General features: G+C 46.1%; 1 protein-coding gene across 4 annotated transcripts; it reads left to right on the top strand.

Moving 5' to 3' along the window:
- Positions 1 to 27,593: 27,593 nt before the first annotated feature.
- RGS8 (regulator of G protein signaling 8) lies at positions 27,594 to 56,780 on the top strand. 4 transcript variants are annotated; one of them, XM_036836395.1, is made up of 6 exons: positions 27,594 to 27,795; positions 27,941 to 28,013; positions 32,491 to 32,592; positions 33,621 to 33,685; positions 50,134 to 50,300; positions 51,520 to 56,780. In XM_036836395.1, the coding sequence occupies exons 2-6, from the start codon at positions 27,994 to 27,996 to the stop codon at positions 51,700 to 51,702; spliced, it is 537 nt and encodes a 178-aa protein (XP_036692290.1). In that variant the 5' UTR covers positions 27,594 to 27,795; positions 27,941 to 27,993; the 3' UTR covers positions 51,703 to 56,780. The 4 variants fall into 4 exon arrangements, with proteins under 4 accessions (XP_036692290.1, XP_036692300.1, XP_036692280.1 ...); XM_036836385.1 differs by lacking the exon at positions 27,594 to 27,795 and adding an exon at positions 29,929 to 30,057 and having other exon boundaries at positions 27,939 to 28,013; positions 33,624 to 33,685; XM_036836375.1 differs by lacking the exon at positions 27,594 to 27,795 and adding an exon at positions 29,929 to 30,057 and having other exon boundaries at positions 27,939 to 28,013.
- The last annotated feature ends 14,455 nt before the right edge of the window (positions 56,781 to 71,235 follow it).

Below are 71,235 nucleotides of genomic sequence, written 5' to 3'. Positions count from 1 at the left end.
AAGAAGTTGCATTTGTCCCAAGGGAAGATTGGAATATGGCACGAGAGAAATGGTAACTCGGATTTGCTTTTTCTTCTGAGTCTGACACCTTGCTGCTGGATGAAATTCCCTAAAATGCAGCTGTTATGATGTCATAATTCTGCTCAAAGACATCCAATGGTTGTTTTTTGTCCATCAACTCAAACTCCTCCTATTCTACTCCACGACTCCAACTTCACTTTTTTGCCTTATTTGGGACAGAGCAACAGGTAGGGGAAGAAGAGGCCTAAATGTCATGTTGGACATACTTAACAGGTTTTCAAGAAAACATGACAGTATAACCGAATCTCTTTGCTGTACACCTGAAAATAGCACAATGTTGTTAATCAACTGTGCTCCAATATAAAAGAAAACATTTAAAAAAAGAAAACATGACAACCACATTGAGTCCATTTATATGACAAATGTCTTACAATGATTCACAATATATGTAATTTATTTATTAGAATTGGGAAGCTTGGAAAGAATATTTGACTGGGATTGGGAAAACTTGAATATGAATCCCAGCTCTGCTCTGTTACTCACAATAAATCCTTAAATAATTTAGTTTCCTTCTGGTATCTCAGTTTCCTCAAAGATACTTAGCCCACTGGGTCGTTGTGGTGATCAGAGTAGACGGCTGCAAAAGAGTCCTTTCAAATGCTAAATTTTCAATTCAGAGTTCTTTCAAACACAAAATTTCATCAGTTAACAAAAATTAGAGATTTCGTTAATTTTTAAGTAAAGTGTTATTCAGGCTTTTTTGTACTTAATAAAATGAGAAAGCTAGTAAAAAGACTTCGGTCTTCCTGAGACACCTCTGAATCCAGGAGCTCTATTTCACGGAGGCTATGGAAATTAGAGGGTGGAAGATGCATCCTGCATCATCTTCAGGCAGAATCCACCTGAGGAGGGACCTGGGGTCTCGGCTAGAATACCACCCTGGACTGGCACCTCTTTCTCTCGAAAGGGAAGCCAAGAAGAATGATGCTCTTGGTTATATTTTAGGGCAGGAATGCTAAGGGATCAGAGATTGGTGTGCTTATTAAAACACACAGGGACAGAGTAACCCGATGATTTGTAGAGTGTATGTAGGGGCGCTGTTTGAGGGGTCAGGTTGGGGTGAGTGGTTACACCTGCTTCCTTCCATTTTCCAGGGCAAATGGCTTCAGCTGCTGCCCAGCAACAGCCAGCTCATCAAAGCCTTTGAGAACAGCTTTGAAAATGTGTTAGCCAATAGCCGGGCAGGACTGGCCTGGCAGCTGAGGGACCCCCTCGCTGGAGCAGAGACTTCCGAAGGAGCAGATGGAGGCCTTTCTCCCCCTGGCTGGCTCTCAGGGCTTGTAGGCACGCAGGACTCAGACGCTCAGACCAAAGCAGCTTCTTACCACGTTTTTGCCCTTGGCCCACGGCTCCGGAAGGAGTCTTATACGCCCCTCTGCCGTTTTCCTTTGTGGGGTGTGAGGTGCCGGATCTTATCCAGGGCAGTCACCCTGCAAAGGTTTGCTCTCCCATTAAATTTGCCGTGAGTCTTCTCACGTGTCATTAATCAAGCAGCTGAACCGAGCGGGCACTGCTGGAGCACAGCATTCATTATAGTCCCCAAGGGATTCCTTTCACTAGATTCCAGATCTTTTGGTTCTTGGAATAGAGATATCCGTGCTGCCAGGAAGGCCCAAGCCTGCAGCACGTTGCAGGCCACTCCAGGGACTTTCCCTGTGTCCTTGTCGCAACCCCCAGGGTTCTGTGAATCCCCACGGATTCTCAAGGTCCCTGCAGCAAGCAAGCTGACTTTGGGAAGCAGCAGCCCAGGGAGAAGAGCCTCCAACAGGGCTCTATATGGGAGTTTCTGAGGACACAGCCATATGGCACGTATCTAGCCTGTTTTGTAAAATATTTTCCACTTTCCCTGTGGCAAGTGCTGAGATGACTCTGCCCTTTTCTTCTTCAGGACTGGTGCAATTTTGAACACTGGAAAAGGAGTTTGCTCAGTTAGCAAATTCACCCTCACCTAAGTAACATTGCTGATTTTTTTTCATCTTCAAAAAGGAGAAATCTTGGGGAAAGGTAGATGTGGCTTTAATCTTAGAGGGAAAATAATTATGCATCAGGGAAGTACTTAGGTTTCTCCTAGGACTTTGTGGAAATGTCTTTTGGCTTTCCAGAGAGAAGGGTTCATTTGTTCTTCAAGGAAATTTCAAGGAGATAATAATAATAATAATAATAAATAACTTTATTGAGCATTTCTATCTGGCAGGCATTACCGTAAGTATACTTAGTTATGATAACTTTTATGGGTATAAAAACTGAGGCACAGCAGGGTTAAGTCACCTGCCTAAAGTCACACAGCTTTTAAGTGGTGGAGCTGGGATTCAAACCAAAGCAGTCTGGCTCCAGAGTCTGCCCTTTTAACTCCTATAATGGACACAATAAAACAAATAAACAAACAAACAAAAACCAGACAAAGAAACCATGTAATGATTAGATGATGCCAGCTCCTTATTCAAAGGTTATCCACTCATTTGTAGATTTTCATGGCTTTGGCTTCTTCTCCTTGATTTTGTATTTTTCTCCATTCTATTGTCCAGCAGCCCCTGTGCCAGAGGGAAGCAGGGGAAGGGAGAGACAGGGAACTCAAATCCATCACTTTCAATCATCATTAGCCATTCTAGTAAATGTCAAGAGAGGAAAACAATCGGTTAATTTGTGTCGTCCTTTCCAGTAGTACCTCTAATTCCCTGAATTAGAGATGATAACACGTTGAAGTTTTTGGAAACCGTATCAGTTCTGAGGCCTTACTTTTCTCTGACTTCATTTGGATCATTTTCATAAGCAATGAGGGGTGGTGACCCACAACAACGTTTTCTCAGTTGTAAGATTCCATCCCTCAATTGAAAGAGGAATTATGTTTTTAATATAGCTTTATTTTTTGAGGGGCATTGATGGGAGTGGCGGGGGGATTACCAGTCTTACCACATTATATGTACCTGCTGATTGTAAGACAACTTAGTTACAGAAATGTTAAAATGTGAGGAAAAAATGTGTTTTAGAATTGAGAAAATATAGAGTATTCTATTCCTATCATTCAACAAGGAATAAGCCTTGTTAAGGTAGCATGTTGTAAAGATTCTTCTTATGTGATCTGCCCTCTCTGGGTATCCGAATTTTGATTACAGTTGTCAGCTGGAGTTCAGCCTTGTTCAGATATCTATTTTTAGCAATAGCTGAAGGTTTTTTTTTTTTTTTTTCATGACAAGAGGAAGATTACTTAAGAATAAGAGAACTGACTCATGAAAGGGGTCTGAGTTTCTTTCTTGTTAGGAAGGGGCTGGCTTCAGGGGTTGCCCCCGTAATGGGATAGGAATTGAGTGGAGATTCTTATCTGAAGCAGAAGAGTTGGAAAAGTCGGAGAGGTGAGCCAGGTTTGAGATCAGGGAAAGCAGAGAGATTCAAACTCCAGAAACAAATTCAAGCACCAAGACTGCAGTAGATTTGTCATAAAAATGGCCCCATTCTTCTATCTTTCCCTATACTCGTGCCTTTATAATGTGACTTTGCAGCTCTTCTCATCAAGTGTGGGGTCTGTTTATCTAGCTCTTGAATCTCTGCTGGCCTTGTGACTTGCCTTGGCCAGTAAAGTATGGCAGAGTAAAGTTGTGGCAGTACCAAGCCTGGGCTTCAAGAGGTCTTTGCACTTCTGGTCTTTTTTTTGGGGACCTTACCTCTACCATAAAAAAGCTTGGCTAGCCAGATGGTTGATAAGGGACATGTGCCCCGTCACTCTAGCCAACAGACATTCAAGTGCCAGGCATGCTGGTGAGACCATCCTAGACCAGCCAGGCCCTGCTGACCCACCAGTTGACTTTGAATTCATGAACCAGCCTAGTGAAGATCAGCCAAGCCTGGCTCAAATCAGCAGAACCAGCCAGATGACTCAGAGATACATAATCAATAACAAATGGTGATTATTTTAAGTCACTAAGGTGTTGAGTGGCTTGTTTCACAGCAATAACTAACTGACACAAAGACCAAATACCGGATTGAAATTAGGGCACCAGACCTAAGGGTTTAGAATAAGGCAGAGACTAGGTTTGGAGCAACAGCTGTTCAAAAACAAAAGATGGGCCTAGAGGATCATTGTTGAGAATGGCCTTGGGATGTCTATGACTTACCTTCTTGAGTAGCTGGTCGACTCTTAAATTAGATGTTTTTTTTCTTAAATTTATTTATTGTATTTATTTTTCTTTTTGGCTGCACGCGGGCTTTCTGTAGTTGCGACGAGCGGGGTCTACTCTTCGTTGCGGTGCGCGGGCTTCTCACTGCGGTGGCTTCTCGTTGTGGAGCACGGGCTCTAGGCGTGTGGGCTTCAGAAGTTGTGGCACGCAGGCTCAATAGCTGTGGCACACAGGCTTAGTTGCTCTGCGGCATGTGGGATCTTCCCAGACCAGGGCTTGAACCCGTGTCCCCTGCATTGGCAGGCAGATTCTCAACCACTGCACCACCAGGGAAGCCCTAATTAGATGGGTTTTGACACAGGGCAGAGGCAGAGTAGGGAGAATGAAAACTAGACAAGAAACCAAGATTGTTTTGTTTATAGAAGTATCCCTAGCATTGGTATCCTTAGCACAATGCCTGGCCCTAGGAGGTGATAAATAAATACAAGTTGATTAGATTAATAAGTAAATCCTCTCTCTCCTAGAAATTTCCTTTGTTCATTCATTCATACTTTCAACAGATTTTATACTGAGCACTATATATGGGTGTAGATGCTCATAAGTGGGCAGACATATGGGCACAATTCTGCACAGGTTTTGAAATTCCATATCTACCAGACGCAGAGTGTATGTAAACAATTTACTAAACATTCATCTTAAGCATGTGCATATATACATCAAACTACAGTGTATTCTGATATTTACCTCCAAATCTCTCATATCTAAGGACTGGGTGTGGACTAGGAAATGTCTCTTCTGTTCAGGCTAGAACTCTCTTATTCTTTCTTCGACTTCTGCAAAGTCTATTGACCACATCTGGGTCTCAGGACAGTCATGTCAGATATTAGTCTGGGATGTAGGGAATGCTTTCTTAAATAGCTGTTTAAGAGTGATTGTAGGGCTTCCCTGGTGGCGCAGTGGTTGAGAATCTGCCTGCTAATGCAGGGGACACGGGTTCGAGCCCTGGTCTGGGAAGATCCCACATGCCACGGAGTGGCTGGGCCCGTGAGCCACAACTACTGAGCCTGCGCGTCTGGAGCCTGTGCCCCGCAACGGGAGGGGCCGCGATAGTGAAAGGCCCGCGCACCACGATGAAGAGCGGTCCCCGCACCGCGATGAAGAGTGGCCCCCGCTTGCCGCAACTGGAGAAAGCCCTCGCACGAACCGAAGACCCAACACAGCCAAAAATAAATAAATAAATAAATAAATAAAGTAAAAAAAAAAAAAAAAAAAAGAGTGATTGTAGGTAGTTCTGCAGTTGCACAAAATTCAAATAGGATTTCTGAGCTCCAAAAGCTGCACAGTTCTGAGTGTGCTGATATATAGGAAAGTTTGTTTGCCTTCAAAGTGCTCCGTAAAATGTGAGTTGTAGCTAGTTATTTCACGTCTATTTTTTTTTTTTTTTTTTTTTTTTTTTACAAAGCAATCCCTCCAGGACATTCTTTTTTTTTATTAATTAATTAATTTTTTTTTTTTATTTTTGGCTGTGTTGGGTCTTCGTTTCTGTGTGAGGGCTTTCTCTAGTTGCGGCAAGCGTGGGCCACTCTTCATCGCGGTGCGCGGGCCTCTCACTATCGCGGCCTCTCTTGTTATGGAGCACGGGCTCCAGACGCGCAGGCTCAGTAATTGTGGCTCACGGGCCCAGTTGCTCCGCAGCATGTGGGATCTTCCCAGACCAGGGCTCGAACCCGCGTCCCCTGCATTGGCAGGCAGATTCTCAACCACTGCGCCACCAGGGAAGCCCTTCACGTCTATTTTTGCGGTGCTGCAAATATGTCTCACTTGGATCTACTGCCAGTGATGGGAGGGGTCAGGACCTGCTCCAGGACAGGTTTCCAGAGTCAATGTGAAAAAGGGCTAATCCCCTTAGCAGAAGTATGAATGCTGAGATATCTCCTAGGTGTTCTTATCAAACACCTTCTCTGATTATGGTCTTTTATTATTCTACCGAGTATTTGTTTCATGTATCCAATGATGCAGGCCAGTGGTTCCCAAATCCAGTCCAACTATAGGTCCCAGTCAAAGATAAAGTTATCTCTAACCACAAAAAATGAAAGAAAAAGCTAACATGATCCGGTGTGTACGTGTACATGCGTACCTGTGCATATGTATGTGTATGTGTGTATATATTTCTTTATATCAATTTCTAAGTACCTAAATGTGGATGCAAAGTTTCCAACTGGGCTTGCATGGGAAGAATTATCCTTCATTCTCAGATTATGTCCTTCATACTCTTCTTGGCATTAAGATTATTTTATAAAATAATGGCAACAGTGGATAACCACTTTTAATGTTCTTATTTGAAAAAATAAAGATTGATGATCCTGTGGTTGCTGCCTGGGAATTTTATAAATTTACCGGGGCCATGATTTACAGGTCTGGAAATGGCTGAAAGGCTACACTAGGCACTGTGAAAGACAAAGAAGGATGACTTCTTGCTCTCCAAGAGTAAGCAATTCCTGTGGGACAATTAGACATTAGGACAAAACAGCTGGCAAAAAGTTAACTTCCAAAGCTGTGTTCAATAAATGGACTGTGTCATGATAGGTGAGTAAATTAACATACCTATTATATTCAAAAAAAAAATTAACCAATCTGAGGCAAAGAAGGGTTGACGAAGGTTTCAGAAGAAACAAACACAAGTCAGCTTTCTCATAAAGCCGGGATTTTATTAGTTGCCAATGTCAATTTTACTCATTGATTTTAGAAATGAAGTTGGGGTGGTGGATACATTAAAAATGGCTGGTGTGCAAGGAAAGGAGCTGGAAGTACCCAGAATGGGTTTGAAATCTGGGCTACTCCAGGATGTATGAGTGAGCTTTTGCTGTGTAACAAAATATCCTAAAACTGAATGGCTTAAAACAACAACCATTTATTAGGTCATAATTATGTGAGTCAGTTGGGCAGTCCTTCTGATTTGTACTGGTTTAGCTAATCTTGGTTGGGCTTGCTCATGTGTCAGTAGTCAGCTGGTGGGTTGGCTGGTGGCTGGATTATCCACTGTGACCTCACTCACATGTCTGGCATTAACTGGCTATTGGCTGGTTGGCTGGTACAGTAGTAGTGACTGGGTCACATGTTTCTATTCATCCAGTGAGCTAGTGCAAGGTTCTTCACATGGAGAATGTAGGACTCCAAGAGCAACAAGATAGAGCAAGCCCCAATTTACAAGTGCTTTCCAAGCCTCTACTTACATCCTATTTATTTCTGTATCTCTACATTGTTTCATTCCTTAAGCCAAAGCTTCCCAACTTGTTTGCCTAGTGTATACTGCCATGTACTCAGATATTCCTTCCCTCAGCATTTGGGCAGAGTGGCAGAGCCATGGACCCCACTTACTCCAGTGTTCCATAAAAAATTTTATTTATTTTTTAAAACAAAAACAAATATATGATTTATTTCAAATAACCTAGAGAAATTTACCAGTGTAACATAATCAAACCAGAAATAATCTCTTGCAGGTTGGAGATAGTATTGAAACTTTTCAGAAAAGAAATCCAAGAGAAAAGGGTTGTATTTTGAATGCAAATGTGATTCATTGTTCTCATAAATTGCTACTCAATCATGCAAAATCTGAGATTCAGAAGGAAAAAAGTGTTGGGAAAGTTATGAACTCTTTTAGTGATCTTTTTGTTAAATCCATCTTTAAATTTTTTTATTGCAGTATATCTGACATATAACATTAGTTTCAGGTGTACAACATAATGGTTCGACATTTGTATGTATTGTGAAGTGATCACAACAATAATATTTTAAATCCATCACCACAAATAGTTACAGTTTTTTTTTCTTGTGAGGAGAGAACTTTTAAGACTTCCCCTCTTAGCAACTTTCAAATATACAGTATGGTATCATTAACTATAGTCACCATGCTGTACATTACATCCTGTGACTCATTTATTTTACAACTAGAATTTTGTACCTTTTGACCCCCTTCACCTATTTCACTCAACCCCTACCTCCCACCTCTGGTAACCACCAATCTGTTCTCTGTATCTATGAGACTTTGTTTGTTTAGATTCCACATATAAGTAAGATCATATGGTATTTGTCTTTCTCTGTCTGACTTATTTCACGTAGCATAATGCACTCAAGGTCCATCCATGTTGTTGCAAATGGTAAGATTTCATTCTTTTTAATGGCTGAATAGTATTCCATTATGTGTGTGTATACATATATATATTTCCATTCTATTATGTGTATATATGTATATATATACCACATTTTCTTTGTCCATCATCCATTGATGAACATTTGTTTCCATATCTTGGCTACTGGGTTTTTTTTTTAAGTTTTTTTTTTTAATTTTATTGAAGTATAGTTACTTTCATGTACCTGTTGGGCATCTGTACATCTTCTTTGGAAAAATGTCTATTCAGATCCTCTGCCCATTTTCTAATTGGACTGTTTGGTTTTTTGCTACTGAGTTATATGAGTTCTTTGTATAGTTTGGATATTAACCCCTTATATGATTTGCAACTATTTTCTCCCATTTGGTAGGTTGCCTTTTCACTCTGTTGATGCTTTCCTTTGCTGTCAAAAACTGTTTTCTGTGTTTGCCATGATATGTGAAAATCTGGGCAGTAATACTCTAAGCCAGTAGTTGTCAGGTGTGGTCCTAGACATGCAAAATCAGCATTACTGGGAATTTGTTAGAAATGCAAATTCTCAGAACCCACCCTAGACCTACTGAATGGGAAAATCTAGGGGTGTAGGCCACAGTTTATTTTTTCAAACCACTTTCTCAATGGTCACCAATTCAGCCTAAAATTCAAAGTCTGCCACCATCTTCATTTCAGTTATCACTCACATTGACTTCTCCAAGGTATATGACCTGCTTCTCAAAAGCTTATCTTTCCTGTCTTCTATTACATTTCATTCCTCTGGTTTCCTTATCACTCACTCTGATAATCTCTGATTGACTCCTCTTTCTCTCCTCCTCTTTTAAATATAGTCACTTCTCAAGGTTCTGCCCTCAGCCCCTCTCTTGAGTGATTTCATCTACTCCCATCTCTTATCTTCAAGGAGAGAGCTCCCAGCTTTCCACGCTTTTGCTAAGATCAGCACTATATTTCCATCTCCTCTTCATCTTCTTCCCTAGTAATAGTAATAGTTTAATAGCTCAAACAATCCCAAACCAAACACATTAGTTTTCCTGTTACCAGCCTACATCTGCTCTTTCTCTTGGGTCCCCTAGCTTTCAAAGCCTGTTTTCAAATGTAAGATTATAGATCCCATCTTCCTCCCATCCTTCCCCATTCTGAACTCCTCCATCCCTCACTTCAAATCAAGACCTGCTGATTCAGCCTTCACATATCTCTGTACTTTGTTCATCCCCTCTCACCCAGGGATTTACAATAACCTTGATTGGCTTCATTTTCCTCCAGTCTCTCTCTACTCAGTATCTCCTTAAGACTCAGATCTGGAGATTGGTTCAAAATGACGGAGTAGAAGGATGTGCACCCATCCCTCTTGCAACAGCACTGGAATCACAGCTAACTGCTGAACAATCATTGACAGGAAGACACTGGAACTCACCAAAAAAGATACCCCATGTCCAAAGACAAAGGAGAAGCCACAATGAGACGGTAGGAGGGATGCAATCACAATAAAATCAAATCCCATAACCGCTGGGTGGGTGACTCACAAACTGTGGTAAACACTTATACCACAGAGGTCCACGCACTGGAGTGAAGGTCCTGAGCCTGACGTCAGGCTTCCCAACCTGGGAGTCCGGCAATGGGAAGAGGAATTCCCAGAGAATCAGACTTTGAAGCCTAGTGGGATTTGATTGCAGGACTTCAACAGGACTGGGGGGAAACAGAGACTCCACTCTTGAAGGACACATACACGGTAGTGTGTGCATTGGGACCCAGGGGGAAGGAGAAGTGACCCTATAGGAGACCGAGCCAGGCCTGCCTGCCCTGGTGTTGGAGGGTCTCCTGCAGAGGCGGGGGGCAGCTGTGGCTCACTGCGGGGACAAGGACACTGGCAGCAGAAGTTCTGAGAAGTACTCCTTGGTGTGAGCCCTTCCGGAGTCCACCATTAGCCCCACCAAAGAGCCTGCAGGCTCCAGTGCTGGGTCTCCTCAGGCCAAACAACCAACAGGGAGGAAACTCAGCCCCACCCATCAGCAGACAAATGGATTAAAGTTTTACTGAGCTCTGCCCACCAGAGCAACACCCACCTTTATCCACCACCAGTCCCTCCCATCAGGAAGCTTGCACAAGCCTCTTAGATAACCTCATCCACCAGAAGGCAGACAGCAGAAGCAAGAAGAACTAAAGTCCTGCAGCCTGTGGAATGAAAACCACACTTCACAGATAGACAAAATGAAAAGGCAGAGGACTATGTACCGGATGAAGGAACAAGATAAAACTCCAGAAAAACAACTAAATGAAGTGGAGATAGGCAACCTTCCAAAAAAAGAATTCAGACTAATGATAGTGAAGATGATCCAGGACCTCAGAAAAAGAATAGAGGCAAAGATTGAGAAGATGCAAGAAATGTTTAACAAAGACCTAGAAGAATTAAAGAACAAACACCTAGAAGAATTAAAGAACAAAAAATCGGAGATGAACAATACAATAACTGAAATTAAAAATATACTAGAAGGAATAAATAGCAGAATAACTGAGACAGAAGAATGGATAAGAGACCTGGAAGACAGAATGGTGGAATTCACTGCTGCGGAACAGAATAAAGAAAAAAGAATGAAAAGAAATGAAGACAGCCTAAGAGACCTCTGGGACAACATTAAACACACCAACATTTGCATTACAGGGGTCCCAGAAGGAGAAGAGAAAAAGGACCTGAGAAAATATTTGAAGAGATTATAGTTGAAAACTTCCCTAACACGGGAAAGGAAATAGCCACCCAAGTCCAGGAAGCACAGAGAGTCCCAGGCAGGATAAACCCAAGGAGGAACATGCTGAGACACATAGTAATCAAACTGACAAAAACTAAAGACAAAGAAAAATTATTAAAAGCAACAAGGGAAAAATGACAAATAACATACAAGGGAACTCCCATAAAGTTAACAGCTGATTTCTCAGCAGAAACTCTACAGGCCAGAAGGGAGTGGCACGATATATTTAAAGTGATGAAAGGGAAGAACCTATAACCAAGATTACTCTACCTGGCAATGATCTCATTCAGATTTGATGGAGAAATCAAAAGTTTACAGACAAGCAAAACCTAAGAGAATTCAGCAGCACCAAACCAGCTCTACAACAAATGCTAAAGGAACTTCTCTAAGTGGGAAACACAAGAGAAGAAAAGGACCTACCAAAACAAACCCAAGACAATTAAGAAAATGGTAATAGGAACATACATATCAATAATTACCTTAAATGTGAATGGATTAAATGCTCCAACCAAAAGACACAGGCTCACTGAATGGATACAAAAACAAGACCCATCTATATGCTGTCTACAAGAGACCCACTTCAGACCTAGGGACACATACGGACTGAACGTGAGGGGATGGAAAAAGATATTCCATGCAAATGGAAATCAAAAGAAAGCTGGAGTAGCAGTAGTCATATCAGATAAAATAGACTTTAAAATAAAGAATGTCACAAGAGACAAGGAAGGACACTACATAATGATCAAGGGATCAATCCAAGAAGAAGATATAACAATTATAAATATATATGCACACAACACAGGAGCACCTCAATCCATAAGGCAAGTGCTAACAGCTATAAAAGAGGAAATCAAAAGTAACAGAATAATAGTGGGGGACTTTAGTCAGACTCCTTGACTTCAGACTATACTACAAAGCTACAGTAATCAAGACAATATGGTACTGGCACCAAAACAGAAACATAGTTCAATGGAACAGGATAGAAAGCCCAGAGATAAACCCGTGCACCTATGGTCAACTAATTTATGACAAAGGAGGCAAGGATATACAATGGAGAAAAGACAGCCTCTTCAATAAGTGGTGCTGGGGAACCTGGACAGCTACATGTAAAAGAATGAAATTAGATCACTCCCTAACACCATACACAAAAATAAACTCAAAATGGATTAAAGACCTAAATGTAAGACCAGACGCTATAAAACTCTTAGAGGAAAACATAGGAAGAACACTCTTTGACATAAATCACAGCAAGATCTTTTTTGACCCATCTCCTAGAAAAATGGAAATAAAAACAAAAATAAACAAATGGGACCTAATGAAACTTAAAAGCTTTTTTTTTGCACAGCAAAGGAAACTACAAACAAGACAAAAAGACAACCCTCATTATGGGAGAAAATATTTGCAAATGAATCAACAGACAAAGGATTAATCTCCAAAATATATAAACAGCTCATGCAGCTCAATATTAAAAAAAACAAAAACAAACAACCCAATCCAAAAATGGGCAGAAGACCTAAATAGACATTTCTCCAAAGAAGACATACCGATGGCCAAGAGGCACATGAAAAGCTGCTCAACATCACTAATTATTAGAGAAGTGCAACTCAAAACTACAATGAGGTATCACCTCACACCAGTTAGAATGGGCATCATCAGAAAATCTACAAACTACAAGTGCTGGAGTGGGTGTGGAGAAGAGGGAACCCTCTTGCACTGTTGGTGAGAATATAAATTGATACAGCCACTGTGGAGAACAGTATAGAGGTTGCTTAAAAAACTAAAAATAGAATTACCATATGACCCAGCAATCCCACTACTGGGCATATACCCAGAGAAAACCACAATTCAAAAAGACACATGCACCCCAATGTTCATTGCAGCACTGTTGACAATAGCCGGGTCATGGAAGCAACCTAAATGCCCATCGACAGACGAATGGATAAAGAAGATGTGGTACATATATACAATGGAATATTACTCAGCCATAAAAGGGAACGAAATTGGGTCATTTGTAGAGACATGGATGGATCTAGAGACTGCCATAGAGAGTGAAGTAAGTCAGAAAGAGAAAAACAAATATCGTGTATTAACACATATATGTGGAATCTAGAAAAATGGTACAGATGAACCAGTTTGCAAGGCAGAAGTAGAGACACAGATGCAGAGAACAAAAAGTATGGACACCAAGGGGGGAAAGCGGGGTGGGGGGCGTGGTGGGATGAATTGGGAGATTGGGATTGACATGTATACACTAATATGTATAAAATAGATAACTAATAAGAACCTGCTGTATAAAAAATAAATAAAATAAAATTCAAAAAAACCCCAAAACTCAGATCTGATAATGCAAATGATTTGACCAACACTCCTTTATTTAAAACTTTTTTTTTTTTTTTTTTTGCAATGTACCCATTAATTTACATCCTCCACTGCGGCCTCCTATCACACTTTACTTTCTGCTCCAGCCTCCCTAGGAAGAGCACTCACTGTTCCCCAAACACCTGGGGCCACCTCTAGACTCTGTGCCTTTGCCCAGGCTGTTCCTCAGCCTTGAATTCTCCTCTCACTAAACTCCGCTGGTCAAAATCCACAGGTAACCTTCACCGTGCGGGTCAGATGAGGCCTCCAGTGAGAGGACAGCTCTGCTTTCTCACGTGGACCTGGTCTCTCCTCCCCCTGAGTGTTTCTGTGTCACTCTCTGTGTCCTTAGTTCACTTATCTATACACTAGCATCACTTATTTAAATCTGTCTCTCCTCGAATCACCCGAGACATGACAGGGATGTCTCAGTCATCTTTGCAACCCCACAGCACACAGTAGGCTCCAACGATTGTTTGAATTGCCCTGATTTTGTTGAATTGGGGCAGTGTTTGATGCTGCAGTGAAATGGTGATCGTGACCCTTTACAGAGGCACTGTCCTAACCGGAGCAACCATACCCTGAGGGCCATCCGGGGCAGCGCTCGTCAGGGCATCTGAAGGCAGACCTAAAGGAAAAGAACTGGCTTGCAGCAGGGAAGGACGCTTCTCTGGAAGTCTGTCGCAGTTCTTGGCCCCTGCATCCCGCCCCTCCCTCCGGAGAAGGCCCTCACTTGTGAGCTGTTTCCCTTCATTAGCTGTGCTTGTTGAGTCTCCCCAGCTGCACTTCCTTTGGTCTTCTCTGGCTTCGCTGTTTGTTTGTTTCCCAGTCAGCCTCTTTCTCTGGCTGTGGTTGTAAATAGGGCCGATGACTGTCAGCTCAGGGGCCTGTGCGGTGAACCTGCCGCATGTGGCGGCAGGTAGAGTAGACTCGAGAAGCCAATGCGAAGGGTTACCCCTGACTCTCAGAAGCTGCTCCAGGTGCTGGCCCGAGCTGTCCAAAAGGTTTCGCTCCTCACCATCCAAATGGAACTTTACAGACAGAAGCATCCCATGACACGCCCTCTCCATCCCCTCCTGGGTCTCCCTCTCGCTCCTGTTTTTGCCACCTCACCCCCGTCACAGGTTGGGCCATTGTAAGAGGGGGCACTCAGCCTTGCCTGTGGCGTGGAGTGACAAATAACACGAAACATTTCATGCACTGTACTCTTCTCGGCCTGATTTTTGTCTCCTCGTCGAGAAAGTTGGAATTGTGCTTGGTCTACGTTGCCCAGCCATTCTGAATCCCTAAGCCAGAGTGGCCTGGCTTGTTGGCTATGGCAGGAGAGACACCACCTTGAAGCCAGAGCAGGAGCAGGGCCTTTGGCTCTCGTGTGCAACCTGGTCTGTTTTTGAGCCAAAGCAGGTCCTTCTCTCTCCCTGTTGCCAGTTACCCTGCTTCACCTCCTTCGTCAGTGTGCGACCCAGGGGACCTCCTCCCTCCCCAACCTCCACCCTCAGACCCCTGTGGGCTCTGCCTCTCTCTGAATTCTTCAGAGCGTCGGCCCTTCGGAGGCAGCTGCCAGTGAACAAGCTGTCAGCAGGAGAGCCACATAGGCAGTGCCATCCTGCTGGAGTCTGCGGTCCTCCCCCGACTCTGCGTGGCAGTGCGCATCATCTGTCAGAGTGCCCCCTCCCCTCCCTCCTCCTCCCCACCCCCTTCCCCTGGCGCTCGCTGCATTCCCGTTCATGAGCTGCAAAGCCAGGCAGGCGAGGAGCCAAGCTAGTGGGAGCCGCGTGTTGCAGCCGCTCTGCTAGGGGCCGAGGTGAGGTGAGCCGCCCCTCGGCCACCCTCTCCCATGTACCAGGAGGTGGCCGACTCTGTCACTCAGGGCTTCACCGAGCCATGCCCAGCTGGGGCTCGCGCCGGCCACACCTTCCCAGCTGCACTGCCCACCGCCAGACAGGTAAGAGAGAGCAGCTCTTCCAGCAGGGCCTGAGTGGGTCCCTGAACAGGTCGTCCCGAGCCACGGGTCTTGCTGGGAAGTGCAGAACAACCCAAGGCAGAAAAGGCACCGTCCGCCCGTCATAATCCTCCTTCGTTCTCTAATAGTGCTCCTCAGAGTGGGTTAAGCCAGTCACCCTTGCCAGGAACAAGGGAGCAGGAATATGCCCATCCTTCCCAGTTAGTGGGCGCTAAGCTGCAAATGTCCTTTTTTTGTTCTTCCTCCTCCTTGATCCCAACTCCCCAGTCCCCTGAAACCTGCCTTCTGATCCAAAGGGATGCAGTATCTTCCCTCAGATCCCTTCGGGAACTCTGCGAATGTGGTAGGTTGCTGTCTGGTCCGTGAGGCTTTCTCTGTTAGTTTCATTCATGTCTTTTTCTGCTGTTGTTTTGATCGGATCACCTGCACAGCAGTCTGGCTGCCCACAGCATCTCTTCTGTTTCCAGACAGCATGCAGGTCTCCCGTGTTGCTGGTGACTAACACTGGTGACACATTCCAACGCAGGAGGACTCACAATCACAATGAGTTTGAGGGAAAGTGGCTTTTCTCTGTGTTAGAGTCACTCAGTATCACTCCATTGTTTCACTCCACACTCAAAACCTGCCTTTCAGGTCCTCATAGGTCTTTATCTTGGAAAGCATTCAATCTAATGAAATAGGAAGGAAAGCCTACCCCATCCTGCAACTTGGGTCATTTCTGGATTATTCGTTCCTACAGTTTTGGAAAACTCCAGGGTTTTCTTGGAAGATGCAAGAGGTGCTGGAATGTGGGGGAGTGAGGTAACTGTTATCATGAGCGCATCTAAGTGCTTGGGGAAAGTTCAAAGCTCTAAACATGCAATGTGGTATTATGCTGATGACAGCTATTATTTTTAGTTTGGGCACGATAGCCCAATGAACACTCAGTCAATCTGGCAAACTAGTTTTTATTAGCCATTTGCTCTCTGCTCAATCCTTAGAGTAGGTGTCCTAGAGGAAAGTTGATGGGAGTGGGGTGAGCGGGGGTTGGAGTGTGTCGGGTGGCTCCTAGCCCACCATGGCCAGGCAGAGGTAAGCTGCTCCTGGGGACCAGGTTCTGCTGGCATTTAAAAAAAAATTTTCACACAGTGCCTTACACACAAAGGAATCTGAAAACTTCCTCGTATTCTTTGTCCAGTTGAATTAGACCTGCTAATGAAGCCAAGGTGTTTCCCCTATGGGTCAGTGAGCTCTGGCCTGAAGGGCATGGTTCTTTAGCCACAAGAGCCATTTCACAAATGCCAGGGACTCCCGAGGGATTGAACAAGAGGGTGGATGGACGGCACAAATCCATCGTGTTTCCATTTAAAAAACCCTCCCAATGTGGGTCTCAGGGACAGGTCAGCTGCAGCAGCACTGAAAATGATGTGACGTTGTATAGAGTGGAAGAAACCCTGGCTGTCCTGGGTTCGAGTCTCCCTAGGGTCATTAATTGAATTACTCTGTGCCCTTCACTCAGGGCTCCTAAACAGTTTTGGTTTTGTAATCTGTAAAATGGGCACAAAAACAAGTGCCCAACTTACCTCGAAAGGTTTTTGTGAGGATCAACTGAAAGAAATAATGATAGCTCCCAGTTATCAAGATGTGCCGGGAAACTTTGCTAGGTACTTTCCTTACATGCTGCTGTTTAATCCTCCCAAATTCCCCAAACAAACTGAGTCTCAAGGAGCTTAAGAAACCTGATCAGCTAAAGAAGTGAAAGCAGTTTGTAGGCTGTGACAGTGCCATACAAATGTAAGTTTTGTTGTGTATCATGATTTCATGGCTTAGAATACTTGTCCTGTTAATCCTATCCCAGGCTCTCTGTTTTGTGCTTTCTCATGTCCTCTTTGTCCAAATACCTACAGCTCCAGAGTCACTAGAAATGCTCCTTGTGTCTCCTCTGTGCCTTGAGGATTAGAATATTTTTTGCTGTCCAAGAAGCATCAGCATTCTCATCAGAACATTTATCAGTGTTCTCTGTATGGAATTTCCACAAAGCTTTTGAATCCTTCAATAAAAGGTCCTAGAAAGAAGAGGGTCTCAGAGAAGCTGAATGGCTTAAGGTAGATTCCTACCAGGGCCTTGTCTCTCAAGGAGAAGTGTCAGAATTTGCTCAGCATCTTTGTGCATCAGAGCACACCCACACAACCCTGGTTCCTCCTCCCGCCCCCAGTGCAGACATTAATGTGCACCTAGCACAGGCTCGAAAGCAAGGCATCTCATTTCCCAGAGAGCGCTGTGAAGGTAGTAGCAGATCCCAGCGGGAGAGCTGTCCCCAGTCACCACACCACTATTTCCTGCCGCTGTTGTGGCCAGCCCCCACCCCTGGGTCTGACGGCTTGTGGAGTTTCCTTTTTGCATGACTCTAGGTGGCTGGCTAGAATGTAGCTGGCAGGGAGGACATAAAAGCCATTGGCTGAAGTCATTAAAAATGGAGGATGAGAAAGAGCTTATTTTATATTCAGAGGAGGGGGAGAGTGCTGAAACTGCTTTCTGCCCACAGCTGTAGACCCTGATGGCAAATGGTAAAGCTTTTGTTACTGCCTACGAAGGGGAAGAGATTGATAACCAGCACCCTGGCACTGCGAGAAAGGAGGAGAGCCACATTTCAGTTGTGGCGGTGCCTCGTGCGCTTACATCTCAGCCCCAGGGCTTTGAAAACTAGGTCCTGCTGCTTTTCCATCTCTGGTCCTGCTGCCCTTTCCTCTGCAGCCTCCCCTCCACCCCTATTTGGTGTTGGGCCTCTGTCTTCTATGACTCTGATGCTCTCCATGTGACTTCATGTTTTCATAAGGCTGAAGAATTTACAATCCATGTTTGCTTATATATCTATTGAATTCTTACAGTAACACAGGAAGTTGGCGTTGCCTTAGTATTCTGATTTCAGAGATGGGAAAGCAAGGTCTTAAGCCAAGATGACCCAGCCATGAAGGGGTGGAGTTGGAGTTTGAGCCCTTGTTACCGGACCCGGAAGCCCATACTGTTTCTGTGACTCCATGCTGCCTCTTCGAGCCAGTATCCTGCTCCAAACATAGTTTCACTCACCCACCTGATGGCTGGTTCAGTTAAGTTCAGCAAACATTTACTGAGCATCTTCTTGGTGCCAGGCACTGGGCTAGGTGTTGGTGATGTAGAGATGAAAAAAAATTTTTTACCTGTGTAGTGTACATAGGTCATGTGATGGACCTATGCTGCCTGGTACATTGCTTGGCGCACAGGAGATACCTAAATGTTAGTTGAATAAATGAATGAAAGAACGAATGAGAGGATATACTTTCCTATCCTTGGTGAACCTGAGAGAGTCTGGTTAGGAGAAGAGAGTTGCAGGCACTTAATCATGCCAGGTGCTGAGGTAGGGAAGTTTCTCTGGGAGCACAGAGTAGGGCACTTGCGGAACCTGGCTGTGCAGGGGAAGCTGCTTGGAGGAAGTGGTCCTGAAGTGCAGCTTGAAGGGTGAGTAGGCAGAGCGAATGGTAGAAACGAGGCCTAGAAACTTGGAGCCGTGGTGTGTGCTCAAGATTGTGAACAGTGTGGAGTCACTGGAACATGAAGCACAAGCCACGGGGATGGTGGGTGACTCTCCAGGTAGGCAGGCCCCAGCTCTTGGGGAGCTTATGTGTCAGAATCCTTTTTTTTTTTTTTTTTTTTTGGCTGCGTTGGGTCTTCGTTGCTGCGCGCAGACTTTCTCTAGTTGCAGCGAGCAGGGGCTGCTCTTAGTGGCGGTGCGCGGACTTCTCCTTGCAGTAGCTTCTCTTGTTGTGGAGCACAGGCTCTAGGCACACGGGCTTCAGTAGTTGCAGTGTGTGGGCTCAGTAGTTGTGGTGCACAGGCTGTAGGGGGCATGGGCTTCAGTAGTTGTGGCACGCGGGCCTAGTTGCTCCACAGCATGTGGGATCTTCCCGGACCAGGGCTCGAGCCCGTGTCCCCTGCATTGGCAGGTGGATTCTCAACCACTGCGTCACCAGGGAAGTCCTATGTGTCAGAATCTTTATTCAAGCTCAAACTTTATCCTTAGGCTAGCGGGGCTTATAGGTTGTAAGGGGAAGGGAACATAATCACATTTGTGATTTAAACAGGAGATTATGGCTGCAGAACGGAGTTGAATTTAAGGAGGTAGGCTGGATCACATATCACGAGGACAAGAACTAGGGACCATGAGCCAGGACGTGAACCAGAGCAGTGGTAGTAAGGATGGAGTGGAGGCCGGTGTAAAAACTATGAAGGAGATTTAATCAGTATGATTTGGTAACTGGTTGACTATAGGAGATGACAGAAAAGGTGTCATCTCTAATTACTTCCCTATTTTTGGCTTGAGTTACTCAGTGGATGATGGTGCCAGAAACTGAAACCAGGGCTTCCAGAGGAAGCCAAGATTTGTATGTGTGTGGCAGGTATGGTGGGGAATAAAATGGGTCAGGAAAAGAAAGGGATATGGTGTGCTCTATTTTTAGGTATATTTGCATTTGTTGTACCTGGGGAATATCTGAAGGGTATGTTCAGCAACCCATGGGCTATAAGAATGTTTACAACTGGTAGGGGGCCCAGAATTAGAGGAAAGTATTTAGAAATGGTCAGTATAGCCGTGTAGTTAGGACTGTGGACAAGAATGAGATTGCCGAAGAAGCATTTAAGGAGAGAAGAGCAGGGAGCCAAGGTTAGAGGGCGGGAGAATATCAACATTTATGGGGTGAGGAGGAGGAGGCAGCACAGGAGACCAAGGGACAGGGCAGTTAGGAGAGTGTAAGGTCGAGGAGGTGAAGAGAGTAGAGATGCTAGAAGTGAACGGTCACCGTGGTCAATGCAGTGAAGAGGTCCTTAAGGACAAGGGTCATTTGACCTCACAGGATGGGAGTCGCTCTTTCAAGGGAGTGGTAGGGATGGAAGCCAATCGTGAAGGATTGAGGAGGGGATAGGAAACAGGGAAACGGGAGATTCTCTGAGACAGCTTTGCTGACAAAGGGAGGAATACCCAAGAGGGAATTTTTTTTTTTTTTGAGGGAATTTTTTTTTTTTTTTTTTAATGAAAGAGTATTTTTATTTGTAAGTGTAATGGGAGAGAGAGAGAGAATAAAGATAGAAGTGAGAGTTGATAAAGCAAGGTAAGTGGGGAAGGAGGGGCTCGAAGCTAAGGAGGAAGAATTTGCCCTGAATAGACACATCTGAGAGGGGTGGATGTGTGTAAATGTGGACAGACTTGTAGGGGAGGAGATGGGGAAAGAGGCTGAGGTATTTCATACCTGAGGCCTGGATTATCTTGATGAAACAGGAGATGAGGCTGTGGGCGTGTGAAGGATTGTGTGACATGAGCTCTCTCTCTCTGTACTGTGGCTTCCTGCCCTTCAGCTGCCTTCACGGAAGCCAGCTGGCCACTGGGAAGCTAATTTGTAAAAACTGAGTTCACTGTTTAAGGCTGAGGTCACAATAGGGACAGAGAAGAATTGGGGAGGTAAGCGAACAGATCATCCTTTGCATCCTCAGCCGAGGTTGACTTATTGCCCTCCTGGATTCTGGGTGTGTAGGTGGTCAGGTCAGCAGTAGGAAGAAAGGAGGTAGCTGGATTCTGCCCCAGCAGCTCTGGGCTTGAGTCCTGGCTATGACTCTAAGAAATGTGACTTTGGGCAAAGTCTTTGAAGTTTAGTTTCTGTAGGTGATATCTAAGAGTTATACCCACTCTAACCTCTATGAATTTTGGCACCTACTTCCTAGGAGTCAAATAATAGTTTTTTCTGAAAATTGATTTATTTATGGGGAAGAAAGTTTACAATGGAAAATATACAGGAAATCAATTTCCATTCAAATTGCACTTTTCTTCCGTATTTTGATTTCCTTGCGCTGATAGTTTACACATGGTATGCTCATTTTACTAAAGCACATATTGTTACTGGTCACACTACTTAAAAATATTTTTATACATAATGTCAGATATACATGAGTCAAGAAAATAGGACAATGATCCCCTCTGTACCTACCACTCAGCTTCGACCCCCTTGCACTCCCCACCCTAGATGATTTTGAAGCAGTTCCCAGATAGCATATCATTTCAATGCTAAATATTTCCAAGTGTATTTCTAAAGAAGAAGGTTGCTTAAGGAAAAAAAAATCTCAATATCAATATCACACTAATAACAATAATCAGTGCTCACATTTCCATAATTGTCTCATAATATTTTTATGGTTTTAAATTTGAATCAGGATGCAAATTAAATTCCATATACTACATTAGGTGGATGTGCTTCTTAAGATTTTTTTTTTTTTTTACCACCGATGACCATTGTCTGAGAGATAGCTCTGTTATCCTACAACATCTCCTGATTTCATGTAATTTCCCCCAGTGTTGGTCTGCCATTTAATTTTAGATCCAAGGCACAATTGCAGTTTAGACACCAAAGCCTCCAAAGTTTCATTGTAAAATTCCTCTAGACACACTTAGAAGGAGAAGTATAAAAATAATGAATAAAGAAAAGAGGCTAGAAAGAAGAAAAGCCTGCAGGGAGTGGTAGGGAGACACATGAAGGCTCAAGAGGAACAAAAGAAAAGGAAAATAGTAATAGAGACTTATGTAACCCACTATCCACCAAGGTTGAAAATCCTTACAGATGTGTTTCATACACTTTTTGCTGTCACCTAGATTAGCAGGTGGCAAACATTAATCTTTGAATAATAACATCTATTTGTTTAGTGTGTTTTCCCAAACAGCTTATCAAATAGCTGAGCAGGTATCGTCGAAGTAATCCTCTATGTAAAGTAGGGAAGCAGTAGGAATTCTAATTCCCATTTTACAGATGATGAAACAGTTGATACGCCTAAATAATTTGTCAAACATTGTGCTAAACTTGATGACATTATCTAATTTAATACTTATAACAAGCTGATGACATTGGTATAAGGATCATTATAATCCTTATAACAAGCCGATGACATTGGTATAAGGATCGTTACAATCCTTATAACAAGCCGATGACATGACGAAAATAACACTCAGAGAGGGAGAGTAACTTGCCCACAGTTACAGATCTGGAAAATCAAGGAGTGGGGATGGAAACTCAGGGCTGTCAAACCCACTGTTCTTTCTTTCCAGGTCAGTCTACTAAGTCATCAATCTTGTTTTGCATATACTTGCTCACTGGCAAAATTCCATTTAAAGAGAAGCTCAGAACGTCACTAAATATAATAACAGGGTACAGTGTGCTGGAATTTGCAGAGCATTTTCCTTCCCACAGACTGTCTCATTTCTTTCTTTTAACCACCTTGAAAAATAGGGCAGGTGTGTTAATTTGTGTTTTACAGATGAGGAAATTGACATTCAAAGCTTTTGATTATGTTAGTTAGTAATCAGGCAGCTAGTAAGGGCAGTTAGTGTCACGGAGCTAGTTAATGGCAGAGTTAGGACCGGAGGCCCTTTCTTCTGATTCCACATCCCGTGCTTCTCGGGTCCTCTTTGCAAATCTCATGGGCCCACACCTTTAGCTGCTACTTTTTTCCATGTCCCCTCTGATGTTCCTTGTGCGAAGTCAAGCAGGCTTATTACAAATTAAATATCTGGATGCCTGAACTGATGAACAGGAAATGAGGCTGCTAATGCTCAGAGGAATGGAATCGAGATGCATTTTTTTAGCGGAATTTTGGGCCAAGTGGCCTCTTTCTGTCCTTCCTTTCCCTGTGTCCTTCCAGTCTCCATGGAAACCCCAAATCAATGTGGCATATGTTGATTCATGTTTCTACTGTTACTAGGAAGCTACAAACTGGAAATTGCTTTTAAAAGATTTGTGGAAAAGCTTTAGCATGCTCACCAGAATTCAAATCTAATATCAAAATGACTGTTTTTTTAAAAGCTTTTAATGTGGTCCTATCCTAGGTATGTGGTATGTTGATTAAATAAGCACACAGGGGGCATTTGGCAATAAACCTCCTCTTCCACTATCGTGCCTTTTAAAAATATTATATTGCAGACTGTAATTCCCTTTATCTTCAATGTAATAACATTTCTGTGGCCTGTGTGACAATGGCAGGTGTCCTTTTGCTCTTGATTAATTCCGCTCTGCCCTGACCAGGCTGTTGGGAACAATAGTTTGCAGATGCCATAGGTACCTGTGCTGCTGCCCCTGGGTGTCATTAGCATTAGACTGACTTCCCTCTTGACCTGGAGACTGCAGAAGTCTGGTGTGTTTCTGCCATAAGGAACCCTCGGTGATTTTTCACATTTTCTCATGCACTCAAAATCAAATACAGCTGACATTTATTAAACACCTGCTCCATACCGGGCAATGAGAATTTATAGCAAGGGGAGTAAGTCAGAGAGTCTGTCTTTGCGGAGCACACAGTCATTTGGGAGGCTCTGAAAACATAAATCACAAGGATAAACTACAGGCTGTGATGCAGGCTGTCAGAGAATCACACAGCACAGCGGTGGTGTTGGGATGGGGGGATTCCTCCTGATTGAGGAAGTACTGGAAAAGCTTTGGAAAGGAGAAATTTTAGCTTGGAGGTATTGGGTTTTGAGAAGGAGCTAGGAGTTAAGAGGCAGACCCAGGGTGGGGACATTCGGGGCAGAGGGACCAGCAGAGGAATCAGGTGTGTGCTTGCGTGCATGCGTGTGTCTCTGTGTGTGTGCACACGCACATGCACGTGTGTACAATGGGATATGAGACTGGATAGGTAAATGGGACCAAATTATTGGACTATCAGGCAGGACAGAGAGCTACAACGGAGCCCATCCAAGACGATTATACTGATGATCCGCTTTATGGTACCTATTCAGTGGGTAACTCTCGTGGAAGTGGAGTGTGCCAGCAGGTTTGTGAGGAATGGGGGTGATGAAACGGGGGCAGGAAGATCAGTTAGTTAGGAGTGGGTGGGAGGGCATATGCGTTGTGCTGGGTGCTGATAACCTCTGACATGGCAGTGTCAATGGATGGGAGAGGATGAAACTGAGAAATATACCAGAAATACAATGACAAGGTTTAAAAACCAATTCAGCAAGGGGAATGGAGGAAAAGAAACCCCAAATACCTGCACTTGTTACCCTGAGGGGCTAGAACAGAGTGACGTCATGAACACTTGGAGGGGAAGGTGGTTGTTTTGGGGGCAGTCGAGTCTGTGGGGTCTGAGAGGGGTGGGGCTGTCTAGAAGACCTCTGGAAAAGCAGCGTGGAGCTCAAAAGAGGCAGGACCAAAGCACTGATTCTGGAGAGAAGCCGTGGCCGGTGCCTGGGAGGACTGTGTGTGTCCCAGGAGCAAAGGCAGAGTGGGACAAGCAACAAGGTACAGGGCAGCGGGTGATGCCAGAGCAGGGCTTATCGTGACTGTTTTCCTGGGAAAAACCATCTGTCTCGAACAGCGGCAATGTTCTGCGTCCATTCTTCAGCCAGCAACTCAGGAGCAGTAACCAGAGAAGAATCCAGAGCTCTGCATCCCTGGACCAGAGTCCAAATAGCGAGTGCCTTTCTCATTAGCCCTCCAGCCTGCTTGCCTTTTCCTGTCTCTCTCCTTCAGGAAAGAAGACCATGCTAGGATGCTTCTTAACCCTTTTGGTTTGGTTTAATACCACGCCCCTCCCCGACCCCGGGAGTTCTTTATGTACCTGCCTCTATAGGAAGGAAGATTAAATTAGAGTCCTACCTTGAGAGGGGCCTGTGCTAGGTCTGTGCTACTCAAACTGGGTGCTGTGTGCTTACTCCTTGATGTTTAGGAGAGTTTTGGTTAAAAAAAAAAAAGTTTGGAATGCTTTTAATTTTCTTTTTACTCATGCTAGAGGCATGTCCACACACTCTCAACCCTCTGTCTTTATATTCCTGTTCTTTCTTTTAAAGCTTTATTCATTATGATATCTTTCCTTAAACATTTGGGTTGGCTTATTGACTTCCTGGTTAATATTGATCAGCTTCCACTTGAGACTTGGGCCCATCTGCAGCCCTGCCCTGTCTCCTTGGTGCCTTTAAAATCCTGGATACAGGACTGGGCAGCTTAAGACTTGGAGGAGCCCTTCCTCCTAATATTTTAGCCCCGGTTGAGGTCCCACGATGACGCTGCCTTTGTGCTAAGGCGAGAGGCGGAACAGAGGCTGGAGGTATGGAGTTTGGTATCAGACACCAGCTCTGCCACTTATAAACGACTTGTCTCTGTTTTCCCATCTGTAAAGTAGGGATGATAAAGATGCTGGCCTTGTAGGTTTGTTGTGCGAGTTAAATAAGATAATGAAGTGCCATGTTTAGCACAGTGTCTGGCACATACTAAGTGCTCATTAAACATTAGCCCTGGGCAGGGAATCCAGGGGGGATCCACCTTATAATATAAACTTATCTTGGATTAGCGAAGTGCTTATCAGTGGGCTTTTATTCTCCAGTTTATCTGTGTACCTCTTACTTACGGTGCAGTACACCAGGAAAATGCCCAGGAGTGAAGGATTCTCTTTATGCTTTAATTCTAAACCCCAGCTAACTTCAGCGTTCAAGACAGGAATTCTGAGGAATGGAAAACATTTCTTTCGCATCTCCTTTTATAACGCTAAGTTCCTTTTACCTAACAGAGGGGCACTGTGGACATTTTCAGAGAGAGACAATGAGTTACTGTAGAGGCAGCAACAGAATTTTTATTTCATCCTGTCTTCAGGCAACGTGTGGTTGCAGCAGAATCAGTGCCCTGTGAGAGTACAGGTTATGCACCAATAGATCTGCCAGGAAAGACTGGGTCCAGGTGTGACGTAGTGGAAAAAGCTCTGCTGTAAGAGTCATAAGAAAACAAGTTCTGGTCCTTGAGCTGGCCTCTGACGTGTTGTGTCACTTTGAAAAAGGCAGGTCACCTTTTCTACCCTCAGTTCTCTGATCTGTGACACAGGGATAATAATACTCTGTCTGACTATGGCATGGGGTTGTCCAGTGGCAATACATGACAACGCTTTCTACGTTGTAAAAGGTTCAACAAATGGAATCTAGTATCTTTATTATAAAAGCATCACTTTCCATAGAGATGTCTGCTGCCTCTAGCAGATGCTGCCTTCTGGGTTTCAGAAACGATTTGCAGCAAAGTCTAGGTACATTTGGAGCTAGGTCCTGGGTGGGAGCAGGAAGCTCTGCCTTAGAGACCTAGAGCGGAATGGGGAGAAGGTAAGTAAGCTTTATCCCAGGGCAGCGGTTTGTAAACTTTAGCATGCATTGGAATCACCCGGAAGGCTGGCCCCATCCCCAGAGTTTCCAGTTCTGTAGGTCTGGGGGGTGGGGCCTGAGACTTTACATTTCTAACACATTCCCAGGTGGTGCTGACGCTGCCGGCCCAGGGACCACACTTGGAGAACCGCTGTACTAGGGCAAGCAGGAAGAGAGAGTCCTCCTTCTGGAACTGAGCTGGGCAGTGTAAAGATCCATGTAGGTAAGGTGATTTGGAAGAAAAAAATGCAGAAGACAGAAAAATAGAGACAACATGCAGATTGGGCAGAACAAAGGGAAAAGTCTCATTCCGTAACAAATGCAGGTAGGGGGAAGTTGCTAGGTGATGGATGAGGGAGAGGGGTGAATTTCCATTGTAAGGAAACCCAGGTGAGAGGCAGGAGCATCGACTTGGAAATACATGTGTCTGGGGAGGTGGAGATTTCTCGTTAGGAAGTGAGGAGTGGTGTGGTTGGTGCTGGGGAGCGGGACGGGCTGGGAGAGGCATGCCACTGCAGAGTAAGAGGGACAGCTGAGATGTGGCAGAGCGGGGTAATTTCAGGGCTGTGTGGTTTGGCTCGGTAGTGCAGCACAATAGACATCGGGAGAAAGGGGGTGGAATTTATATGTGTGACCTGCCCCGTGGCTTTCTTGCTGTCTGCATTTATCACATCACGTCACACCCAACAAGACAGCCCCCTCCTCCTGGTTCATTAGGAGACTTGATTCGGCTTGGCTCCTGCTGTCAGCAGCTGTCTGGGGCAAGATCTTTACGCTCCCTGCTCCCTAAGCAACAATCAGCCTTCGGCCAGCAGCAGAGCGTCTTAGAAGAGGCCCCCTGGACCCTTGATTTTCAGCTCACTGGTGGCGGGAAAGAGTTAATACCTCTGGCTTCTTTGCGCCCTGGGCAGCCTCTGGGTGCAGAGGAGGGTAGCTCTGGGCTGTGGGGACTTCCCCCTAAGCTGCTGAGCTCCGGCCAGAGGAGCAGGGAAGCACTTAGTGAGGCTGAAGACGAAAGTGCGGGAGGAGTGCCAGGCGAGCTCTGCTCAGGGGCACCTCCTGTATCCTGCCAATGAGGATGGGCGTGCAGACTGTGCCTGGGAGCTGAGCCGCCGCCCGCTGGGTGTAGGCTGCTTCAGTATTTACCGAATGTGACAAGCAGAGAGCAGAGCTTTCGGCGGGGCCGCGTGCTGCCCGGCTCAAGTGGTGGGAGGTGTGTTGTGCATGTATGCAATGTGAATATGTGTGTTTGTGTGCGTGTGTGTGTGCGTGTGCAAATGTGCCTCTGTGTTCATGCACACATGCCCTTCACCCGCCAAGGATTTGCTTGCTAAGAGAAAGATCTACTCTTTCCCCAGAGCTCCTTACCCGCAACCTCTCTGACTATCCCGTTGGCAAAGACCCGCAGGCCATGAGGACTGGTCAAAGACAGTGAGTATTGCTTTGGCTTCTCTCTTTCCTCTCTGGGTGCCCGTGTGGGCTGATTGCATTATGCATATTTAATTAACCTGTCTCTCCATGCATATTGATTGCTTTCTTCCCGCTGAGGCTCTTAGTTTCTCTTCCCCTCTTTATAAATCTTTGCTCTTTGCTTTTAACCATTTTTTTTTCCTTGAGTATCCTCGCTTTCCAATATGTCCCACCCTGTCTGCCCCAGAGTCACCTGTAACTTGATGCCCACTTATTAGGGCACATGTAGCATGGTGCCATCATACCCTCGGCCTTCCTGGGCTCTGAGTAACCCCAAAGTCTGTCCCCTAGAAGTCGAGGGCCAAATGGGATAAGAGCCCCTAGGTGCTGGGATGAATGAGAAAGGTGGGGTCAGAGTATCCTGCAGATTCTTACTTAATCGACTTTAAGTTAATATAAGGGGTGGTGGAAGGGCTGAAGGGCAATGATGGCCAGTGCTGGATTTGGAAGAGAGAGAGGCAGACATCTCAGCAGTTCTCGGAAGCCAGCGTGGATTAGCAGTAGGATGGGAAAAGCGACAAGGCAGTGACAGGAGACCAGGTGATAACTGCCCCAGGTGACCTTGCCTGCTGTGAATGTGGGTGATAGCACCTGCTTCTGCTGAGCCCCAAGGTAATAAAGGAGACTTCCCTCTCCTCTGGGGCTGTATCCCACAGGTCAGAGAAAACGAGGCTAAGGTACCCCAAACAATGATTTCTAGAGACCCTTACAGCTGTAAAGGGCTTTGATTTCCCGACTTCTGGGCAAGCAGGTGTATGCACAGTTAGGACAAAGATTAAGGAAATGTCCTTGCTGTCAGGGAACACAGCCTTGGCTCGGTCTCCCAGAGATGAGCCTTTACACGAAGTCTAACTAAATTTTTTCCCCAGTTTTAACAAAGCAGTCTTTTAATTTGACTGATTATAGTATTATTAGAGAAGGTTTTTTCAAAAGTATTTGTGAAATGTTCTAGGTAATATCAAAATAATTTCACCTGCATAGGTCGTGTTGGAACCTTATCTATCTAAATTAAGTTTCTTTTAAAATGGATTCTATGTTTGGTGTCACGGTTCCCCAGGGGAACCCTTTATTGGTGGGCTGCTCTCCTCATGTGTTTCTTCCTGTCAGTTTCTTCTGTGGGAATGAAGGGTTTGATGCTCTGAGAATGGGACCCTCAGGAGAGACAGATTATTAGTCTATCAGGCCTCCACCTCAAGACCCCCTTTCCCTGATGCCCTTCCTGCTTCGGGTCGGGAACAGGTCAGTCTGCAGAATGTGGAAGGTCAGGCAGCCTCCATGTGGGCAGGAAAGAGTGACTTGCATATTCATTTCTTCAGCCTGTGCCTGTGATCCCTGCAAAGGAGCAAACCTGAGTGGTGACAGTGCCTGACAAGCCTCCCTTGGAGTTCTTCCAACCTTCCTCCCGCTCACGCCCTCCCCAGGCTCCGGCACTCCCACCTCTGGGACACGTTCCCTTGGAGGGAGGTGAGAAGCAGCCAATCAAAGGATTCTGGAGCAAGTGCTGACCACTCCTCCCCCACCCAGGGCTGGCTGGTCACTTGGGTCCCACTCGAGTAAGACACAGAGAACTGTAATTTTTGGCTTGCCATGCCTGTGCTTTCCTCCCCGGGGGCTCGTGTCCCACTTTACGCTGATGGCCAGTGGTTGGGGAAGCAGGACCTCCTGACCAACAGGCAGCAATGTGAAGCCACCCAACAACTGGTCCTCATTCACCGCCGGTTGGTCACCCTTGCTCAGGACCAGCAGACATTCGTGGGGCATGGGGTGGGGTGTGGGGGGAGGTATTCCGTTGGCAGAAAGTCACCTGCGAGGAGGACTTGTAGTGCAGTCAGATAAGAGAGGGGGCCCGCTCTTACAGCAGATTCTTTGATTTTAGGTGAGAGGACGTGAAAGGGTAAATCCCTGTGCCCCGCAGTCTTATCTCCCGCCCTGACGTCCCTGCACACCAGCCAGAGGGTTAACTGTAAGCGGGTGCCTGTATGGCCGCTTTACTGATGCCACGCAGGTAACTGATACTAACCTCTCTTCTCATCCCTGCCACTTTCCTCTTCCTCCACCTTCCCACCTCCCCTGCTGTCTGAGCCTGCTCCAAGCCTCCTAATGCCGTGGGTGGGCCACTGGCGTCCGTCCCCCAGGCCTCCTGTGTGGACGGCGCTGTCCTTCCCCGGGTGCCCCTTGCAAAGTTGGGGCCTTGCAAGCAGCATCTGCAAGGCCCTCCCGCACTCTGCCGGGACCTATGGGGTGGGACTGTGCATGAGTGTGCATGGAACCATTTAGGGGTCTCTGAGTTTCCGGGGTAGAGAAGAAACACGAGGGCAAGTCTAGTCTTTTTCTTAAGTGACCTTAACCTTTGACTCTTGCTTCTGCTCCTATTATTTCAGGCCTGTCTAAAAGGTTAAGTCTCAGACAAGATGGAAAATAGAACTATTTTGCCCCAAAGAATATTTTGCGGAAGATTTTTGCGAACTATCTGGGAGACTTACTGTTGTCTTGGTAACAAGTAGCACACTTTCCCCTGGCCCCTGCTAAACCTTGTTAAATGGCTTGCATGGATGTGCCGTTTTTTGAAATCCTCTTAATTGCCCTTTAGGGGCATCGACCTGACTCTTCAATGATTGATGTTTCTGAGGCACCAAGGAATGAACCGACTCACTCTAAGTCGGTTCTGGCCTGTGGTGCAGCCTGGGCAGGACCTGCACTTGAATTCATGGAATGTGATGACTCAAGGGCCCTTAATCAGTTGCCGCAATAGCCTAGTGCTGGGGCACCCCGTGATTTGTAACAGTGAGTGGACATGAGATGCTCACTGTCAAGGAAGGGAGAATGGCTGTAGCCAATATTTTGAAATGCCAGGAAATCGATGGTTTCACAATGCACCTGGCTGAGATGAGCGGTAGGGGCACAGATTGTGCAGAAGAGGAGATATTTCTGAGAACTTGAATGTTCTGGCCTTAAAAGACTCCTCGGAGATGGACTGTGGAATACAAGTGTTGTCCATCCCTGCCAAATGTAATACCATCCCCGTAGACATTTGTTGGATAAGATTTCTGTGAACAATTACCAGGGTCAGAGATGAAAACCCATTTGAAGTAAAAGAAAGAGCTTGAATTGGATCTAACATCTCTGCCCAGGTCGAGGATTTGAGAAAATGAGGAAGGGAAAACCAGGCTGGAAGAACTTCCTTTCGACAAAGAGAATGACATCTTCTAGGACAATTTCCATGGAAAACTGTTACCAGTGTGCATGTGGCAGTCCCCTTTTATCAGTCACTCTTAAGTCCTGATTATCCCAAACCCCTCCCTCTTAGCTTTACCCTCCATCCGAGGAGTTGCCATGGTTAAAGGCCAGGGGTCAGTAAACTTATTCTGTCAAGAGCCAGGGAGTAAATATTTTTGACTTCATGGGCCATACGGTCTGTGTTGCAACCACCCAGCTCTGCCCTTGTGTTCAAAAACAGCTTTAGACAATATGTAAACAAATGGGGTGTTGCATTCCAATAAAACTTTATTTACACAAACATGTATCTTGCAGGGCTGTAGTTTGCCAATCTCAGTGAAAGGTAAAAGTGGCCTAATATTAAGAGTCAGAAAGAGACATCAGCATAATTTCTCACTGGATCTGCCACAACAAATAACTACTAAGTGTCTGGTCCTTAGGAGAATAAAAAATATGAGAAATCTAAGCATGCATGTTACAATTTTACATATGTTGATTGAGATAAACCAAAATATAAATAGGTGTATGAGAGCTTAGTTAAGTGAAAGTGCTGACAAAGGGCACCCTGGTTCTTAATGGCTGGTTGTACCCACAGCTCCTCCCCACCTGTAGGCATCAGTCCTCACTGGTCTGTAGCCATTCATGTATAGCCTCAGGTTTGTGGGATCGGTAGGAAGGACCTGAGGTAGAACTGACCTGCCCTGAAGCCCCATACTTTGTCTGTGCTCTGAGATTCTATGACATGCATCCCTGTATCATGCAAGCATCCCTCTGCTCTCCATATGGGTACCACTGGGGCTCTGTAATCAGGAGTTACTGCTGCTGCTGCTGCTACTTTGCCCTCCTAGTGGGAGGGCAAAATGTGGATTGTTATTATGTCATCACTGTATTTCCTTTCCCCACAGAGAATCCTAATTTAGAAATTCTTCCAAGCTAACGACCTTCATTGACTTAGCATCAACTTGCATGTCAGCTTTAAAAAGCCTTAAGCCTCTAAGGGTAGGGGACCTATTACTATTCCGGTAGTCAAGATGGGGAGTGAGTATTGCCCTTGATCCTCTAGGTGTTTCTCCTCTTGTTTATGAGATCTTCAGGGGCCACCTGGGGAAGAAGGGGAGGGGGCAGTGCTGGCTCCTGCCACAGCAACTCCAGGGGCGCTTTATGGGGCTGACAGTTATTATTATGACAGTTCCCCATCCTTCTGCCCCTGTGCTTGTTGCAGGAACAAAGGGATGAGGACTCGACTGGGATGCCTGTCTCACAAGTCCGACTCGTGTAGTGATTTCACAGCTATTCTTCCCGACAAACCCAACCGTGCTCTGAAGTGAGTAATATGGCCACACAGCATTCCCGGGGTGCCGACCATGGGATGCCCACTGTGGGACTATACAGCCTCGTCTTCTCTGGTAGATGGCTGAACAGATGAGCCGAGTGACAATAATTTCCTGCCTCTTGGCAGCTCCTTTTATATCTCTGAACATGAATGAAAAAATGTTATATTCCTTTTCAAAGTGTATGGCTTAACGATCTCAGAATAGGGACCCTCCTTTTTCTCCTAAGAAAACCATATCATGCACCCCACTCTTATAAAGCTGCAGTGTAGGATACTTCTTGGTTCTACTTAGTTGTCAATCTGAGCTTCTCAGTTTGGAAACAAATTACTCAAATCTACTCTAAAATTCTGCTTAGGTTCAGATAAACTGGATCCAGTGCCTATACTGTGTTAAGTGATGTCACAGATGGTACCTCATTTAACCCTCACGAGATTCTGTGATGGGTGCCGTTATTCCCATTACAGATGTGAGGAAGCTAAGGTGACAGTAAGAGATGGAGTCAGGAGCTCAGCCTAACTTTTTCTAAGTCCAGTTTCTTCCCATTGTTACTGTGACATATTAATTAATTAATTAATTAACTAGAAGTATAGTTGGTTTACAGTGACATCTTTATTTTTATTTTTTTAGATTTTTTTTTTTTTTTTTTTTTTTGGCTTGTGGGATCTTAGTTCCCTGACCGGGAATTGAACCTGGGCCCTCAGCGGTGAAAGCCCAGAGTCTCAGCCACCGGACTGCCAGGGAATTCCCCTACAGTGACATCTTTAAACGATGCGCTTTCTTAGTTTTGCTTTTTAGACTGAAAGCCAACATATTAAACTTACAGAATTCCAATCCTGAGATTTTTCCATCAGCTGCTTAAGAATATATACATTTATAGCGACAGGATTGTAGGAATCCAGGTATGATCTTCATTTGCCCTCCATTGTTTTGATTTATTCTCCTGAGCAAATCTCAGTGGTGGCTGAAGGAGAGGAGGTCGTTTCAGAAGTATTCAAGACAGATGTTTCTTCTTTCCTAGGAGACTATCCACAGAAGAAGCTACGAGGTGGGCAGATTCCTTTGATGTGCTTCTCTCCCATAAGTGTAAGTAGAATTCAGGTTTCATCAGGTCTCGGCAAATCAATCATTTTGTAAAAGATGCACCAAATACCTGCCATGATCCAGGTACTGTGCCTGGTGTCCAAGACAGCTCCAGTCTCTGCCCTCACAGAGCCTCCTGGCTAGAGGACCTATAGACAAGAAAACATAATTTAAATGCAGTGGGAAGAGGGCCCTTATTTTGTATTCTGAGCTGAAAGGATGGTCCCAAGGAGCCTTCATGTTCTCAGCAACTTTAGCAAGAAAGAATTTGGCTTAGGGCGTTGCAGTGATGTGCTCAATGGGAATGACAGTCTAGATTCCATCCAAAGCTTGTTTTATAAACTGAGATGACCTCCCCCCAAGTCACTGGAGAGCCTCAGGTTACTAATCAGTCAAATGAATATTCTATGCATTTTGTTATTGACTTGAGTTGGCAGAGTTTTGAGTTTTCTTGTCCCTCCTTATTTGGGGGGTTTACTACCCCAGCTGTACTATACCCCTCAACTTCCGACTGGGTACAAGTTTTATTGTACACACTTCTGCTATCCTTCCTCTTCCATTTTCCCCTTTCCTCATCTTGTATGCCTTCTGTTTCCCACAAAGGCAAAAAGAGTTGTGCACTTTGCAGCGTGGGAAGGGCATTTTGATGGCGGCCAGACTTTTCAGCTCTTGCTTTTTTCTTATCATAAGCAAGTCCAAGTTCCTTGGGCTTTACATCCTAGTGGCATGAAAAACATGGGAGTGGGAGAATAGGAGTCAGGAAGTGTCTTTTGAAGAGAAAAGAAGGTTTTACACAGACATTCAGGGCTCCCCATAAATTCATCTTGCTGATATTAGAAGTCCTGATTGATCTGGGAGCAGAATGGCTTCTTTTAGTTTACAGCGTTGTTTCCACTTACTTGGGGGGCATAATTCTGATACAACAAAGTGAAGGGCATTGTCTGGTACTCATGCTTGTGTTCTCGATTTTGAACCAGCTCGGCTACCAGATAGTTGATGGCCTTGATGGAGTCCCTCAGTCTTCAGAAAATGTCTTTAGAAGTGATTTTGCTTTCATCTGGATGAGGAGTTCCCTCTTACTATGCCCCTCATCCTAGTACTAATTAACGAATGCTTTTGACTAGATTTTTAAAACAAAATGCAAAATTTAAGAATAAGCACATATCGTAGCAAGTAATTTTGTGAGACAAATAGTCATTTTAGTGTTCTATGGATTACACTTAGGAAAGAAAATAAAGCAGAAGAGAACAGCACATGTAACATATGGCTATACCCCCCAAACAGCAAACTTCTGTGGTGAATCTGCCGAGGTAATGGAATATGTACGATAATACTTAGGATTTGATAGTTGTTTTTTATGGGGTGATTCTGACTTATTTTCTGGAATCACATTAGGCTAAACAAGTGTCACTATCAATTTACACCTTCTTTCCTGGCTGGATTTGATTCAAGGTCATCTTGAAGTTTGGTTTCTATTTCAGCCTCATGATTGACTCAGTTTAAGTCACTGAGGCCGTTTCCTCATTCTTAAATGGGGATGGAAATACCTGTGTGCTACCTGTCACCTGGGTGTGAGAATCTTCATGAGAGGACAACTTTAGATGATTTTGGGTTCTCTATGCAAAGGTGTTTTGTAAGAATATGGTGGAGTTTTTCAAAAATGATGCTTGTATTTCTCAAATGAAAAATAACTGTGGCTTGAGAATAAAAATGCAAGTTTCGCTGCCAACGATTAACGTGAAGCCTTTATAGACAGAGTTTATGATGGTAAAATTAGTGGATGGAAGCTTACGGTATGTTTGGATTTCTGCAGTGGCAAGACCCGGTGATTTAGAGGTTTAATTGTGTTTGTTTGACTCAATGACTTTGAGAGCTAAAGACACTTGGTTCTGCTTCTATCAGGGGTGCTTTGGGTTTCCAGGAATGCAATCACAATTTTCTGAGTTGGGGATTCCACTAAGGAGTGTTACAAGCCAACACCAGATTGCTTCGCTTCTTTGTAAAAAAAAAAAAAAAAAACCAGTACAGAAATAAGCTTTTTGAACTTTGAAGTTCTGTGCTCCTTCTTGGAGTCTGATGCTCGTTTTTATTTCTGTTTAGTACGGAAATAAAAAGCCAATGGAGTGAATGTCTTTGAGAAGCAAGGGGCTTTTATTCAGGGGCCTCTGGCAGAATTGCAAGGTTCCCGTGAAGCTGTGGAGGGTCAGAGCCCAGCCTACCTCCAAGAGTGTTGACAACTTTCCGCAAGTCTAATTAATTTGGGTTAGTACTGTGACTCAGTTGGGGCTGATTAAGCTTTTGCAAAGGGATTACATGTGTGCTGGTCTCTTACGAGGGACAGCAGTTGATCAGAGGTGTGCAGGGCTTTCAATTAAAACAACAAAGTGTCCTAAAAGAAAGGAGAATGACTGAACGACTGGGCCATGGAAAAACGCGTGTTAGTCTAGAGCCCACTCCCTGGTAATTCTCCAGGCAGCTGTCCTCCCTGAGTTTTCTATTTCGGAAAATTCACATAATTGTTCTTGTTCCCATTCTCAGTTTACAGAACATCTCTGCCATCCTGCTCTGCCTGGATGTTTAGGGCACTCATTTACTCTAAAAAAGGTGTCCTGAGTCTTCATTACGGACAAAATCTATGCTAAGCAGCTGATGGGAGAGGGGCCCCAAGATGAACTGGACAGTCCTGCCCTGGTGGAGAACGCAGGTTTCCGAGAAAACAGACATAGATACAGATAACACAAGAAATAAGGCCACGTGCTAAGACTAGGGGGCCTCAAGATTTCAAATAGAATCCTGACATTCAGTGTTCCTCTTAAATGCCACCTTGTCGATGTTAGACGTCCTCACCGATCCGGAGCAGAAGGGCTGCTTTTGGTTTAGAGCATTGTTCCATTTAATCAGGGCGTGTACTTCTGCAGAATTAAGAACCTGACTGGTAGTCAGACCTCTCGATTTTGACCCAGCTCTGCTGCTAAATAGCTGGGCAGCCCTGACGGAATCCTTCAGTGTCTTGGAAAATCTGTTTCCTCATCTCTACAGTGAAGGATCTGGATCCAAGGGGGCTGGATTGAGTTCTGCCCTATTATTCTAGGATGCTGTCTGTAGCAACCACCAGGATTGGCAGTCACTAGTCACCTACGGCAGGTGGTTTGAGACCATGGTGCCTGCAGGGTTATGTAAAACTGCTTGAGAGGGCTTCCCTGGTGGCGCAGTGGTTGAGAATCTGCCTGCCAATGCAGGGGACACGGGTTCCAGCCCTGGTCTGGGAAGATCCCACATGCCGCGGAGCGGCTGGGCCTGTGAGCCACAGTTACTGAGCGTGCGCGTCTGGAGCCTGTGCTCCGCAACAAGAGAGGCCGCGATAGTGAGAGGCCCGCGCACCGCGATGAAGAGTGGCCCCCGCTTGCCACAACTAGAGAAAGCCCTCGCACAGAAACGAAGACCCAACACAGCCATAAAAATAAATTAATTAATTAAAAAAAAAAAAACTGCTTGAGAGTTGAAATGGCTTGAGCAACCCGATGAGAGGCGAAGGTACCTGTGTTATGAAGCTTTCTCCTCTCCTTGGCAGGATCCCACTGGGCAGGGATGCACCTCGCGGGTTCAAATCTCAGGAAAAAAAGAAAGCAACTTTTACTATTTTTTAGAATAAAAAAATCTGGAACGTAAATATTTGGGGAGGAATTTTATTTCCAATTACATTTGCTTACAAGTGCAGTGCAGAGCTAAAGCTGCACCAGTGGAGGTCTGGGAGATAACCACTTGCTAAGTGCTCTTTTTTTTTTTTTCCTAACTAACAAATGAAAAATGAAATTGAAAGTGCTGATGGCTTCATTAGATAGGGAGGGATTTCTAATGTGTGTTAATTTGGCATCTTTCTCCTGTTCATCCAGTGACAATTATAGACTTGCTGTCTGTGTGTGTGCACCTAGTCTGTCCCCAGGGGCATGTGTGCATGCGCCCACCTCTGCAGTTCATACTCGGGAGAATGAAGGCTCCCAGCTTGTGGGAAATCTTTTCTGACAGGTTGCTGGAGAGCACAAAATTCTGTGTCTTCTGCTTTTATTCTTCATGAGGTTCAGGCATATGCTTGTTATTTGTCCAGCTTTTAGTAGGACGTTCAGTCCTTAACTCTGAATCAATTCTCCCTCCTTCCCTCTGCCCCTCCCTCCTGTCTTTGTTTTCTGTTTTTTTTTTTTTTTGACGTAAAAGTTGAAATTCATCCCAGTTTTAAGGTGAAGGTGTAGACAGAGTTTCTTCCCTCTTTCTTTCAGCCTGATCCCCCACCTGGATGACAGAGCACCTCCCCCTGGGCCTCCATGTGGTCCTTAGCTTTGTTTCATTGTTTGCAGCGCATGGAGGGTCCATGCTGACCCGTCCCCGCCAGGCCAAGGGAAGGCTAGGTTCATGGAATAGTGTAATTGAAAGCTGTTTTACATTTGCAGAGTTAGTATTCATCTCTGAGCAAAAGAGAGCAGTAAAGAAGCTTTTAGTTTAAAAAAAATTAGCCCCTTTGGGATAACGATTGAGATATAGAAAAATAGAATGAAGTGACCTGGTCACATAGCAACCAAGCAGAAAACCCCACACAAGCAAACACTAAAATTATCAGCTCATGAAATTCCTTACTTGTTCATGCAAATGGTCTTTAGCTCTAGAATGTACCGTTTAACAAACAGATTTCCACCTGTCACACAGCTCTCCTCACATCCCTCTGCAAGCCAAAAGGTTCTAGAACAGTGTCACTCAAAGTGGGATCCAAGGAAGGCAGCACCAGCAGCTGATGAGCCGATGGCAGCCTGTGAGAAATGGAAATTCTTGGGTCCCATCTCATACCTACTGAATCAGAATCTCTGGGAGTGGGAACCAGCAGTCTGTTTTTGCTCAAGCCCCCCAGTAATGTTGATGTGCGCTGAAGCTTGAGAAACACTGCTCTAGAACACAAGTACGGGAAACTATGAACCTGGAGCCTCCTGGCGGGGCAGGTGGTCTGTGCTTTCAAAGAAACACACTAAAGACTGTACTGCCGTTCTCCAAAGTTCTCAGGCAGCGCATCCCTTTAACGGGACATCGTCCATGTATTGCAGAGTCCACACGTGTAGCAGGCACGGTGGAGAGTGTTCACAGTAAATAAACAAATATGGCAGGTGTGCTTTCTGCATAAAGTGAGGATAAAAGTTAGAAAGAGATACTCGAACTAGAGATGGATAGAAAAGAAACTTCTCCTCCTCCTTGCCACCCTCTCTATATTGCTATAATTTTTATTTGCACCCAGGAACATGGATGCATTTAACCTTTATAGAAGGAGTGCCAAGAATATCTAAGGTAGCTATTAAAAGCTTGTTGAAAAAGGTTTGAATGAAAGCGTTTGGACACGCATTCTCTTGCTTACCAGTTGTGACCTTTGGTAAATTATGTAAACTCTATAAACTTCACATTCCTCATCTGTAAAAGGGGAATGCTTAGACTTACCTTGTAGAGTTGTTGCGAGGATTAAATGTGACTGCGGTTGTGAAATGCTAAGCATGATGACTGGTACATGGTGGGGGGCTCCATGAAGGGTAAATATTCTTATTATTTTTATTATAACCCAACATTAAATTCATGGAGAACGCATGCCTTTCGTGACTCCTATATGCTAGAGATGGTGTCAGCTTCTTGATCCCATAGGCAGCTTGAGGTTGAACTCTGGGGGTAGGGTGGGGTTCACGTCAGCACCACCAGTGGGCTTATTCCAATCTCATAATACCTCACCCCCTTTTGCCACATGAGGTTTTGGCATCCCTTCTTCATACTGTCCCAACTACCCCTCAATGTATGTGAAAGCATCCGTCTGGGATGTAGTTTTTAAAAGTCCAGTAGGTGAATCTGGTATGTTTCCTCTTTGAGAGTCCCTGCGGTGTTGTTATGTCAAACCAACCAGAAAAACATTCCTAAACACTTAATTTTTGAAATCTTTTAGGCTGTGGACTGGTGTCCATGGGATTTGATAATACTTCTCTTGTTTTAAAGGAGTCATTTGTGAATGCTAAACTTTCACCCTATTTGGGGCACATCTCCTTTGTCACCCCTTTAATAAAAAACCCCTTGCCAATTTCTTACAATAGTTGCAGATACAGGCTCTACCACGTTTTTTCTGTTACTTGACTCAGTTTCTGCTTGATAAAATAAGAAGGAACATTGGACTAGGAGTTGTAAGACCCAGGCTCTCCTTCCTCTTCTGTGACCACGTCCTAGGAATAAGAAGCAATGCAACCCCAGGGCCTCACCATTTCCTTGTGTTCCGTGTAGGGCTGGATCATAGGATGTCCCATGTCTTTTCTGACTCAAAGAGTCTAGCAACCAAGTCCTACTACTATCATAATCTATCATCTTGCTATATATATACTAACAAAGTAGAGATCATTGAAGAAAATTACGCAAATCACAAGACTGAAGTACAATTAGCATACTAATTGCTTGCCAGTAAATGTCAGTAACTGGAAATAGTTTGTTCTGTAAATAATCTTCCTACCTAAATCTTCTTAGCCCCAGTTATTTGCTTTAAAACCTTCATTTTATAGATAACATAAAAGAAAGGCTTTGATCCTGGTGCTTTTCTCATCACAAATTTCAAATTAGTGAGCTTGGTTTTGAATCAAAGAGGTTTTGACTTCGTCATTAGTATATGTATCCTAGATTTTATGAATGTATTGTCCTCTCCTCTCCTTTGTCTGACCTTGGATCCATTAACCAGCTTATTTTTTCACAATTGATCAGGGATGCAAGAGGACTCTGGTCTTTGGGACTATACTTTAGCAAGCAGAAAGCTAAAAAAAAAAAAAAAAAAAAAAAATCATTCTTGTGATCTTTTTTTCCAAGCCTGGGAACTGAACTAGGCTCAAGCCCACCCCCAGTGCCAGCTAAATCAGGGCTCCTGGACCTTGAACTGTTACCTAAGCCACCCTCCCTGCTGCACCAGCTGCACTGCTCATTCATAGTGACCCAGTTTCTTTTCTTATGTAAGCACCCTGCATCAAAGAACTAGAGGGAAGATGCCGGCAGCAGGCAGCGTGTGCGGCCGCGGGAGTGTTCTTGGAGATGCTGTGCTTGCTCGGGAGGATGCCGAAATTCTGTCCAGTGTTCCAGGAACTGTGGACACCATCCTTTCCTTTCCTGCGACTCAACAGACACTAATCTCAAAAATGTCTGATGTTCTTAAGTGTCTTGACTTAGAAGGTCATGCAGAGAAAGCCAAAGTGAAATGAAAATGAAATGAAAAAAAAAAAAAAAAAAAAAAGGCAGATCCTCCTGTTTCTCTCTCATTCCCCTGAACGGTTTCTCACCCATCATCTTTAAGTTACCAGGGTCGTTTTTTGGTAGTAGGCATGTTACGTTCTGTCCAATGATTCCTTAAGCCAGCAAAGTACAGGAATAATGATCGCAAACACATGTGCAGCAATCACTGTGTTAGTGTCAGGCTCTGCATGCTGTTTACGTGTATTAACTCACCTCCTCCCCACGGCCCCATGGGGGAAGTACTGTTAGCATCTGCATTTCACAGAGGAGAGGACTGAGGCACAGAGAGGTTAAGCATCTTGCTCAAGGTCACACAGAGCCAGGACACAGCCCCAGGCAGAATAGCTTCAGGGGTCAGAGAGGAATCACTCTCCAGCAGCCTGGAATCTGTGGGGGTGGTGGAGGGGGAGACTCTACTTCTCTGAGTATTGGGGAGGGATCTGAGTCTGGGATACCCCAGGGGGGTGAGTGGGTAAGGGGGGGTGGATGGTGCATGGCAGGTGTGGGCAAAGGAAGCACAGCTAACAAAGCAGCTCACTCTGAGAGATGCCAGTAGATGCTGATGAGCCTTTCAGAGATGAACCGGCATCCTGTATTTTAACCAACTGCAGTTTATGGACAAGCAGAAGGGAAGGAGAGGGTCCTGGTGGAGAGAAGGGGAAAAATGGAAGGAGGAGCGAAAAGGGACGGAGGACAGAAGTAAAGGGAGAAGAGCGGGGAAAGATGCTGAGGCGTTAGGGAGAGGACCAGACGAAAGGCTTGCTGGGAGGAGGCGGGAGGTGATAGAAGGGGGAGGAAACGATGTAGATGGGAAGAAGGAATCCTGCTGCAGCCTCATACAGTTCCTTTGCTAGGTCACATGAGCAGGAAAGTTGGGCCAGCTTGGGGACAAGTACACAGAGGCCCGCTGCGCCATCTGCTCTGGGGCAGGGGAGGGGCTCCTGCAGCCACGGGGCGGTGGAGGGAGGCTTCCACCCCATCTCACTTCCATTGTTCCGGGATGAAGTTTCTCTTTGCACAGTGACCCTCCACCCTGCCTTGCTCAGAGCCGGCCCTGGGAAGACGAAAGGATGGGGAGAGGGGCTGAGAGGGGAGGGCAAGCAGAGGAGGAGGGGATCCCCACGGTCTGTGCAGGCCTCCACGAGGCTTTCAGAGTGTCTTTGCTGCAGTGCCGCTTCTCGGGTCCAGACCCTCCTGGGCCTTTCTCCCCTCCTTCCTCATCTCTCCTCAAGCTCTTCCCTTGAAATCCTGGTAAATTTCAAGTGCTACATTTTGCTTTGTTTGCCCTCCCACTCCCTCTGAAGCCTGCCCTGGAAATGCAGGCAAACACAGTTTGGATCAAGGCTGCCCGTGAACAGGATGCACCTTTACAAGGTCACTCAGCTGTGCTTTGTTGGAGTGTCCCCGGGCCAGGGTGGGGGAGTATGCCTGTCTGCTCTCTGAGGTGCCCCTGCATCCTGGGAGGGACACGTAGGGTGGGTATCAGAGCTGCGGGAAAGAAGAGAGTTTAGACAGATTCCAGGTTATGAGTGGTACCTGATGGCCTCCGTTGTCGCCACAGAGGAGGTGATGGCAGGTGTTGTCCTGCCGGAGAATCTCCAGCTCCGTGAGCCAAATGGTGTGTTTGGCCTGCTGTGGCGTACTTGCAGCATACTGTCTGATTTGGGGTTATCGTCCAGCCCTCCTTTAGAGGAAGTGATAACGTGGGGCCTGCCAATGGTCACCAGAGGAGAGACAGGCAGAGTGGGCTCTGAAGTCGCGTAGATGTGTGTGTAAATCCACCTCCCACCCCTTACTGTCTACGGGACCACAGACGTTTCACTTAAACTCTCCAAGGTGAGAAAGCTTTGGGCTTTGAGATGTTAAGCTGTTTTTCCAAGGTCACACAGGATTCAAACGCAGGCTGTCTGACTCCAGAGCCTCTGCCTTGATAATAGGGTTGGTGTAAGGGTTACGTGAGTTGATATGTAGATTGGATACCATAGAACTTGGCCTGGGGTAAGTCCTTGATGTATAACGGCGATGATGATGAGGAGGAGGAGGATGGAAAACCATCGTCTGAGAGCTGTGTGTCATGCAGGCACATCAAAGTTGTGATGGGGGCACAGAGCAGAGCACTAACCCTACCTGGGAGAGTTCATGAGATCCACCACCCTCGCTTTCCAGACGAGGATGCTGAGACTCAGTGAGGTTGAATGTGCTATGGGCAGCCTGCCTGTGATCAGAACTGGTGCTTCTGGCTGAGACACTGGTGCTCCCGCACCAGGAGGGATGGGCAAGGTCAGTAGGCTGCCTCAACCGAGCTGCCAGACAATTGCAATCTGAGTATGAGCTCACCACACATTTTACTCCAAATCCCCATCCCCACTGAGTCAGTCTGAGCTGCTGTAATTCAGTCGGATGCTACTGCCCATGCCCATTCTTATCTCTATGTTGTTCTACTCTCTGATACTCCTCTGCCTCCCTTGGTGACTTTTTTCATTTCCTCCCCACCTCATCTGTTGCCATCATTCCTGGAAATGTCGTCACTATTGTGTTGTTGCTTGAGGCCTCCTTGTGCTGTGCAATGGCTCTCCCTCCCCGGCTCTCCAGTCATCACTGGCGCAGGCGTCCCTCAGGCCCCACCGTTGTGCAGAGCTGGAGAGTGGACCACTGTGTCACGTAAGAATGCTGGCTCTGCAGCTTGGCATCCTTGCCACTTGCTAACTGCGTGACCATTGGCAAGCTATTTAACTTCTCTAAGTTTCATTTTTCTCTACTGCGAAATGGTGAAACTATCAGGACCTATGCTGTGGATTTGCCACGAGGTTCACAATGCATTTGGTGCTGCGCCTGGCCCAAAGTGAGTGCTCAATACCTATTTGCAGTGGTTATTTTAAAAATGCCTTCTCTAACTTCAACTTTTCTTTACCTCCAGCTTAGCCTCTTTCTTTTTTAGTGTCCCAACTGCTGGTGCCTTCCTGCTCTCCAGGTTCCATTTGCCAGCCTGGAGCTGATGCTCCTGTCTTTTTTTTTTTTTAATTTATTTATTTTTGGCTGTATTGGGTCTTCATTGCTGCTCATGGGCTGTCTCTAGTTGCGGCGAGCGGGAGCTGCTCTTCGTTGCACTGTGTGGGCTTCTCATTGCAGTGGCTTCTCTTGTTTTGGAGCACGGGCTCTAGGCGCGCGGGCTTCAGTAGTTGTGGCACGCAGGCTCAGTCGTTGTGGCTCGCGGGCTCTAGAGCGCAGGCTCAATAGTTGTGGCACACGGGCTTAGTTGCTCCGCGGCATGTGGGATCTTCCTGGACCAGGGGTCGAACCCGTGTCACCTGCACTGGCAGGCGGATTCTTAACCACTGCGCCAGCAGGGAAGTCCCTATGCTCCTGTCTTTGAATGACGGGGACACCCCAAAACTAAAAGGTCTTGCTCCTTTCCTGGTGCATCGTAACCCTCTCCAGGAACTGAAATCTAGGTCTTCGTAATGGTTTGCCTGTTTCCTACCAGGGTCCTATTCTTTTTTCCAGAGTAGCTGTTCCCAGACTCTTTTCACTCTCATAGGTGTCCCCACCACAGTACATACTACATTTGTAATTATTCAATTAATTATTTTAAATGATTGCTTAATGTCTGTTACACTAGACTAGCTTGCAAGTTCTGTGAGGTGGTGACTTTATATGATTTGATTCTACCGTATCTCCAAAATCTGGCACGTGGAGGCAGACCACCTGCAGGGCCTTCATCCCAAATTCATAAAGAAGATCAAAGCTGTTCAACCGTGATGCATCTCAAATATGTCCCTTCCTGGACCATTTCTCTCTATCTCCATCTGCCCCCCTCTCTTTCTCTACTTTTGACTTTCAGGAAGTCAAGTTCATCCACTTCTTCTTGAACCCTTTCCTTCTCTAGAATCTGCCTTTACCAGATGCTGTTCTTTTGCCCCCTTTTTTTTTTTAATTAATTAATTAATTAATTAATTTTTATGGCTGTGTTGGGTCTTCGTTTCTGTGCGAGGGCTTTCTCTAGTTGCGGCAAGCGGGGGCCACTCTTCATCGCGGTGCGCGGGCCTCTCACTATCGCGGCCTCTCTTGTTGCGGAGCACAGGCTCCAGACGCGCAGGCTCAGTAGTTGTGGCTCACGGGCCCAGCCACTCCGTGGCATGTGGGATCTTCCCGGACCGGGGCACGAACCCGTGTCCCCTGCATTGGCAGGCGGATTCCTAACCACTGCGCCACCAGGGAAGCCCTCTTTTGCCCCTTTAATTGCTCTCTTCCCTTGCTCTTTCCCTTCTGCTTGCAAACACACCTGGAAAGATCTTGCTTCAGAGTCATATGGACAGTAGGGAAACTTGGCTGTTCCTGCCAGCTGTGGGCTGGAAAATTTATCTGACTTCGTAAGTTTTAGTTTCTTCCTGTGGAAAATGAGAGCGGATCATTTGTGCTATCTATGGACTGGCACTGCTGTGAAAATAAATTTAGCTGCTGTTTGTAAAATCTCCAGCAAAAAGCATGGCGTATAGTAAATAAATAAAACTCCCTGCCCCAGATCCTAAAGAAAGAAATAAAAACTGTCATTTCCATTTCCTACCACTTTCTCCAGCTAATATCAGATGGGAACTCCTTCAACATCCTGCACCCAAACTAGAAACTTTCCCGCATCCACGTGCAGCCTTTCCTCTTTTTCTCCATCACAGCGCTGTTCTCAGGCCTATTTCTCCTACCTTCCTGGAGGCAACATTTTATCAATGAAACTTTCTTTTCGTTAACTTCAACTCCTCCCGCTCAACAAGTCTTTTCTGGCCAGATCAACGTTTAATCATACCCAAGGCTATCTTACAAAAACCCCACGACACATAGACACACACAGACACACACACACACAGACGCACGCACACACACACACACACACCCCAGACCTCTTTCCTGACTTCTTGTTTCCCTCCAGCTGTGCTGTCTGATCTCTCTACTCCCCTTCTTGCAAGAGGCATCTGAATTCATTGTTTCAACTTCCTCCCCCCTCATTCCCCACTATACTTACCACAATATGACTAGGGCTCTCATCACACCACGAAGACTGTTCTTGCCAGTGGTTCCGGAATCTTGTCGCCGAGTCTAAAGACCACTGCTTCTCAGACTGTATCTAGCTTGACCTCTGGGTAGTGCTGGACACAGTGGCCACTTCCTCCCTGAAATGTTCCCTTCCCTGGCCTTTTGGAATGCTGTGTTATCCTTCTGTCTCTGGCTCTTTCACAGGCCTCTTGGTGTATGTCTATCCTACAGGTAGGCTCAATAATTTTAGCATTATTATTATTATTATTAAACACTAGTCTTACTAAACTATTTCTGGTTACTCAAATAAACCTTTCTTAATTGTAGGCCTCCGTGCCTGTGGTTCCCCCTTTCTGCAAGCCTCTTCTTCCTCTTTCCCTTCCTTTTTCACTTAGCTTCCTTCTCCTCAGCTTCACATCTCAGCCTAGAAGCTTCTTCCTCCTATAAGACTTCCCTCTCCCCCTCAGCTCGGGCTCGGGCGCCCCCCCTGGGTACTTTCACAGCCACCTACGCTTTCCCTAGTATATCACTTATCATCTATACCATAATTACCGTAATTATGTTATCTTGGCTCAAATTGCTCTGTTACTGAAAGTTCTGTGAGTACTTAGTTGTGCCTGTGCTTTGTGCCCAGGTTCCTAGCAGAATGCCTGGGTCACATAATGGGTGAAAGAATGAATGAATGAATGAATGAGTGGGGATGGCCTTACTGCTGTGTTGGATTGGTAGTTAGGCTATCTTACTTTTTTTTTTTTAATTTTTATGTATTTATTTATTTATTTATGGCTGTGTTGGGTCTTTGTTTCTGTGCGAGGGCTTTCTCTAGTTGCGGCAAGCGGGGGCCACTCCTCATCGCGGTGCGCGGGCCTCTCACTATCGCGGCCTCTCTTGTTGCGGAGCACAGGCTCCAGACGCGCAGGCTCAGTAATTGTGGCTCACGGGCCTAGTTGCTCCACGGCTTGTGGGATCTTCCCAGACCAGGGCTCGAACCCGTGTCCCCTGCATTGGCAGGCAGATTCTCAACCACTGCGCCACCAGGGAAGCCCCTATCTTAACGTTTTTAAATGCTGCATATTATTCCTTGTGTGAACTCAGCCAATCCACTTCTCTAAGCATGTTTCCTCATCTATAAAGTGGGAAGAAGTAAAGCAACGTTCCTGAGGGTACTCTGCAGGTGTTATCTCCTTTAATCCACACAAAGACCCAGCAAAGCTGAGATCTGATGCAAGGAGATAATGTCTGTACCTTGGGTAGGGTGAGGCCACACAGTTTCCCTAGCAGGGCGATCCTCGCTAATAACATCGAGGAAGGCAGAGAGGTAATTTTCTTGATCTCAGCTTGCTCACAAGCACCCATTTTTGCTTGATGGAAAGCAGAACAAAATCTAACACAAACAACAAACAAAGTTTTCAGTTCAAAGAATTTAGTCTCGTCTGGTTTAAAAACAACAGGCTCTTCAGAGGCACTCTTCTGAGTCACTTTACATTTGCCCCTTTAGATAAACGCATAGCGTTTTAGGGTTCCCCCAGCCCCGCACCTTTTCCTTGCCATACCCTGACCGCAGCGGGAAGGCAGCAGGGGAGGGCCTCTGGCCTGTGTCCTCCCTGTGTCATGGATCGCGTCCCTGGCTCTTGTCACGTGTGGACTGGTCATTGCTCCGAGGCCACGTCGCGGAAGCAGCCCCGCCCACGCCCCTTGGCTCTCACTGGCACTGAGTCTCAGAGGCTTCCGCAGCTGCAGGTGGTTTTCCCTCCCACCTCTGCCTGTAGCCTCTGACAGGCATGCTAGCTCTCAAACCCCTGTTCTTTTAGAGCCTGAGGAAACTTCTAGAGCTCCTCTATGAGAACTTGGAGGAGACAAGACATGGCAACAAGAGCACCCACAAGGGATTTTATGGACAGGGATTTTATGATCTGTTCTCTGATGTATCCCAAGATTTTGAACAGTACTTTGTTCATGAGTAGTTTTTTTTTTTTAAATTGTTGAATTGAATGAATGCTTTTCAGAACATCTCTCTGCCTAATTAGTGCCACGCCACTGCTTCACACTCACTTTGATTCTGAATTTATCTCGGATTTCTATGTCCTCCTCTCAGGGTTTTGAACCCAGTGCAGGAATGAGGGCCAGTGGGGCACTGAGCAGAGCTTTCGTATGAGTCTAAACTGTGTTACTCTCCTCCTGCCTGGCACAGGGACAGTTTTATTTCCATCCTGCCTGATGGGAAACAACCTTATATCATATTCTGCTTTCTCCAGACTCCTTGTCTTACTGTTAAGGTGACCATGTGTCCTGGTTTTTGCCTATGGTGGTCATGGTTTATGTCTGTTGTCCCTGTGTAATTAACAGAAGTGGCCCCCTTGACTCCCAGAAATGTCCTGGCTGGGGTGATAAATTTCACGGCCACCCCTACTTTTGTTAAACACTTTAAGCTCAGGCCTCCAAACTTAGATTTCTTTGTGATTTAAGGTTTAGCTTTGGGATTTTCATCAACACCCTTTTCTCTCCCAAGTTCCTGGCTCTTACAATTAAAAGTTTTGACTTTTATAACTATGGTTCTAGGGTGGGCATTAAGATGTCTATTTTGAAAGATAAACAATGACTGTTTAATTAGGAGAAATAAAAATGTTTCAGAAAAGTAAAAACAAACAGTTAAATATGTCAACCACATGGCGCCATCAATCCATGGAATGATGGTGGACAGTGCCCGGGCCTAGCACCTATGGATGGACCTTCGATGCTCAGGGGATTCCGTCACCCAGAATTAAGAACTGTTAACATATTGTCCTTCTAGTAAATTTTAGAAAAGAAATAAAACATTATAGCCAGAGTCTTTTTGTTTAATTAATTAATTTTATTTATTTATTATTTTTGGCTGCGTTGGGTCTTCGTTGCGGCGCATGGGCTTCTCATTGTCGTGGCTTCTCTTGTTGCAGAGCACGGGCTCTAGGTGCATGGGCTTCAGTAGTTGTGGCATGTGGGCTCAGTAGTTGTGGCTCGTGGGCTCTAGAGCGCAGGCTGAGTAGTTATGGCGCACCGGCTTTGTTGCTCTGCGGGATGTGGGATCTTCCCAGACCAGGGCTCGAACCCGTGTCCCCTGCACTGGCAGGTGGATTTTAAACTACTGCACCACCAGGGAAGCCCCCAGCCAGAGTCATTTTTAACCAATGCAGTCACTCCTTTATTTTAGGCTGTATCTGTCCTTCCTCTGAGGACAGTTGGTAGAAAGCTATAGCTCTTATTTGATTTGAGGAGCATGCATTAGGGGTTAAGATAATTTATCAAAACTATTTTAAAATAAAAACATCAGCTGAATGCATAGGCTATCAATGAATGTTGTTTCCCTTTCCAAATCTATGTGATAACCCTGCTCATCTTATTCTGATTGGAAGCTCTGTTTGGCCATACACATGACATTGATTAAGAAAAATGCAAGGATTTGTTAATCATTAAATCATTTACTAGAAAAATTATAATTAATCTTAATTAAAATGTATAATTTGATAGGCAAGATCTTTTAAAATAAAGCATCCGTGGAATTAATCGTTAAATATGGGGCCTCAAAAGTTTTTTAAAAGAGGCTGAGAACCCCTTCCATATAACGGAATGGTTTTACAGACTGCATTTCAGTGGGTGTTTACTTTCAGACATTTTTCTGATAATAGTGAAGGATTTGCCCTGAGGCATTCACTGCCCCCCACCCCCCATCAGTTTGTCTTGTGACAGATTGTTTTTTCAGGTTGGTTGACTTGGATTGGTGCAGGGAATGGATTACGTATATTACTTTGGCCTCATTAGAAGCACAGGCTCACCAGTAGACCCAGGGGACAGCCAACTCTGCATTAGGGGACAGACAGTCACCACCGAGGGCTGATTAGAAGTGACCAGGCCTTCCCATAGTCATTATTCCTATGGCTTCCTAAAGATTTCTCCAGAATATCACTATGATCCTTGAATGAGAAGCATGGCTTGCCTCTGACGGTACCTGTGTGTTTAAGAGACTGGAGTCTTCAAGAGGATGTGGAGGAGAGCAGTGAGGGCTGGACAATCAGGGCCGCTCTTGTGTTATGACCACCTTTCTTTCTTCTACAGTTCTTGGACTTAAGCCTCTTCCTATTTCTCTTCCTTTCCACTTCCCTCCACGTCCACAGATGGGGTGGCTGCGTTCCGCGCCTTCCTGAAGACGGAGTTCAGTGAAGAGAACCTGGAGTTCTGGTTGGCCTGTGAGGAGTTCAAGAAGACCAGGTCAACTGCAAAACTGGTCTCCAAGGCCCATAGGATCTTTGAGGAGTTTGTGGATGTGCAGGCTCCGCGGGAGGTGTGTTGGCGGTGGGGTCTTGTCAGACCTCCATCCATTGCTCTCCTTGCTGGGGTTTGAGCCAGGTTTGATGGGGACTTTGTTCTGAAATGAACCTCACTGCTCTGACGGCTCTTGATACAAAAGGGATCACTTTTAAGGTGCAGAGCCCAGGGATTCTATAAAAAGGAGCTCAATTGGGAGTATTTTAGCTGTCTGTCAGTTAAACATGTGCCAGCAGGAACTGTGTTTCTATAGGGATTCTGCAAGATAGATGCCGGTAAATCCATGTTAGTTTTCCTAGTGGAAGGCAGCATGACTTGATGGAATGAGCATGTATTTTGGAATCGTGTTCCAATATCAGCTACAGTACTTACTCGTTGTGTGATCTTCGTCAAGTTACCTGGTCTCTCTGAATCACATTTTCCCCAATGTAAAAGGCTATAATATCACCTTTCAAGACCACTCTGAGTATTAGGAGTCAAACACCTATTCAATATTTGTCACTGCTTATTAATGAGTAATTATAGTCATTTATATTATTTTATGATCATTTATTATAATTACTTATAATAATAACACGAATTTCTATGTACTGCTATTCTGAGTTATAAAACAGAGTTTTACCTGGGAGAGTTTTATAGGAGACAAATATTTGTTGTCTATGAGTTTAGGTGCATTCTATACCTAAAACTCTTCAATTATGCTTTGACTTGGGATGCAGGAGGTCTTTGGCCAGGGGCCAGAATGCTGCAGGCTCCTTATAAATGCCGGTTGGAACAGAGATGTACATTCTAAACATAGTCTTTCTCCCTGGGGTATTTGTTTCCTTAGCAGCTGAGAAAGGACAAAAGGGCAAGCTTACTTTAGGGAACCCACATTAATGCTTGTCTCTGGTTTAACTCTGCCTGACATTGCGAAGACCCATGGATTAAGAGTTGAGTAATTTGGGGTTTTGCCTTGGCTGTTACTAACTTTCCATAGTAAATTAGACCAGCTTTTTTAGTATCCCTTTTCTTCAGTATCTTTATCTGTAAATTGGGATGAAGAATATCTGGTCTTCAGACCTCACAGGATTCTTCCTGGTATCAAAAGGGATGACCTTCAGGAAAGCAGTTTGAAAAGCATGAATAACCTTACATATTTAAGATGCTGTCATTAATAATTATTATATAGGACCAGCTGCCAGGCACCTTGGCCCTTGAGGGCCTGTGACCATGCTCTCTGTTTGTGTCTCCAGGTAAACATAGACTTCCAGACCCGAGAAGCCACGAGGAAGAACATGCAAGAACCCTCCTTGACTTGCTTTGACCAAGCCCAGGGAAAAGTACACAGTCTCATGGAGAAAGACTCTTACCCCCGGTTCCTGAGGTCCAAAATGTACTTAGATTTGCTGTCCCAAAGCCAGAGGCGGCTCAGTTAGACCTCAGATGGGGACTCCTGGAGATCACCGGCTTTCCCCTCCCCTTGCTGCCAAGACCATATTCTAACGTGAAATGTCATAGGTGTTCAAAAGCAGTGGCATTTAGGTTGGGAGCCCGGGAGTGAGGAAGGGATGAAGGGCCATTCCAAAGTATGATCCAGCCACCAGAGCTCGGACTCTATTCCATTAACCCATGTTTGTGTTTTGGTTAGTGGTAGTACCTTGTCGCTGTCACCCTTCTCTGGGTGGGCAACTTGCCCTCCATAATGCCTTGGGTCATCTCCACTAAGAAGGCAGATATGCCATGCTGGGCTAATCTGTAAATAATGCAAATGCAATTTCCACCACTTCCACACCCTCCTCAGTTAGGATTCCTGACTCTCTAACTTGTCCTATACTCCTGTGAGGAAGAGCTAGAAGACTCTGGCTTATGTTTGTGATTTGCTGTTACAATGGAATAGCCGGTCCCGCGTGCTGGGACCTCACGGTTTAGGAGAGAGGTCTCGGTGGAATCCCAGGTTTCTAGCGCCGTCACCGATAGGTGGCCTCTGAGAGAAGGGGCACACTCCATGGAGTTGGCTGTTTCTTCCATTTGCATAAGACCAGTGTCACTGCCCATCTCAGCCTAGGAAATTCACAAGACTCCCATACCCTTGCAATTCCAGAAGGGGTCTTGGGAGATGCCCTTCACCACTTCTGATGTGGAACTGCTGTTGAGAAAGAGACAGCTTGCACATCTTCCTCAGTTCTACCAAGAAGTTTTCCGGAAGTTGAATGAGCAGGGAATGTAGCACCAGTCGATTTTTGTGCAGTGGGCCACCATATAACCTCTCTGTTGCTTAATGTGTTGTCTGCCCTCACCTCCCTGTGGTATCACACATCACTGGTCTCTTAGACTGATGGATGGCTTGGTAAAGGGAGGTGAATTCCCCTAGCATGGACAGCTCTCACAGTGCCTGATACTTCCCCTGTCTCTCCCTCTTCCCCCCTCCATGCAGGTCATGTAATTCCAATGGGGGAGAACGGGAACTTAGGCTGTAATTCTCTTTCCAGCTTGCTTCCTGGGAGCATGCTTTTCTAGAAAGGTTCTTCTCGTGAGGGCCATGTTGGCTGATCAGCAGCTTTCTTCTTGACTTTTTGGGATTGAACGTGGAACAGGAGGCGCGGCTAAGAAGATCACTGTGAACATCTGGTTGTAGAGAACCTTCCTAAGATGTCTTCATGGTATCCCCGTGCTGCTCTTGGAAATACATCAGGAAACCTTTCCCTGGAGGATGAGCAAGACACAGGAAACTTCCTCCAGCTGCCCGGGAAAAAGCTGACTTTGGCCCAAGACTGCAGTGCTGAGGAGGTGAATCCTCAGCAGAGAGATCAGAAAGTGGAAGAGGAGCCTGGGAGAGGCTGGTCTCTGGGTGGACTGAATCACAGAGAACGTGCTGGAGGTGCTATTGGGCTAAGTCACAGCCGATGGATTTGGATTCACTGCAGATCTCCAAAACTTTCAGCTTGACTAAGTGAAACAGCACATGATGAGGTGTAAGCTCTGGAATGCAGGTGATTGAAAACTGGGCTGAAGCAGTCTCCTCGTGTAGTGGGGATGAGCCTTTTTAGATGTGCGGGTATTCCAGTGCTTGCGTTCCTGTGCAGTAACTTTATGGATCTCTTCCTTCCTTGGCTGCAGCTAGACAAGGACAAGAAGGCTCTTGAGTCGCACGGGCTGTTAGGGTCCGCTGCCCTGCCGTGTATCTGTGAGTATCTGTGAGTGAGGGTTGACGTGTCTGTACGAACCATCGAGGAGAGAGAGAACGCAGGCCTCCTGAAGAGACCTGTGGAATTTCACGTTCAAGAACTCTGCAGCCTCATGTGGGTGTTCCTAGTTAGATCAGGTAGTATTTCCCCACCCCCACTGGTGAAAAACCATCCTTGGTTTAAGCTGCTAGAATTACTTTAATGATCAAATTCTGGAACAGGGTATTTTCAATGTTGTTTACATACGAAATGTATGTCTGCCGCCAACTCTACTGTCGACTAGGAGGTGCCTATAAATGGGAACAGCACAGAGTTATGGAGACCTGAAACGTCCTAAGAGGGGCCTTTTTACCACTTCCACTGTCCCCAGAAGAAAAGTCTGAACAAGAGCGTTTTGCGGTCGCCTTATCTGAGGCCTAGAGTTCTTGCCAACTATTGGTGGAACGAAGGCTGCAGATGGTGGTGTCATGGCGCCTGGTGACTTCCTCCCACGATGGGGAGGTGTGAAGGACCCAACTTGGGTATCCCGAAATTTGCCGCTAAGTGAGGGTCTGTGGGCGTATGTTCGTGTGTAGAGGAACGTGATAGTTATGTTTATGGTACTCCCGTGGAGTGTGTGTGTGTGTGTGTGTGTGTGTGTGAGAGAGAGAGAGAATTATGAACACTAGACTAGTACACCACAGAGATGGTCTTCCCATGGGTGGAGCTTTCCTCACACCCTTTATGTCCTGCTTCCACCAGAAGGCACAGAGCTGTCTGCTCCAGTGCTACTTTCAGGCACTTTGGTCATGCCAACCGAGATTTTGGTCTGTGACGAAACAAACAGATATGTTTACAACATCTAGAGCAATATCCAAGCATACCTCATCCCTGACCTTCCACATCGCCCTGGCCCGCCCTCTCCCTCACCCTCTCCACAAGGCGTCCTCTGCCCCGTTTGGTGGGCACCCACAGCGGCCGCTTCTCCACGTCTTCCTTGGCTTCTCACACCGGGCTCGTGCTGTGGACTGCCTTCCGGGCACAAGGCTTGCTCTGTGCTTGGGACCTTTAAAGGCTCAAGGCGAGCCATGCGGTAGGCCGGGCAGAGCTGTGACTTTTAGGATTGCTCTCCATCCCTGAGTGGCCTTTCAGCCCCACGTGAGTATTAACCCGTTTGGGGGCTGGTGTGAGATTTCCTGTTGCCCTCGGCAAACCAAATAGAACACAATCGGCAACAACCCTTCATAGCCCTGGGCACTTCTGGGGTGAGGAGTGTTCCCTGAGCAGCGTTTATTCTGAAAGTTGAGGATGTGCAGGGATCACCCGGAAAGCCTGTTATAAGTGCTAATTCCCAGGTTCCACACCCAGAGATGCTGATCTAATAGATCTGGGGTGGGATCCAGGAGTCTGCATTTTTAATAAGCTCCCAGGTGTGTAGTGGCCTGTGGACCATACTTTGAAAAAAGATGGTCTAAGACAGTGGTCTAAGACAGAGGCTCTCACCCTTGGCTGTTCAATGGAATCACCTGGGGAGTTAAAAAAACCCGAATGTCTAGGTCCCACCCCAGAACAGCTTGGGGTTGGAACTCAAGGCATCAGTAGTTTTTAAGCTACTCCACAGGTGGCTGGGTCCAATGTATAGCTGAGGCTGGGATGCTGGGCCTGAGGAGTGGGTGGGTCCAACGTATAGATGAGGCTGGGATGCTGGGCCTGAGGAGTGGGTGGGTCCAATGTATAGATGAGGCTGGGATGCTGGGCCTGAGGAGTGGGTGGGTCCAATGTATAGATGAGGCTGGGATGCTGGGCCTGAGGGGTGAGGAGGAACACAGCTAAGGGTAACACACAGCTGTGTGAGCCGAGAGGGCTGGCACACACCCAGACACAAACAAGCACAATAACCAGGAACCTGCCAGCCCTGAATTTGACTCTTAGGGTGGTTGCCTGTATGCCCTCTCTGACGTTTGAGATAAAAATGCTTCTGCCCCAGCTGAATGCGTTGTCAGGCAGTGGGTATGCCAACAGTGGGGGCTGAAAGGGTCCTTGGGGTTTTCCTTGCCTGCCGGGTCTCATTCACAGGGCTTCCTCCAATCTCTCCTCCTAGGCTGCTTCGCTGTTTGTTTTCATGTGCTCTTGTGCTTGGTCATTTCGTGTTAGGCCGTGCCTCTGTACCCAAGGCCACGCGACATGGTAGTTGGACTCAGGTAGTGGGTGAGGGGTGTGTAGTAGTGATAATAGTGGTAGCACAACAGCTTCAAATTTCTCAAGGGAGGGTGTTTTACCCTCAGAATAGCAAGCTCTTTGAGGCTTTCTTTTCCAAGGCCACCACGGGGTTTTGGTTGCTGCTCTAAGCCCTCACCATTCCCTTTGGTCTTAGGCCGGATGGGCAGCTAGAAGGTTCCTAGTTGATTTTACCCTCTGGTGCTCTCCGCAGAACTTGCTGCTCTGGATGAACCAAAGCTGTGAAATGGCTCTCTGCTCAGGCTGCAGGCCCAGCCTCTGGGTGCAGGCCCTGGGCGCCTGTCCTCAGCAGGGCCGGGTGTCCGGGTGCTCCAGGCCCTGGACTGTGAGGGAAAGGCATGAACTCACGGCGCGGAGAGCCGGGCTGGGAATGGGGAAGACGGAAGAGGAAGGAGCAGGGGGGAAAGACAAGCAGCTCACGTGGCATCTGCTTCTCCATAAACCAGCAGGGAGAGGTGATGAGTGGTGAGTTCAGAGGCAGGATCATCTCCCGTCAACAAGAGCACCCAGAGCTCTCCTGACCGTGTCAGTGCCCACTTCCAAGCAAGGCAGAGGAATTATGATTTTCCATCCGAGGCTGTCCTTCAGTCTGCCAAGTGTCAGCCCTCTTCAAATCTGCATCCTCCGTTTTAGAAGCAAAAGAGGTGGCAAAGTCACCCCTGGCATGGGGAGCCTGTGCCACTTGGCATGAGACTGTGAAGGAAGAAGCCAAGAGCAGAGATGTCTTCCTGTCCCTGTGACCTCTCGGGATTCACAAGATACTGTGGACCAAGATGAGAGATGGCAGGATGGGGCCACTGGCCTTCCCTGGTGTGGGGTCCTGGTCTTCTCAATAAACCGTTCTCTTCTTGATTCTTCCTCCCTTCTGCCACTCTGCTCCCTCCCCTCTGCCAGGTACGGACAAGGTGGCTGAGCTGGTGTGCCCGCCAGGCGTGGTGACATTCGCCGAGTCACGTGGCGGCACAGATCTGTAGCAGCTCGTCTGCTGTAGAAACCGCTTGGCTGATGGCGTCCTCATTGAGTTGTTTCATTACCATGCAAAGTGGAATAATGTCACTCACCTCTACTATAAACAAGGCTGTGAGGACATAATAAACAGAACCTGAACACGCTGCATTTTGCTCTCTGCCCACATTTCTGGCCAGCTGACTCTTTATGAGGAAACACTTCCCATAACACGTGGACTCCCCGGGAGGGGGCACGCGGCCTCTCCCTTGCAGAGGATGGCACGGGGCTGGCCATCAGGAAAAGCAGCAGTGTGGGTGGAAACGGGATGGGAATGACTTGGGATGAGTTTCGGGGTGGAGAGTGACTTTGGGATGTGAGAGTGGCTTTGAAACTGTAAAGTGCTATACAAACACGTGGTGGTATTTTTATTAGTGCCACCTACTGCGTGAAAACGCAGGGAGAGAAAAGGCTGAGGGATGGTTTATATATTTGTTCAGCTGGAGCAGTCTGAAAATGGAGTGGGTTGATCTTGCTTATGCCCGTACCTCCCTTTGTACAATCAGCGTGCCCCTGAAAGGCCTGCGTGAGTCATCGAATCTTCCAGAGTCTCTGATGATGGGCCCCATGGAGGGGACCGCAGGAGAATGAGCTGGAGAGCCTGCTCACAAAAGCTCATTTTTCAGTTGTGGTGATGAGACAGAGATATACAAAATATTATTCATCCAGAATAATTAAAATGTACCAGAGAAGGTCTATCTTTAAAGGAAAGCTGATGTTTCTTCAAAGGTGAACGCTTTGGGTTAAATGAAGAAGGCTTTGCCATGCAGGTGAACCCCCCTCCCCAGTCCCAGTTTTGGGGACCGGTCATGAGACTCGGCAGGAGGCTGCTGTGGACAGGAGGCCCGCCCCTGGGGAGGGGTGGCATTGGCTCCTCTCTTCCCAGCTTTGCCCTTCTACTCCTTCCTACCCCAATTGCCACCTGGACTTTCTGGCCCCGCCCCCAGGCCTGAGAAGGGCAGGGTGGGAGGTGAGGTGAGGGAGCAAGGGGCTCAGCCCTTGGGCTCATGCCTCCTGGGACAGGCCTCTGGCTCTCTGAACCTGGGAGGACTCTGGTGGGTCGTTCCCGGGCTCATGGGAGACCCTGTCTCTGGGGGATTCCTTCCTCCCTCCAGCTCTCTCAACCGGGGTGAATGCTTTCCACCCCTGGCTGGTGGCTTGCTTCTTCCTGGGAGGTGCCCCGGCGTCTCTCTGCTGCAGTCTGTTTGTCCCTCCAGGACGCCCTCTTGGACAGCTGCTTGGATGACCCTTTGCTAGTCTCTTTCTCTCAGAGACCCATGACTGGCCCATTGGAAGCGCTGGGGCCTCATTTGGCCCTAGAATTACCAGGCAGCAGCTGCTCTGCCTTTGCTCTGCAGCCAGAGCCTCCAGCCAGCCCACTGCTCATCTTTTCAGTTTTCCAGGCTGGAGTCAGATCCCCAAGCATCAGGAGGCACATGTCAGGCTCTCCAAGGGACCCACCGCACCTGCTCTCCCTGGGGGCAAAGTGAGAGGCAGGCATTCAGCCCCATGTGCGTGGGGTGGGACTCACAGTCCTCCAACAGCTCTCTCCAAAAACTTTCACGAATTCTCTAGGCCTGACCTTTTTCCCTGGGAGACAGGCTTTGAGTGCCCGTCCCTGGTTCTCCACTCCCTCCCTGCAGTGTTTGCTTGGTCTGGAACCCTTCAGATCTCCTATCTATCTCCTAGGCCTTGACGGAAGCCTCTTACACAGACTTAACACTATGAGGGGCATCTCATTAACATGCAGTACATGTGGAAGAAAACAAGCAAAGTCCCTTCTGGTCCTATTGTTTACATCCACAAAGTGAGATCCACAGCCAGAGGGAGACAAAGCAGGGGTCACTGAGATAACGCCCTCCCGTGGATACACTTCTTGGTTGGGGTCTGTCTTGGTCCCCTGCCCAGGAGCTGTGGGACAAAGCCCTCTGGAAGGCAGGAGGGAAAGAGTTGGGCTCCACCATGGGAATGCTTCCCCCTGTTCAGGCCTCATTCTGCAGCACAGAGGAGAGTCCAGGTCCACCAGCCCCTGGCACAGCGGCTCGTGCCCAGCCAGGGAAACAAAGTCACCAGCTTGGGAGAACTGTCTTTGATCAGGGTTTCCTCACACACTCCTCCTCATATCTGGGGCTCTGATGCAGATTCTGAGTTTGAATCCCAGCTTTAACTCTGATAAGTTGTGTGAGCCTAGGAAAGTTACTTCGCTGTGCCTCAGTTTTCTCATCTGCGAAACTAAAATAACAGAGCCAACTGCTTGGGGCTGTTGTGAACATTATGTAAGTTAACACAGACGAGTGTTTATTATGATGCCTGGCACATAGTAGGCACACAGTGCGTGCTCATTGGCATCTTCTCTCACACTGGGATCACCAGGGCTCAAGCCAGCACCCCCTTCTTGATTGAAAAAGGAAACCACTCAAAGCAAATGATACTGAGAGGTTCAGTGTCTCTTCCTTCCCTGCTAAATCATAAACTCCCTGAGGGCAGAGACTGTTTGCTTTGTTCCCTGCTCTAGTCCCTGAATATTTATTGAAAGAATATTGTACCTACAAACGTTTTTTGAGCACCTCTTATAAGTTAGGCACTGGGATTGTTTGGAGGTGAAGGCAAGAAATCCACAGCCTGGGCCCTCAAAGAGCTTATTTCACTCTTACAGGAGCTTAACCCTTCCCAAGGCCTAGGAGACAGATCTCAGATACCAAAGAACTTAACAAATGAGTGGTAAGGAAGTTAATTGGCTGCATAGTCACAGTGGCGATACTAATAGAAAACACCTCGGAGCCTAGAACTTTGCAGAGCAATTTAGATGCCTCATCTAGTTGAATCTCCACAACAATTCTATGAGGTAGTGTATTGGTTTGCTAGGGCTGCCATAACAAGGTACCGCAGGCTGGGTGGTTTATAACAACAGAAATTTATTTCTCATGATTCTGGAGGCTGGAAGTCCAAGATCAAGGTGTAGTCAGGATTAATGTCTTCCAAGGCCTCTTTCCTTGGCTGGTAGATGGGACCTTCGCACTGTGTCCTCACGTGGTCTTTCCTCGGTGCCTACACCATTGGTGTCCCTTTCTCTTCTTGTAAGGACACTAGTCAGATTGGATTAGGTCCCACCCTAACAGCCTCATTTTGAGTTAATCACCCCTCTAACCGCCTATCTCAAAATATAGTCACATTCCAAGGTACTAGGGGGCAAGGCTTTAACATATGAATATTTGAGGGGGAGTATAATTCATCCCATAACAGGTAGACACTGTTACCTGTTACTATCCCCATTTACAGATGAGGAAAGAGAGTTTAAGTAACGCACCAAAGGTCACACAACCTGCGGGTGGCAGAACAGGGATTTAGAACCCTGTAAATCCAGAACCGATGCTCTTAACCCCTGCTGTGCCAGCGGACCAGAAGGGAATGTGGGGTCGGGGGCATAGGGGTGGAGTGGGGACCTGAGGAGGTATGGGGGAGGGGAGGGAAGGCTGGAACTAAATGCTCATGGGATGGGAAGGATACATAGGCACACCAATGCAGGTGAGGTAGGGGTGAGGGTAGGGGTGGAAATCTGGGCTCCTGGAGAAGCTGGAGGCCTGGTGGAAAATGATGGTGGCTGAAAGACACACTGCAGAGCCTGCTGGAAATTGGATTAGCCAATTATCTGCCTGAGCTGTCCCCTGGCCGTGCGTTCAGGCGCAGTTATTCGGGTTTGTTTTGTTGCTGCCCTGACCTTTGTACTTTCTCTCCGTTCGTACGATAAGTCCGCTGCTGTCTCACAGCACCGCTCGGCCATCACCCCTGAGCCCACCACTCTTCTGGGGGAGGCTGAGTCACGGCCCCGCCCACCGCCTGCAGAAAACCTTTGGCTCCATCTCCTGCATCTGCCATGGGGTGAGCACATTTCTCCCAAGGAGGGAGAAATAGCCCCATCTTCTCAGGCACTGAGACCTACCTTGCAGGCACCAAAAGGGACAGGGGGCTCTTCCCCCAGCCACAGGGTGGGAAAGAATAAGAGATGTGGATGAACTAGCCTGAGACTGAATCCTGACACTCTTGCTTATTCTGTGTGTGTGACTCTGGGGAACTTAGCCTCTCCTAGCCTCTGTTTTCTTATTAGCAAAAGTGGGGGTAATAATGCCTACATTTCCAGGCAGGGTGGCTGTGAGGATTAGAGGTGATACGTGCAAAGCACCTGAGGCAGGAGCTGGTACAGATAGGGACTCAAAAAATGGCAGCTATAAGTATTAGAGATCCAGGCCCAAGGTTGCAGACATCCTGGCACTAGGTCTCTAACCTTTTCTGGGGGCCAGAACCTGTCATGGAGCTGTTGGCAGTGGAAAGTCTATCGGGTCGAATGTAAGTTGTACTTGCAGGAAAACAGGACCTCTGTCAGCTAGAAAGAAAACAAGGTGGCTTTCGTTCAAGAGGGCGCTCTGCCCTGGCCAAGATATTAGGACCGCTCCACGGGTGCCCTGTGAGCTAAATGTAATAGGCCTCACTCACTTGTCACACAGGCTTTTCAAAGGGCACTCAAAAGGCAACAAACTAACTGGACTGTGAACTGACAGAGTTAAAAAAAAATCCCTGTGTCTTTCAAAACCCATGTAACTGATCAGACATCTCCAGTAAGTACACCGTTTTCTAATTAACCCCGGGACCAGAATTGTACTTTTGACTTGTAGCTTTTGCAGAAACTCAGGAAACGAAACTGATGTGGATATTCTCATTCAAGGTGCAGAGTATGTAAGTGGCTCTGGAGTAGGTTAAAATGGAGCCTGCCTCGACTACAGAATAGCTGTGTGGAGGTTTGCTAGGATATTAAGGGAAATCATTTCAATCATGTGTTTTAAAAGTGCAATTTTCAGGGTTTTCCAGTAAGTGCTTTATCAGGTCAGTTGTAACCAATAGCAAGGATGATGTCACTCTACAAGCCCGCAGGGCCTAGGTTGGCAGCAACTCCCAGGAAATGGCAAGGAAGGGGTGAGGAGCTAGGAAGGGGGCTTCTAGAAACTAAGGCATCACAGTCACATTCAAATCACAGAAACCCTGGGTTTTCAGCAGCACGCTGGGTCGAGGCCAACTTCCTCTCCCTGCATGACGGGGAGAAAAGGAGTTGACTCCTGGGGAGATGAATAGGGGGCAATTACCCAAAAGTAATATCAGCCCTCACTGTGGCCTGGCATTGGGGAAGACTGAACCCAGGCCAGAGGGCAAACAGGTTTCCTTTCCTGACTCGGGGCGGGCGAGGAAGTTGCTAAGATACGGGGACTTTGCAAGAGAAGAGGGGAGCTAGTGCCTGTGGGCAGCCAGGGGAGTCGTGGGACCCTGGCCCCTTTCACTGGCCAATGGCTCTTGGCACGCAGCTCTGCGGAGGACTTGTCTCGGCCAGGAGGAAGCATTCTCATGCAGAGGGGTGGCATCTGGGCCCGCTCTGCAGGCACAGAGACGGTCTTACTTACTCTGTGGAAGGAGCAGCTGTCGGCCACCTGCTCACCAGCCTGGGTCAAGTCCTCTTTTGAGCAGGAGTGAAGGAGGCTGGCCTCTAGAATAAAGGGCGCGTTCAGTGCCGCCTGCCCCGGCCATTAGCTTCGGGAGGTGAGCCGTGAGCGGGGTGCGGTGGCCCAGACGCTTGTCATGTGCCCTATGGCTCCACCTAAGGTCCCACACAGGGTCCCCTCTGGATGCTGGCAGCTGTCCCGTCTGCAGGCCTTCTTGTCTCAGTACCACGTGCCCCTGCTCCTATGTCCCTGTCCCAGAGGAGGTGTCTCTCCCAGAGCCAGACAGGCTGGAAGCCGGCTGGGCAGAGAGATTCGGGGATGCCAGCCCTTCCACTAGAACAAGTGCAGGCCCCAGAGCAGGGCCAACCAACCCCCTGTGGGGTGTCTGTGCTTATGTAGGGAGGAGGTTTGGGGGGCTAGAGGAGCAGGGACATATTCTATAAAGCTGTAGAAGAAAATGCCATGTGTACATATTCACCACCGATCAAGCAGGAAAGAAACAGACCCAGAGGTGAGGAAGTAACACATCCTGTAATCCTTGATTTTGAGCAGAGAACTAGATGTAGAAATCGCCGCTCTTCACGAAGCACTTACTATATGCCTTACAAACACGGTTTAATCCTCCCGGCAGCCCTAGGAAGCAGGCATCATCCCCTGTTTTATAGAGAGGGGCATGAGGCTCTGAAGGGTTGGCAGGAGGACACTGCAGACTCTGACCCTGTGCTCTTAGTCCTGGCCTTTCGCAACCTCCTGTGTCTGTGCTCTGCCTTCCGAAAGGCAAAACCTCTCTAGACACCTCTCCTAGGAGAGAGCTAAGCCATTTATTTAACTTTTCATCTGTTGTTCATTTTCTCTCTTTTTATCCAGAATATAAGCTTTCCAAGGGCAAGAGCCAAATCTGATACTTCTTGGCAGGCAGCTCCTGCTGCCCAGGGCACTTGGATGCTACACATTGAACACCCAAATACTCTCTGATGATCCAAGATCACACCGGCTGTCCTTCCCGCGTGAGATGATATCCCTGACCCTCTATCTGTAGGGCTTCAGTATGAGATAGTTTTCCCAGTTGGGTCCCACACTCGTTCTCCTAATCACCTTCAGCAAATTCCATTATAAGGTGAAGGTCTGAGTGAGGACAGGTCTGCAGCCTTCGGAAAGAATGAGGCCTCGGTCCAGAGGAACAGGATCTGTGCCTGGGGGCCCTGTGAGGAGGGGTTTTATGGGCCCTGCCATTACTGAAACGTACACAGATCTGTGAATCCTGTTAAGCCTGGAGCCAGCAAACAGCTGGCCTGCCGAGGGCATATTTGTCTGGTAATTCTAATTTTTATTTGAATGCCCATCTGCCCAGTCGCTGACATCACAGGGCAGCCGCAGATCTTGTTTTCCCTTCCTGTTGTCTGCGCCTGTGATGTGGCCTTGCTCTGGGGATGATTAAATGGCTCTGTGGGTGGCCTCACCCCATAGTGTGTGCGCATGGGGTAGGGGTGGGAGCAGGTGGGCCAGAGGGGGTGGGGAGGGAGAATACTCCTCATTACTCCTTTCCCCTACTTTTTCCTCACCTTCTGCTCTTCATAGCAGTCCTGGATTCAAATCCTGGATCTGGTTATTTGCTAGTTGTGTGATCTTGAACAGTTTCCTTAACCTCGCTAAGCCTCAGATTCCTTATCTGTAAAGTGGGCCCAGCATTTCCACCCCTAGGCATGTAAATCTCAGAGACAGTCTTATCCGAGGACACCAGTAGACACAGGAGTGTTTTTAGCAGCACTGTTTGCAATAGCCAAAGGCTGGATACCACACACCAGGCCTTAGAAAGAAGAATGAATAAATTGTGGCACGGTCACACAGTGGAATACCATCTAGCTGTGAAAGTGAACAGACGGCAGTGATATTGTAGTAACCGTATGGATGAATTTAGCAAAACAACGTTGAGCTAAAAAAGAAGGTCCTTTTATTAAAATTTAAATATAACCAAAATAAACAGTGTATTCTGAGATTTCCGTGTATATGCAATAAAACTAAAAACGAGCAAGGGAATGATAGGAGAGGTGGTTGACTTGTGTAAGGGGAGGTCGGAGAGGAACGGGAAGGAGCACATGAGTAAATGTAATTTAGCATCAGTGTCTTAATTCTTGGGTTGGATGTGAGTTCAAGGGTGCTTATCATATCACTAAAATTAGTGATTGAAAGAATTAGAAAATAAATAGGTAGGGAACAAGCATGGATCAATAAGGATAGTATGAAATGAATCGAAAAATTGTAAAGATTAACTCAATTTTGCACACTGATTCCATTAAAAAATATGATTGCAGGATTCCATTAAATGAGATAATATTCAAAACAACCACTATCTGGCATCCAGCAGGTATTCAAGAAATTAAGTTAATCCCTCAATTCTCCCAGCCACCCAGGGATCTTATCTTGCTCCCCATAAGTAAGGATTCTTGGTGCTTTGATCCTTTAGGGCTGAATCCTAAATCACTCACTAATTTTCTTCTACTTCCTTCCTCCTTCCCCCTACTTTCCTCTCCCTCCCCAGAACAAATAAGGCCTATTTATCCTATGTCACAGAGTTATGGGGATACTATATAGGAGAAGGCTTTGAGATTGTTAAGTGCCCCCAGTAAACTGTCACTTTCCTATGTGCCCTGCATTCTATCAGTGAGAGAAAACAACAAGACACAACTCTTGAGCTGGGCAGCTTCTGTAAGTGAAATGGACCCGTGGCCAGGCAGCTGATGTTTGGGGAGGAGAGAGACTGATGTGATCTCTAATATTCTAGGGGGATGCTGCAGGAGGTGGCCAGGCGTTGCCCCTGGAATGGCATCTGTGATTGAATGGAAAGAACCCTGGACTTGGGCTTGGAGCTATAAAACCTAGGTTAGAATCCTGACCTTCCCACTCATTGGCTGTAGGTAGGCGAGTTACTCAGTATCACTGAGCCCTGCTTCCCTTATCTGTACAATGTAAATTAAACAGACACACACACAAAATCAGTACAACGCTTGCCTGACACATAGCGGACATTCAAATACTACTTGCTGAATCTGAATCCTATATCCTCTCCAGAGCCCAAGTTTTCTGCTGGGGCATTGGGACACTCACTTCAGCTAGAGTGAAAATGGCTTAATCCAGATCTGACAAGAAAGCATCATTTTGAGATTCAGTGCTGATGAATTGGTGGGATAGATGGGTGACATTTGTCATGGGGTTGGAAGCAGTTCCTTGACCCCCTTCCTTACTTCCTGAGCCCTAACCATTGGTGCAGGATGACTGGAAAAGATAAAACAAATCACATGTACTGGTGGCTCTTTTCTCAACTTTTCTGTCAGATGGAACCAAGGGAAGGAGACAACCAGAGCAGTCCTAGGAGGGAAAATAAGTTGCTGGATATCGATTCTGGAGAACCCTAATAGAGGTGGAAGTCGGGAGGAAGGTTTAAGGGGACAGGTAATTTACATCCTATAGACCTTTTAAAAATTGCTAAGCTTGGCCTAAGAAAGCGATCTCCTTTTTCCTCAAAAAAACGACTTAGCCCAGCCCAGCCCATGATTAGTTAGTTCTAGGTCTGCGAAATAGACCGGAAGCCTGGGGTGAACTCTGAAACTTACTTTCAAAACAGAGATATATTGAACACCCATTATGTGCTAGCACTGTGCAAAGCTTTTTATGTACTTCAAAAAGCAATCTTTACGGTATCTAGCCAGTATATCTCTAAATCTTCATTTTCTAGACTTGGGATGACTTCTTAGATTAGATGGGGTTACCCAGAGATAAATAGTGAAAACGTGAGAGCAGAAACCAGGCGTCAGGGCTGAGGTGGCTGCCACGGACAGGAAGTGAGGGCGTCCTGTATCTTAGGTCACACCTGCCCGTCCACCTCAGAGACAGGGGTGATGTCTGCGGATTCTGACCAGAGCACAGTTGTGAGACTTGGGAGGGAGGCCCTGGGGGCCCCTAGCTTCCCAGCTGGAACTGTCTCCTGGCAATACTGACCTTTCCACACAGCCCATCTTGCCACACCGTGTGGAGAAAGGAGATGACTAACGTTGGCCTGTCACCCCAGCAGAATCTGCATTTAACTGGGATGAAGGGATAGAGCTTGGTGAGATTCTGAGCATCAGTAGGAATTTGGGGGGAGGGAGGGTTTTAAAAGGACCCCTTGGGTGCCCTTCCCTTCACTCCAAAGGGCAGAATTTTGTCCTATTTGGAAATGTGGCCAGTCTCCTCACTCCCCCCACCCTCCCATAGATTTGAAACTCTGGAGTATTTGCTTGTCTTTGTGAGTAGGGACAGGCTTTTACATTTAGGAACATTTTTGGGGGGAGATAAGGTACATGAAAGTGCTTTATAAATAGTAAAAGGTTACATAAGTGTAAGGCGATGCTTTTCTTACTGCTTCCTATGGAGACTGATGCAAGCAGAGGTCTCTGGTCTCACTCCCACTGGGAGCCTTTCTCCCTACCTGGGAGCCTGACCCAGATTTGAAGCCCAGGAATACATCTTATGTAAGACTTGACTAAAGTGATAGAGCCCCTCTTCCCAGTTCAAATTTCGTTAGATTTATATCAATTAAACTTTTTAATTAAGCGTTTACAATGTGCCCAGGCACTGTGCATAGCTGAAAACATAAAGAATAATATATGCATGATTCCTGTATTCAAGGAACTTATAGTTCAGGACTGGCTAAATAAAGGGGGGGGGGCACGGAATCTTATTGTTAAATGAAATTTTAATTAAAAACCTCAATACGTAACATGAAGAGGGGCTGGGCTGCTTTGATTGAGGTGGAGATAGAGGAAGGAAGGGGTGAAAGAGGTAGAAGGTCAGGGGTCATGTTGGCCGGACCTCACCATGTCCCCTTGAGGCCCTTCTAGGGTTTTTCAGAGGCCAGTTCACAAGGCAATAATTTCCATAAGGCTTCTAGAAGAAAACAGAACACTTTCCTGGCTTGGAGATAGACCCAAAAAGCCCTAAGTATAAAAGGAAAAAAATGATAAATTAGAGTATATCGAAGTTTAAAACTTCTGCTCATGAAATGACAATCGCTAAAATAAATAGGGAAACCAGAGTGGGAGACCATATTTGCAATACTTATATCGGACAGTAAATTTGTATCCAGAAAATGCGAAGAACTCCCACAACTCAATAAAAAACAAACAAAAAACAATATAAAACATTGGTCAAAAGACTTACACAGACACTTCAGAAATGAATTGTACATTACTGGCCAGTAAACCGAATTAAAAAACTAGTCAACACCATCAATCATTCGGGGAGTGTAAATCAGTAGCTTGACAACAGTTTGCTTTTAAATAGCAGTGCCGCCATTTGAAATGGCTTTGTGTGTGTCCTTAACAGTTCCATGGATTCCCAAGTGCTTTTTCTTATTTTAGTTATAAAACTTTTTCTCATATCCCTTCTCTGCCTCCAAATTATTTTTATCCACAGCACTAAAGCCATGAAGATACAGCTAGATGATCCACAGATGTCAATGGTTTTGTAATCCTTCATTAATGGCCTCCGAGGCCTCTTTTCTAAGTTCAAAAATGACATATTAATATTTCTGTTTGCCAGGGAGCGATCTCCCAGTGGGCTGCAGTCACCATCCTCTGTAAACATGCAAACTCGCGTTACTACTAGTATAGCACCGTAACGATTTTCTCTTGCCCATAAACCGCTACACTTGTGAAGTACAAGTGACACCCAAAAAGAGTGCTAAGAGACTCCTGTCCAGGGCTCTAAGAGGCTCTTCCAGGGACTAGGGAACACTTGGAAAAATTATGGCAAAAACCCACAGTGATATACGCCCACCAGACATGTAAAATGAAAATCTTGGTCACACAAGGGTTCGCAAGGATGTGGAATAACTGGAATTCTTATAAAGTGCTGATGTGAATGCAAAATGGTACAAAGTGCTTCAGAAAGCAGTTTGACCGCTTCTTATAAAGCTAACATATATAACATATATATAAGTTATATATAACTTATAACTTTCTTATAAAGCTAACCCTATGGCCCAGCTACTCTACTCAAGGAGTTTTCATATCTGAAAACATACGTCCACAAAAAGACATGCACACAAATGTTCATAGCAGCTGTATTCACAATAGGCAAAAACTCGAAACAACCCAAATAAGCAGGACAGTGCAGGATAAGCAAATCGTGGTGTAGTCATACATGGAAAATACTACTCAACAGTTAAAAGGAATGCATTATTGATACATGTAACAACACGGACGACTCAACAACATACTGAGCTAAAGAAGGCAGACACACAGCACTATATCCTGTGTGATTCTGTTTATGTGAAATTCTACAACGCGCAAACTAATCTATGGTTTTAAAAAAATCAAAAAAAAATAAGAGCCCGGTTGGGGATGGATGGAGTGGGACGGTAGCAGGAAACTGGGGAGGGCCACAAGAGAACTATCTGGGTTGATGGGAATGTTCTAGATCTTCATAGCGATGTGGGTAACATAGGTGAGTGCATTTGTCAATACTCCTTGAACTAAAACAGTTAAGATCTGTGTATTGGGTTGGCCAAAAAGTTTGTTCGTCTTTTTCTGTACCATCTTACGGAAAACCCAGACAAACTTTTTGGCCATCCCAGTATTTTGCTGTATGTAAATTACATCTCAATAAAAATGCGAGGCAAAGAAATCACTACTTTCCAATTTCAATAAGGCAGAGTAAAGACCTTTTTGTACCCATCTTCTCTCAAAAACAACTCACAGCTAGGAAAACAGCAAACAGCAAAATAAACTGAGGCTTAATGAAACTAGGTAACATCTGTAACCCACAATAATACACAGAGACAGAGAGCAGAGCAAGGAATGCCAAGTGATTTAGCAGAGAGGATAGAAGCCAAATCTGAGCCCTGAGGGGTAGGGGTGAAGAGTGGGATGTTGGTTGATCGACAAGGGTCAAGTTCAACGGCCTGCAGAAATCCAGAAAGGCTCTGGTGCTAGAGGAATCAGCAGGGGTGTGTGGGATGGGGACGCTGGGGCGGAAGGACAGTTTGAGAGACTGGTGAGAAGTGTTCGCTACAGCCTCCCCACTGCTTCCCTAGGACACCATCGCTATGAACCCACAAACTCCTCCTTTTACTTTTCTGCAATCCTGAACCCTTCTCAAGGTTTAGGGTCTGGGAAATCCAAAGCCAGGAAGATCAGCGGTCTATTTCTGTTTTCTTGCTCTGTACAACCCTCCTCTGACAAAAGAAGGTACAAAGTAGCTTATTTGCTTGAAGAGAGGAAGCGAAAAAGGAGATTTTGATTTTTTGATTTTTTGATAGGTAAGAAGTGGATTTATTTAGAGAGAAACACACTCTACAGAGTGTGGGCCATCTCAGAAGGTGAGAAAGGCTGAAAGAGGAAATTTTAGGTAGGGGAAGAAAACCCCAGATTAATATTGCCAAATATCCTTTAGCTACTTACACATGCACTTGCACTCTCTGTTTTCTAGTACTATAACTTATATTGTATTTCCTCTATAAGGGAATCTGTGAGGTAGTGAAGACACTAGTATTCCCCATCTAATTGATAAGGGAAACTGAGGCGCAGAAGAGTTACATGAGCCGTCCAAGGTCACATGACCTGTTACTGTCTACTCAGAACAACGGCCCTGGTCCCTTGGCTCCAAAATGATTATTCTCTCATTATTCAATGATGACTGTGTACTACTCTTCCAAACTACAGGCAAACAGGCAAAAGAAGAGAATATACTGTGATTCCCTTTATATACAATTCTAGAAAATATAAACTAATCCATAGAGCCAGAGAGCAGCTCAGTGGTTACCTGGGGAATGAGAGGGCAGAACAAAGTGAGAAGCAGAGATTACAAGGAGATGATAGAGACTTTGGGGGGGTAATGGATGTGCTCACTGTTTGACTGTGATGATTGCACTGTGTTTACATATGTCAAAACATCAGATTTTACACTTTAAATATGTACACTTTATTGTGTGTTGATTACTCCTTAATAGAGCTGTTTACAAAAATATGGGCAGAAATGAATCAGTTGCTGGGAGGCCCTGCAATTACCATTTCCACTTTTTAAACCTCTATAAAACATCCACAAATATGCTAGACGTACGGAATAATATACACCGTGACTTCATGGGGATAATGCTTAAAAGAAGAGGACTTCCAAAAAAGGAGTCAAGCGAATAAAGACTTACTGAATATCTGTTATGAACTGCGTGTTCGAGTCTCCCCCAAACTGATATGTTGAAACTCTAACCCCCAATGGGATAGTATTAGGAGGTGGGACCGTTGGGAGGTGATTAGGTAAAGATGAGGTCATGAGGGTGGGGTCCCCATGATGGGATTAGTATCCTTATGAGAGGGAAAGAGACTAGAGATGGCTTGCTCTCTGGGCCATGTGGGGACTTAGTGAGAAAGCGACTGTCTACTGGGTCTGCCGGTGCCTTGAACTTGGACTTCCCAGCCTCCAGAACTGTGAGAAATACACATCTGTTGTTTAAGCCACCTAGACTATGATATCTTTGCTATAGCAGCCTAAAGTGACTAAGACAATATCTAACATGTGATCTGTAAAAATTTCCACTAAACCCTACGTGATGGCTATTACCATCATATCCATCTTACTGGTAAGAAATTCTCAACACAGCAACAGTTGGGGTTTGGGGGAGCCAATAACTAACACCCCCTTTTCCCACTCGTTTCCTGAGTTCTGAACCCTTTGTCTGACTCAGGAGTCAGACACACAATGATGAAAATATCAACTTCATTACTGATAAAAGCTGGTTTGGAAGGCTTGGCTGAGAAGTGCTGCTAAATGGTTTTGCTAATAGGTTCTTTTGACCCGACCTGAACTCTCAGATTTCAGGCTTTCCCTCAGGCCCCACTAAACTTAGCAAAGATTTCAGGCTTCCTGGGGACAGGCCACTTCAGAAGCTGCTGCTTCCATGGGTAGGACTGAGTCAGGTTGGGGAGAGAGGCCACCAGTATAACTTTGAGGGAGTCCCTTAACATGAAAACACAAGGAATCAGAAATAAGTATTCTCCCCAACAGTCAGGTGGAATTCAGACACAGGTCCACATGCCAAAGC

The sequence above is a fragment of the Balaenoptera musculus genome, chromosome 1, assembly GCF_009873245.2.
Source record: "Balaenoptera musculus isolate JJ_BM4_2016_0621 chromosome 1, mBalMus1.pri.v3, whole genome shotgun sequence".
Classification (NCBI taxonomy): domain Eukaryota; kingdom Metazoa; phylum Chordata; class Mammalia; order Artiodactyla; family Balaenopteridae; genus Balaenoptera; species Balaenoptera musculus.
This window is presented reverse-complemented; position numbering and strand designations above follow the sequence as displayed.

What these genes read in the sequence shown, in the direction of transcription:
- RGS8 (XM_036836375.1), top strand. Translation starts at nt 30,032, where the DNA reads ATGGCCGCTTTACTGATGCCACGCAG. An exon ending in TGTGCTTCTCTCCCATAAGT is followed by an intron (nt 33,686 to 50,133) that starts GTAAGTAGAATT and finishes CCACGTCCACAG; the next exon opens with ATGGGGTGGCTGCGTTCCGC. An exon ending in ATGTGCAGGCTCCGCGGGAG is followed by an intron (nt 50,301 to 51,519) that starts GTGTGTTGGCGG and finishes TTGTGTCTCCAG; the next exon opens with GTAAACATAGACTTCCAGAC.